Below are 60,948 nucleotides of genomic sequence, written 5' to 3' on the forward strand. Positions count from 1 at the left end.
TGGATATGTATTCATATATTTCCTTGGAAAAATTATATATGCAGTGGATAAAATGTAAATTTTACAAATAAGGGAAAACCTCTCTCTCTAAAGGCAACCACTGTCATAAGCTTCTTTACCTATGAGCAAGTTGGACATTTAAAAGAGCCAACGGTCCATATCTATCAAAAATATAAAATGCACATGTCCTTTGAACTGACAATTCCCCTTTTAATGTATCTTAGATACATACTTCCATGTTCACAAAGATGGATATATAAAAGTATTCACTGCAGCATTATCAGTAGCAAAAGACTGAAAGGGAACTAACTAGTCCAGTAATAAGGAACTAGTTAAATAAATGCTCATTCACAGTAGAATACTAGGCTGCAGTTAGAAAATCACTTAAGGGCCGGGCATGGTGGCTCACACCTGTAATCCTAGCACTTTGGGAGGCCATGGCAGGCAAATCACTTGAGGTCTGGAGTTCGAGACCAGCCTGGCCAACATGACGAAACCCTGTCGCTACAAAAAATACAAAAATAAGCCAGGTGTGGTGGCGCACACCCATAGTCCCAGCTATTCGGGATGCTGAGACATGAGAATTGCTCGAACCCAAGAGGTGGAGGTTGCGGTGAGCCGAGATCGTGCCACTGCACTCCAGCCTGGGCAACTGAGGGAGACCCCATCTCAAAATAAAAAAGACAACAACAAAGAAAAGAAAAGAAAAAAGAAATCACTTAGGGTCAGGCACAGTGCCTCACGCCTATAATCCCAGCACTTCAGGAGGCCAAGGTGGGCCAATGGCTTGAGCCCAGGAGTTTGAGACCAGCCTGAGCAACATGGTGAAACCTTGTCTCTACAAAAAATACCAAAAATTTGCTGGGCATAGTGGCGCATGCATGTAGTTCCAGCTACTGAGGAAGCTAAGGTGGGAGGATCACCTGAGCCTGGGAGGCTGCAGTGACCACACCACTGCACACCAGCCTGGGCAACAAAGTGTGACCCTGTCTCAAAAAAAAAAAAAAAGAAAGAAAGAAAAAGAAAATCACTTAGGAAGCACAGCATCCTTCCAGAGATAGTCTTAGCATATACATGCAAATAACCGCTTTTAATTATATGAACAATAACATATGTATAATAGTAACATACACTGTTCTGCAGCTTAATTTTTTTGTTTTGTTTTTTGTTTTGAGATGGAGTCTCACTCTCACCCAGGCTGGAGTGCAGTGGCACGATCTTGGCTCGCTGCAACCCCCGCCTCCTGGGTTCAAGCGATTCTCATGCCTCAGCCTCTGGAGCAGCTGGGATTACAGAGGCATGCCACTACGCCTGGCTAATTTTTGTATTTTTAGTAGAGACAGGGTTTCACCATGTTGGCCAGGCTGGTCTTGAACTCCTGGCCTCAAGTGATCCACCTGCTTCAGCCTCCTAAAGTGCTGGATTATAGGTGTGAGCCACCACGCCCGGCCTGCAACTTAATTTTTTCACTTAATATATGTTAGAGATTATTCCACAGTAGCTTATATTACAAGTAATAATCACTTAACCTTATATTTATTACATGCCAGGCACTGTTCTACTTGTGTATTAACTCATTAAAAAAAATTTTTTTTCTAGGCCAGGCGCAGTGGCTCACTCCTGTAATCCCAGCACTTTGAGAGGCTGAGGTAGGTGGATCACTTGAGGTCAGGAGTTTGAGACCTGCCAGGCCAACACAGCGAAACCCCATCTCTACTAAAAATTTAAAAATGGCTGGGCGCGGTGGCTCACAACTGTAATCCCAGCACTTTGGGAGGCCGAGGCGGGCGGATCACAAGGTCGGGAGATCGAGACCATCCTGGCTAACACAGTGAAACCCCGTCTCTACTAAAAATACAAAAAATTAGCCGGGCGCAGTGGCAGGCACCTGTAGTCCCAGCTACTCAGGAGGCTGAGGCAGGAGAATGGCGTGAACCTGGGAGGCGGAGCTTGCAGTGAGCTGAGATCGCGCCACTGCACTCCAGCCTGGGAGACAGAGCGAGACTCTTTCTCAAAAAAAAAAAAAAAAAAATTAGCCGGGTGTGCTGGCACGTGCCTGTAATCCCAGCTACTCGGGAGGCTGAGGCTGGAGGGAGAATTGCTTGAACCTGGGAGGCGGAGGCTGCGGTGAGCTGAGATGGCACCACTACACTCCAGTATGGGCGACAGGGCAAGACTCCGTCTCAAAAAAAATGTAAGGTCACTGAAGTGAAGTAGTGGGAGTGGAGAAGGAACAAAGAAATCTGTAACTGGCTGTGATCAATTAGCTGTGTATTAACTCATTTAAAATTCACAAAACCTTATGAGGCAGATACTACCTGTATCATCATTTCCTATTACATCTGAGCACAGTAGCACAGAGAGGTTGGGTAACTTGCTCAAGGTCATAGATCTACTAAGTGGCAGGGCTGGAATTTGAACCCAGGCAGTAGAGCCCCAGGCCTTGCACGTTTAAGCACAAAACATCCTGTGTATCTAACTCAGACTTCCTAAAAGCAGCCTAATATTCTACTGTGTAGGTGAGCATTTATTCAACTAGTCCCCTGTTGCTGGGCTATTCAGTTCCCTTTCAGTCTTTTGCTACCGATATTGCTGCAATGAGTACGTTTACACATCCAGCTTTGTGAACACAGAAGTACGTATCTAAAATATATTAGAAGGGGAATTGCTGGGTCAAAGGACATGTTCATTTGATATTTTTGATAGATATCGGCCACTGGTCCTTTTAAATTCCCATAGGTGGCCGGGCGCGGTGGCTCAAGCCTGTAATCCCAGCACTTTGGGAGGCCGAGACGGGCGGATCACGAGGTCAGGAGATCGAGACCATCCTGGCTAACACAGTGAAACCCCGTCTCTACTAAAAAATACAAAAAAGTAGCCAGGCGAGGTGGTGGGCGCCTGTAGTCCCAGCTACTGGGGAGGCTGAGGCAGGAGAATGGCGCAAACCCGGGAGGCGGAGCTTGCAGTGAGCTGAGATCTGGCCACTGCACTCCAGCCTGGGCGACAGCGGGAGACTCTGTCTCAAAAAAAAAAAAAAAAAAAAAAAAAAAAAAAAAAAATTCCCATAGGTATTATTCATAGGTAAAGTACAGCATTTTCTTTAAGTATGAAGCCCTGAGTGACATTCTTGCCTACTCTCTGTAACACTGCACTGGGAACCAAAAGCATTCACTATTTTCTCCTTTGGCCCCAAGAGACATTAGCTTTAAGAGAACATGATCTCATAGTACTATAGAAATAAACAAATGTTAGGGTATATGTCAAGACACTAGGGGCTGCATGCTTTGACTGCAGGTCTGTCATGTCTCACCCAGCACTCCCCAGGGGTTGACACTGAGAGGAGAGGAGGCAACTCTGGGTTTGCATTCCCATATGGAAGCTGTAGCCTGGAGAAGCTGCCTCCATTTAGTGGGGAATGTGCTCTCTGGTTCTACAGTACCGCCCCACTCCTCACTGAGGCTCAGTAGTAGGTGCCTTTTATTATCATGCCTGTGCAGACACTAGACAAAGATCACCATTTTCTAATTTGTAGGAATTTGGTGAAGATTAAATGAGTCAGTACTCATGAAGTGCTTAGAACAGTCCCTGGCCCATAAGGTTCAGTAAGCGTTGGCCATTGTCATTGCTGTTAAGAAATATTTCTTTAATCCCGAGGCTTTATAAAAGTTAGGGAAATCGACCTGATTCACTTACTTCAGTTACCTACCTAGCCCCTGTAAGCATAAGTGCCAGACCACTCTTTGTACCACTTGAAGCCAGAAATCTAGAATTTTGTGTGAAATCTCTTGGTTTTTAAATGTTGCTCCATGTCTTTGAACAACTCTTGGCCGGGTGCAGCAGCTCATGCCTGTAATCCCAGCACTTTGGGAAGGTGAGGATGGAGGATGACTTGAGCCCAGGAACTCAAGATTAGCCTGGGCAACACAGCAAGACCCCGTCTGTACAAAATTTTTAAAATTAGCTGGACATGGCGGCATGTGCCTCTAGTCCCAGCTACTCGAGAGCCTAAGGCGGGAGAATCACTAGAGCCCAGGAGGTTGAGACTACAATGAGCCATGATTGCACCACTGCACTCCAGCCTTGGCTGTTCAGTGCCACCAATACACAGAAGTATGAAAAATGAACACAGATTATAGCAGTGACTTTTAAATATTTTGACCATGGCCCACAGCAGGGGCCACAGGAATACCTTTTACATCACTACCATATTATATATATATATACAGTTGAAGAAGTAAAAATATTGAAAAACAACACATGCCCATATGTTTTATGCAGTGAACAGACATTCTCTATTCCATTGTCTTTTTCTTTTTCAAAAACATGGTCTGTAACCTATTACATCAATTTCAAAATCCTCTAAGGAGTTGCTAACCGGGTGTGAAAAACACCTAAGTATGGGATAGAATCCCTAAAACCAATATTTCCCAAAGTGTTTCTTATATTTCAGATGTATGAGTAATATCTACACCTATCAATGCCTATCACCACCACTGGTAAACGAGATAACTCCAGAAGAAACTTGGATATATTTATATTTTTTAAGCTAGTTATATATTTTTACTAATATTAGTTTTTACAGTTATCTTCCATTTTAGGAAATTCATACTAATTTTCCACTTATGGGAATGATTTAAAGTTTTCTCCTAAAATATATGTACTTAAATTCAAAAAGCAATTTAAGGAAAAATATTAATAAATAGTATAGGAAATATTCAGATATGTTGAAAATCACAAATACGTGTCTCATGTATCTGAAGTGTGGGAAACTATCTCGCACCATTCCATCATGATAGAACAAGAAATGGACGTTCCTTCACATTAGGTCTGCTTTTGCACAACTCTACTAATTACTCCCAGAATGTTAGGTTACATGACACGATATTATTTTACATTTGGTTTTTCCCCAGCAGCTGCTTAAACCTGGGAGGTCCTTTTTCCAAGCACTTGGGCAGTTTTGAGTTTGGCATCCTTTTGAAAAGTGATTTGTGTGGATCTTGAGATGCTGTGAGCTCGCCATCCCTTCTTGAGATCATCACGTGGTCTGTCTTTCTCGGTCAGGCTTTCAAGTTAATTATTTCCTGTTTTCCTGAGTCTGTTCCTTATCCCCCTTCCCAGGCCACCCTCTCACCTTCACCTCCCCACAGCAGTTCTACAGCAAATCAGTCTTTGTTTCTTGGCCTGCCCTAGAACACCTTCCAACAAGAGCCTTGGAGTTAATTAAATGTGTGGCAATTTCAGAGCAAAAATTTATTACTGGGTACAATCAGAAATTACTTTTAGAGTTCTTTGCTTTTTGGTAACATTCTCTGTCACTTACTGACCTTTTGTTCTCAGTCCCTGTCTGCTAAGGTACTGTGTGAACCAATCTGCCCAAGCTGTTTTCTCTCTGTGTGACTGCTTAAGATCTCTGGCATGAGTTATACTGTCACTCCTCTCAGGAACTCCCACGTTGGGCTTGACTTTCCCAGCAAATTTGATCTGTTGTTCATGTAACATTGTTTCTGCTGCTGTCCCATTCCTTTTCATCAAGGCCAGAGCCCCCTCCTCCTGTTGTCTTTAACAAGGCAGGATGCTAACCTGAGCTGAGCTGTACCCCGACAGAAGCTTTGTGCATAGAAGCCACTCCATTTCTGCAATCTTTGCGTCCTCATCCCATCCCCGAGCCCAGAAATCTTCCCAAATTAGCCTTGTATGGTCATCCAGCCTTAATTTCTCTCTCTCTCTCTCTTTTTTTTTTCCCCCCAAATCCCAGCTGAAGTTTTGTCTTAAGTCTCCAATTGGGTTTGGTTACATTGTTCAACGTCCTTTCCCCCCACTAGCCCCCCAACCACCCTAGTTTTCTCTCCCCTATTAGCTCCTCCTAAGCACGCATCTGAACTCTTTAAAAATCTTTTACCTAGTGTACAGTTTCCTGGTCATCTCTTTTTAGCCCACTACAAATTAAAGTGTAAAAAACCCTTACAATAAGTATGTGTGCACACGCACATTTAAACTAGGAGAAAGGCTATAAACACAAAATAAACTGTCCAATACTATTTGAGGTGGGTAATGGAGAAGAGCCCTATGCCCTAGAAGTTCCCTGGGGTTCTTATTAGTACATTGAACATATTTCACCCTGCAACCCAAATCTGTACCACTTTCATACACAGCTTAAACAAAGAAGAGTCTTGATGCTTACTGAGGATTTAGATAACTACTTCCTGTTAAGATATTTTTTAAATTGTGTTTTCATTATGACTCCATTTCCATTTATTGATCGAGGGATTTCTTGCCTCACTTAACTCCATAATCTGTTACTCAGATTAAGAAAATGAGAAAACTATTGTTTGGTAGTTTGAGTACACGCTTTAAAGTGATACTTTGGAGGCTGGATGATTCAAGTACTATAATCCAAGAAAAGCAACTAAATGATCATGCAGAATGTGTTTTTATGCATTACTCTTTATCGATTAGGCATGCAATGAAATGAATCGGATTAAATGTTTTGTAGATGTGCTCTGTTATAGTACAGAAATTTCCTAGTGTAAAAACATCCAACAAAAAGTACTAAATCAAGAGATAGGAAATAATACATGTAAAAGGAAATGTATAAGTCATTCAACACATTTTGAGCATCTATTATGTTTTTTATGTAAAAAACCTCTTCTCAGCTATTAGGAGCAGAAAAGTACCCTCTATTTTGGCACTTCCCTTCTTCCACCACCACTGCCTAGTATACAGCTGTACATACGTGCTTTTGGGGTGAACGTGAGACCTGTATGTTCACTGTTTACCTTTGACCCTCTACTTTGCCAGCTTTTTGACCACTTTATTCCTTATTAATTCTTCCTCCTGGGGACTAAAGGGGAAGGGAAAAGGAGGTGAACCTGGAGTCAGTCAGGCATGCTTAGTGACCAAAACAGTTCAATTTCATTTTTTCTAAATTTTAATTAATTTATGTATTTTTGAGACAGAGTCTTGATATGTTGCCCAGGCTAGTCTCCAACTCCTGGGCGCAAGCTATCCACCTGCCTTGGCCTCCCAAACTGCTGGGATTACAGACGTGAGTGACTGTACCAGGCCAACAGTTCAATTTCTATACAATAAACTTGAAAGACCTGTCCAAATTCTTTTATATCATTTAAGATTTTTTCCATCCAACTGATTAAATAACTCTGTCAATTAAAGCTTGGACATCTTGAAACTGATATTTTGGTTAACAGTTATTGCAACAGTATTTGACCTGTCTCTGGAATATTTTGTAAGAAGTAAAATTCACTGTAAGAATCTATCTGGAGAAGAGGGAACTATAATTTGCTTAGTACCTGTTATATGAGAATCTGAACTGTGCAGTGTACACTGCTTTATTCTATTATGGTTTACAATTACCCAGAAAAGGGAGTAAAATGCCCATTTTACAGATGTGGAGGCTGAGGTTCAGAGATACTCTGACCAGTCTCTCGGTTTATAAGGAAAACCATGGCTAACAGCCTCCAGAGCACAAGCCCTTTACAAAGGAGGGTTGGAGATTAAGGGCAGCTTTTACTCATCTATGCTGCCCACGCTTAACATGGAAAATTGAAAGCTGACCTTGTGTTCCTTTAAAAAATCGCTAAGAAAGCCAGCTGCAGAGACTTCATGGTAACTCGTGAGAAACAAAATGCTTTTGTGGATTAAAAACTGTCTTTATTCCAACGGAGTTTTTTGAGGTTTTTTTTTTCTTCTTCTTAAAGAGAAAAAAAAAATCTACCGCTGACACTCAACAAGAACCCTCATAGAATGGACAAGTCTTCGGATCGCGCTGTGCAGATCCCCCAGGAAATTGTGACAGTATTATGGCACTTTGGCCTAAAATGTTAAAGAGACAATGTAATGAAGAGCTGGGGATTTCTGAGACACAATTGTGTGACACAGGAAGCCCAAATGTTGGCCATCCTCACCGAAGGCAGCTGCCAGGCTAGGGTTTGCTTCAGCAAACCCTCACCCCTCGCCTTCAACCAGGCGGGTGTCGTCAGCTGCCGCAGCGCCAGCGGCTGCCCGCGCCTTTCCGCCCCCGCGCGCCCGCCAAGGCCGAGGCGGCCCGGACCAGAGGCGCGCGCCCTCGGTGCATGTGACGGGGTGGGAGGGGGAGTTTTCTTCCTCCCCCGTCCCCAAGCCCCGCCTTCTCCAGAGAGGCTGCGGCTTCCTATTGCGCCACCACCGAAATGACCACCGTGCCAACCAATCAAGACGTGACTCATGAAGTAAGATCCGCCCCTTACTGGTCCTCAGGTTCCTTCCCGCTCACACCGGAGTCACTTCCGAAGAGAGAACCGCCATGAAGAGAGAAGGGGGTGCCGCCCACCTCTGCTCCGACAGCCTCCCCGAGTCCGAGCAGCAAGACGGCAACCACGCACCCAACTTCTCCAGCCACGGCTCATGCCGCCGTCGCCAGCGGCGCCGACATGACAAGGCGCTGCATGCCCGCTAGGCCAGGTTTCCCCTCATCCCCAGCCCCGGGGTCGTCGCCCCCGCGCTGCCATCTGAGACCCGGTAGTACCGCCCATGCTGCAGCGGGAAAGAGAACAGAAAGTCCTGGGGACAGGTACCGTGCAGAGGGCTTGAGAAGGGGCCGGGTCGCGGGGGAAAGGGTATGAGGGGAGGATTGCAGACCGCCGCTCTTCCAGTTCCCGCCATCCTCCGCGAGCTCAGGCGTTGGCGTTTCGGGGCCTGGCAAACCCCCGCCCCGCCTCCGCGCAGGGGCTTCTGGGAGTTGGAGTTTGCTTCTCTGTAGCTGGGCAGCTGTTCTTGGTCTAGTGACCACCAGCCTGGACAGCTACGGAGAACCCGCCTTAGGTAGAAAGAACGTGATTTTTTTCCTTTGCAAGAGCTTGACCCAGGACCCTAACTGCTTAATGCATATTTAGGTCGTTTTCTGTACCTTCCCAGTTCTACTGATGCTAGTGGTTTAGTAATATAAACCTTTTCTATGTTGTGGGTGAAATTATGTAACCTGTGATGAGGGAATCCCTTCCACGAATTACTTTGTAGTCCAGCGTGCACGCTAATTCATACTTAAAAGAACTTACAGATTTGGAATGTGACGTGTTTTCTCTTTCAGTAACTTCACGCCTCTCCAAGAGGCCAATTTTTTTGTAAAGATTTTGTGGGAGCTATGTAATGAGATGGGGAGTTTCATCTAATGACATCCTCTGACAATAAAACATGTTTAAATTCCCTACGAACTTGGTACTGTCTTTTATTTTAAGTTAAATTGTAATAAGTTTTAATAATATTCATGTTCTAATACTGTGGTACAGGCCCGCAATCCCTTATCTTAACTCTGAAAGCCAGAAAGCTATGAAAACCAAACGTTTTCAGTAAATTTGGTACCACATCTTACTTGGCAGCCAGACGTGACCAGAGCTAATGTAAGGCTGTTTGTGGTCTTTATCCCATTAAGTGGGAATATTCATGTTTTGCTGGAGAAATATCAGTGGGTTTGATTACAGGTTGCAGCACCAGACCCCACTGGGGACTTTCCATAATACATCCAAGTTATCCGCTTCCTAAAATCTGATAAATTCAGAATTCTAAAACACATTTGGCCTCAGAAGGTTCAGATAAGGGTTTGTGAAACCGTTATAATTGTGGTGGTTTTTTTTTTAGCCAGTTATTAAATAAGCAGTGGACATTTGTGTGCATATGAACTTAGAGAACTTACCTCTTGAAAGTTACATTCATGGTTATTTTACAGGTTTCTTGTATGTTTTACCCAAAACCATTTTTTCTCTTTCTGATGTATTAATCAAAGAGGAGTCTGAGGTCCAATATTTCAAGGAAGAGATACAGTGTTACATTTAGTAAAATACATTTAGAATGATGTTGTTTGCAACAAATTCGCTGCTTCTGGGTCCCTTCCCATCTCTCCTCAATCAATAACAAGGCGTCATCCTTCTCCTCTTTGCAGAACCTCCAGCATTTACTCTGGTGGAGTTAATTTGCCTAGTGTAATTTATGTAAGCAAATGCATATATTCTTCCATAGCCTGTCACTCATATTCATCTCATAAGCACTCAGCTTTTATACCAACATCTCAAACAAGCATGATGGACTTGGTAAACCAGTAAAGATGTGCATTGCTCTTCTAATGTGACCAGTAAAGTGTACAATAAGCGTAACCTTCAAGAAGCTTGAATTGTTGGAGTTTTCACTGAGCATTCCAACCTCATAGTGGATGAATGTTTAGGAAAATCAATAGTCTATAGCTTATTCTCTTTCAGTAAAATGATACATTTTAGCAAAATTTACCAGAAAGTTAATTTTTTGCTCAGCATATCATAACATCCCACTTTTTGCAGCTGACACCTCTAAATACAGTGAACAAATCAGAATGTGAATTCTGATAATGGATTCCTATTTCACTTTAGCATTATTGCCAATGTCAGAACTTGATTAGTTAAACCAGATAGTGAAAAATCCAGTCGTTAGGGTACAGAAATTTAAAAATTAATTTGGTTTTTGTTATTCTTGTTAACTTTCTTCCTTTTCTCCTTGTGTTTTTCCCAAGCAATGTGTTATTTTTGTAACTATTTTAAGGATTCTTTGATAAAAAATTAAGAATTTGAAACTATTTAGTCGTGACAATTCATTCTAATTTCTGCTGTTACTTGGATTAGCATCTTAAAGTAATGTATAAAGAGGGTAGCATAAGTTTGGTACTTTTCTTTGTCCAGCGAAATCCTCTTCAACTGATTCCTTAGATCAGCCAAATCACCCATATTGCCGTTCTACCATCTACTGTTCTACTCTTGTTATGAGAGTCTGTTCAGGTTTTACTCCATTTTTATAATCCCCATTATTCATTTGGCATACATCTATTGAGGGTTTTTTTTTTTAGCTTTTTATTCTGAATTTTAAAACACCCCTGTGCTTAGATACTAATTAGTTATTTTGTATCAATGTCTGCAGAGAACAAGTAGGTTCATGTGCTTATACCCAAGATGTTGCATTTTACCATGTAGCTGTGAGCATTTCGGTCTTAAGAAGCATTCTGTACTGATTCCTTGGGTCTACACACCAGTCTTACCTGTTTAAGTACTGTAAATAACATAAACCTCAGTTGTATTTTTATAAATGAACTCCTATAGGAAGTGATACGTTATATTTTCTGTTTTTTAAATCAACAGTTTAGCAAAGCATTGTTACCGTTGTCAGAACTTTATTAGTTAAACCAAACAGTGAAATCCAGCCTTTATTTTATAACTCTAACTTTCTCCATTTAATCTGAATTATGGAGGTTTTAATATTTGCTTATATGATGCCATATTATGCTTTTATTTTCAGGAAGCAGTCAATTATAGATTTCTTCAAACCAGCTTCAGAACAAGGTATGTACACTGTTGAAGCATTTTTTGTGGGCTAATTTGGGGGTGAGGAGAGAGACAGATTCAACTTTAAAACCTACTCTAAACTGTTTTAGTAAACGTAGTGTTCAAAATTGGAAATAAAATGAAGATGCAGTATTTTTTTTTAACAAGGATAAACTGAAGTTCTAAATATCATGAGGAGAGTCTTTTTGCTATTGTGTTTTCTTACGTTTAAAATTTATTCTAGTCAAAAATTTAATGTTCATAATACATATTATTTTAATTATCTAATACAGCAATATATAGAGCCATAGGGAGGTTATATGATGTACCAAAAGAGAGCTTTATGAAACTAAGGCTTTTAACAAATAAATCATGTCTTAATTTCTCCTATACCCCCCAATAAAGTGTGTATCATTATCCAAGTTGTTGGTTTGAAAATTTTTGTGGTAACATTAGTATAGTTTATATTTTAAACATTAATAATTTAGAGAAATGTTAAATATTTTACTTTTAGTAACATGCAATTTGTATGTGTTTTAATTGGCTATTTAGAGAGACACATGTTGGATTCACCACAAAAATCAAACATCAAATATGGAGGAAGTAGATTGTCTATCACTGGGACAGAGCAGTTTGAAAGGAAACTATCCTCACCAAAAAAATCTAAACCCAAAAGGGTGCCACCAGAAAAGAGCCCTATTATAGAAGCTTTCATGAAAGGTGTTAAAGAGCATCATGAAGATCATGGTATACATGAGTCACGTCAGCCTTGTGTGTCACTAGCCTCCAAATATTTAGCCAAAGGAACAAATATCTATGTTCCTTCTTCATATCGCTTGCCAAAGGAGATGAAGTCACTAAAGAAAAAACATCGATCCCCAGAAAGAAGGAAGTCACTATTCATTCATGAAAATAGTGAGAAGAATGATAGAGATCGAGGCAAAACCAATGCGGACTCCAAAAAGCAGACCACAGTAGCAGAAGCTGACATCTTCAAGAACAGCTCCAGAAGTCTTAGCAGCAGGAGCAGCCTGTCCAGGCACCACCCGGGAGAAAGCCCACTGGGAGCTAAATTCCAGTTGTCACTAGCTTCTTACTGCAGAGAACGAGAACTAAAGAGGTTGAGAAAGGAGCAAATGGAGCAGAGAATCAACTCCGAAAATTCTTTCTCAGAAGCAAGCAATCTTTCCTTAAAATCTTCTAGTATAGAAAGAAAATATAAACCAAGGCAGGAACCAAGTAAACAGAATGATGTCATACCTGGAAAGAACAATCTGTCAAATGTGGTATGTGTAAGAATTATTGAATTAGCATTGCTACTGCTATATCACATTTAGAATACTAAATTTAAAAGTATTTAAGAGTTGTTACATCACATTGATGTCTTTCCTGAAGGAAATATTTATGCACAGTTTGTGTAGAAGCTGGTTTCATTAGGTTTCCTCCAGTTGCCCTTCATCGAACTCAGTAAAGCAGTGTTTCTTATCCATAGTTTTTTCAGACCAGGAACAAAGATCTTTTTTAGTCAGAAAAATAAGCATTCTTTTTTTTTAAGGCAAGTATAGTCTTATTTGTTTATTTGTAAACATTCTTGCTGTGTCACTCATGCTGGAGTGCTGTGGCATGATCATGTCTCATTGCAGTCTCAAACTCCTGGGCTCAAATGATGCTCTCACCTCAGCTTCCCAAGTAGCTGAGACTACGGGTACATGCCACCATATTTGACTAATTTTTGTATTTTTTTGTAGAGACAGGGTCTCCCTATACTGCCCAGGCTGGCCTTGAACTGCTAGCCTCAAGTGATCCTTCTGCTTCCTGCACTTTGGGAGGCCTAGGTGGAAGGATTGCTTGAGCTCAGGAGTTTGAGACCAGCCGGAGCAACGTAGCGAGACCTTGGCTCTACTAAAAATAAATAAATAAATAACCAGTCATGGTGGCATGTGCCTGTTGTCCTAGCTACTTAGGAGGCTAAGGTGGGAGGCTCGCTTGAGTGCAGGAGATTAAGGTTGCAGTGAGCTTGCACTGCAGCCTGGGTGACTCCAGCCTGGGTGACAGAGCAAGACCTTATCTCAAAAATACACTGTTCTAATATAATATTATTCTTGAATTATTGACATAAATGTAAATCAGCATTATGAAAACTGACTTCATTTTTATGATATTTTTCCATTTTTATGATACAAATGCCCTTAATTTTTATGATAAAAACCTTAAGATCTTTATTTTATTATAGACATTAGGCTTTGCCTCCAAATGTGGGTGCTTGCCTTATTCAATCTAGAAATTTGTGTTTAAATGTTAGGAAGAATGCCTTCACATTCTTTGCTGTTCCCAACACTTAATTAATTTTATCTCATTGTGCTCATAGGAAAATGAACATCTCTCAAGAAAAAGATCCTCTTCTGATTCATGGGAACCTACTTCAGGTAGAATCAAAATTAAATTTATGAATTTCTAAATAAATTTCCATTTTAATGGCACTGCTTTTTAAAACAAATTTGTTTAAATATGCAGTTCCCTTCTTGGGGATGAATTCAGTGTCTCATATTACTTAAGAGTTTGGTAAAATCATAATAAAAAAGAATAGTCCCTGAATCTAGTACTTAAGATTTGGGTTTGTTTTTGAGACAGGGTCTTATTCTTTGTCACCCAGAATGGGATGCAGTGGCATCATCACGACTCACTGCAAGCCTTGACCTCCTGGGTTCAAATGATTCTCCTACCTCAGCTTGCTGAGTAGCTGGGACTACAGATGTGGGCCACTATGCCTGGTTAATTTCTTGTATTTTTGTAGAGACGAGGTTTCGCCATGTTGCCCAGGATAATCTCAAACTCCTGGGCTCAAGTGATTCTCCTGCCTTGGCCTCCCAAAGTGCTAGGATTACAGGTATGAGCCACCATGCCTGACCTAGTATGTATAATTTGTAATCTGTCTTGAATCTTCTCTGCCTTCTTCAGGAGTTCCTAACAGTATGTTTCTCATACTGGTATTCAGTGTTGTCTCCTGAATCCTTGGCTACATCAAGGAAACATAATCTTATAATCTTGGAATTGTAGACTGAGGTCTTGGTATTATGTTGAAGATGCTTTGTATAAGGTTGAAACTGTTACCGTAATAAAAAGCAGTGTTCTCTAATATTTCAAATACAAGGATCCCTTTTTAATGTTAAATTTCAAGGATATCTACATGACATTAGTTTGTACTTTTAGCATCTAATGATTGAAAAAAAAATAAAATAATAAGCCTACTGTTAATTCAGTACATTTTATCGTTTTTTAAAACTAGAAAATAGAAGATTCAAGCACAAACACTGCAGAAGTTTGCAACAAGAAATGAAAGGTCTCCATAACTAACAACAGTTAATAGTCTAGTGTATCAGATTTTTTTCCTGATATGATTATACACTTTGAAAAACAGGGAGATTCCCACATTCAGTAAGATACATTGGACATAATAATAGCTGACTTTCATTGAGTACCTACTGTGTGCTATGCCATTTTATGTGCTTTTAATTCATTTGAACCTTATAACTTTATTATGGTGGTTTACTTTTAGAGATGGAAAAGCAGAAGTACAGAGAGACAGTTCTAACTCCTCCTTCAGGTTTCATCTACTCCTTCATTTTATTTGTATTTTAGAGGTACATTGCATTTTGACCAAGCACCCTCAACTAGTAAAATCAATCTTCAATAGAAGGAACTTCTAGGATACAGGAATAAATCTAAAGTTTTATGTGTTTTTTGTTTATTTTTATAATGTTGCTGATTTTATGACCAAATTTTAATGAATTTTGACATTATTGTACAAGAACAGGAATTTCTCAGCCAGGAGATTGCTTCTTCACTCACTGTATTGCACATTTTTAATACTAAATACATGATCACTTTGCACCAAAGTTAATGGAAGAACAAAATATTATTTTATATAAGGGGCTGCTACTGGTGGTGTGGCTACCACATTATTCCTTTTCTTTTTTCTCTGACTTAAGATTTTAAAAACTTTTGATTTCCTGGATTTGCAAATTTCATTCATGGTGGCTAAAGTTTAAGTTTCATTTATATAATCCCACCTAGCAAAGTTTTTGAGTACTGCTTGGAAAAGATGCTTTCTACATATTTTCAGAGGCTGACTTATGATGGTTGCCTTCACTTACATTTTTATTACTAATATTTCTGCATGTATTTCATAATCACTAATAATTATAGCATTATACTCTTAATAAATATACATTTATACTTCAGTTGACTAACATCAACAGAATTTCAGCATATAAAGGACAAGGGGTTATTTCACTCTAGATAGCATGAAGAATGCTTATTGTGTCTGATGGCAAAGTTATTAAAAAAATCCAGGCCAGGCACGGTGGTTCATGCCTGTAATCCCAGCACTTTGGGAGGCCGATGCAGGTGGATCACCTGAGGTCAGGAGTTCGAGACCAGCCTGGCCAACATGGTGAAACCTCGTCTCTACTAAAAATACAAAAATTAGCTGGGCATGGTGCCCATGCCTGTAATCCCAGCTACTCAGGAGGCCAAGGCAGGAAAATTGCTTGAACCTGGAAGGCGGAGGTTGCAGTGAGCGGAGATGGTGCCACTGCACTCCAGCCTGGGTGACAGAGCAAGTACTCAATCTCAAAAAAAATAAATAAAAATAAAAATCCAAATGGTATGTCTTGCTCATCTTGTTAATACACTTATCAATTGTCATGGTGATGTATGTAATCACGCAATCATTAATCACATACAAGTTCAGGGATTTCAGAAGTAATGTTAGCATAGGCATTTGGCCCTTTGGTCTTCTAGAGCCCTGTCTTTTGGCTGAATTCTGAGGTGAAATTTAATCCGTTGCTCGTACATTTCATAACTGATTAATAACCAATCACCTATTAATGGCCATTGGATTTCTCCTTTTGCTTAAGATGGAGTCTCACTGTTTCCTAGGCTGGAGTGCAGTGGTGCGAGTATAATTCACTCGCAGCATTGAACTCCTGGGCTCAAGCAATCCTCCTGCCTCAGCCTCCCAAAGTGCTGGGATTACGGGGGTGAGCCACCCTCCTTTCTTTTTACCAACTCAATCTCTCTCTTATATGAATATTTTATGTATTAGTATATTTGAAATATTTGAAAAGTTGTAAAACAAATATTCTCTACAGGCTGAACAAAGGATACAAAAATAATTATGAACATTTTGCAATTAATCACCTGACCTGAAGAGCTTGCTAAAGGGGATCCTACCTGCAGTACCAATTCACTTTTCTCTAATTCTAGATGATGAAACCTCGTAATAAGCTGACTTATCCTAAACATCTTCTACAAACAGTGTTTGTCTCCTCCTGGATCAACCCTGGATAATTCCTGAGCAAAGCAGGAATTTCTCCTCATTTCTTGCTGTATTTAAATTATCTGACTTCTCTAGAAAAATGGAACAGAACTCAAACTGGCAGCTCTGTAGCTCATTTTTTGTAATCTCATACTTAAAAGTGTGGTAATCAGTACCCCAAATCTTCTCTTTTGTTTAGTCATTTAATTTCTCATCCTGTGACCCCTGTCCTTTTTTATAAGACATTTAACCCCGGAAAACTGAATGGATTGGAATGATTTCCTCGAGTAATGGGAGATATCTGTAAAAGAACAGAGATAAGGGCATTTGTTAATTAGTTAATTCATTTTTATAAATTGAATTTTTCAGATTATATGTTGATCAAGCTATCCAAATCATAACTGCTTAACTCTCAAGTTTGGTTTTGGGGGGCTTTATTTTATTTTACTTATTTTGACACAAGGTCTCACTCTGGTGCCCAGGCTGGAGTGCAGTGGCACAATTATAGCACATTGTAACCTTATGGGGCCCAAGCAGTCCTCCCACCTCAGCCTGCCAAGTAGGTGGGACTACAGGCACATGCCACCGCACCCGGCTAATTTTTGTAGTTTTTGTTGAGACAGTGTTTCACCATGTTGCCTAAGCTGGTCTCAAACTGCTGAGCTCAAGTGATCCTCCTGCCTCAGCCTCCCAAAGTGCTGGGATTATAGGCATGAGCCACTGGACATGGCCAAAAGATAAGAAATTTTCTGAGTAGAGAAGGGATTGATGGGGTTGTACTTTTTGTAGAGGCAGGGTTTCGCCTGAGCTCACGAACTCCCGCCTTGGCCTCCCAAAGTTCTTGTATTACAGGCATGAGCCGCTGTGCCTAGCCATTTTGGGTTTTTCAAGCAAACTCTTGGGGAGTGGAGACATCTGTCCATGTGCAGAAAATTTGATTTAGGGAAATCTGGTTTGGGGATAACCAATTGTATAAATAGTGAATTTTGTTGTTGTTGTTGTTGTTGTTATTTTGTTTTTTTGAGGTGAAGTCTTGCTTTGGTACTTAGGCTGGTCTTGAACTCCTGGGCTCAAGTTATCTTACCACCTCAGCCTCCTGAGTAGCTGGGACTGTATAGGCACACACCACTGCACCAGGTTAAAGTGAATTTTTTTTTTTTTTAAATGGAGTCTCGCTCTGGTGCCCAGGCTGGCGTGCAGTGGCGCCATCTCAGCTCAGTGCAACCTCCACCTCCCAGGTTCAAGCGATTCTCCTGCGTTGGCCTCCCAAGTAGCTGGGAGTACAGGCACGCACCACCATGCCGGGCTGATTTTTGTATTTTCAGTAGAGACAGGGTTTCGCCATGTTGGCCAGGCTGGTCTCAAACTCCTGACCTCAAGTGGTCTGCCTACCTCGGCCTCCCAAAATGCTGGGATTACAGGTTTGGCCCACTGCACTCAGCCCACAATATGAATTTTTAAAAACTGGTTCATTCAAATGTATGTGGTTATTAAAGTACTTCAGGATGGGGCTATAATAAACATAGCTTACATTAGTTTCCTAGGGCTGCCATAACAAAGTGCCAAAACCAGGGTGTCTTAAAACAACAAAGTATTGTTTCACAGTTCTGGAAGCTAGAAGTTTAAAATCAGGATATCAATAGGGCCATGATGTCTCTGGCAACTCTAGGGGAGAATACTTCCTTACCTCTTCTAGCTTCTGGCTTTTGCCTGCAATCTTTGGCATTTCTTGACTTAGAGCTGCATCACTCCAGTCACACAGCATCTTTTCCTTGTGTATTTTCACTTTGTATTCCCTCTGTGCATGTCTGTCTTTGTCTCCAAATTTTCCCTTTTGTAAGTACACCAGTCATACTGCATTGGGACACACTGTGATTTTTTTTTTTTAATGAGAGATTAATATTTATCTGCCTTCAACTGCTTATCCTATATGTGTTTTAAAGTACTATACATTTAAATGTAGAAGTGTTACATTTCTGCAACCAGGTTGTCCTAGGTCTAAAAGAATTTCCAAAAGTGCCTATGGAATCCTTAACTTGGTACCAATATACAGTCGTTTGTTTTAGGGAGTGGCATCTTTAATTCTGTTAAGGTGGTAAACTTTTCATAGCTTTGGAATTAAAAATGAGCATTTGTCATTAGCTTTAAATTTCTTGGACACCAGCATTTATCCAGTTGATAAATAACATTAACTCTTTTTCTGCATTCCATACATGGTGACTAATCTCAGCCTTAATACTTAGAATTTTAAACATTCTAGACACTCACTGAATAAACTTTATTAAAGTTGGAAAGTATATTTTTCACTAACCAAAAAAAATTAAATTTTAGCAGGCGCTAAGCAGAATAAATTCCCTGAAAAAAGAAAAAGGAACTCTGTGGACTCAGATCTGAAAAGCACAAGAGAATCTATGATACCAAAAGCAAAAGAGTCCTTCCTTGAAAAGCGTCCTGATGGACCACATCAGAAAGAAAAATTTATAAAACATATTGCACTGAAGACACCTGGTGATGTGTTACGCTTAGAAGATATATCCAAGGAACCGAATGATGAAACTGATCGCTCTTCTGCAGGCTTAGCACCTTCAAATTCTAGCCACCATTCTACCAGGAATAGTGACCAAATCCGAGTGGCAGGTGCCAAGGAGACTAAGATGCAGAAACCCCACTTACCTTTACCTCAGGAAAAGTCTGCAATTAAAAAAGCTAGCAACCCTCAGAAAAATAAAACCACTAGCTCCATGACAAAGGAGAAGGAGACAAAACTACCTTTACTTTCCCATGTTCCAAGTGCTGGTTCCTCTCTAGTACCATTAAATGCTAAAAATTGTACTCTTCCAGTTTCTAAAAGAGATAAAGAGCGTTCCTCATCTAAAGAATGTTCTGGGCATTCTACAGAATCCACCAAACACAAGGAACACAAAGCAAAGACTAATAAGGCTGATTCTAATGTATCTTCAGGGAAAATTTCTGGGGGACCTTTGCGCTCAGAATATGGCACTCCTACAAAGTCTCCCCCTGCTGCTTTGGAAGTTGTGCCATGTGTCCCAAGCCCTGCAGCACCTTCAGATAAAGCCCCTTCAGAAAGAGAGAGTTCAGGAAATTCCAATGCAGGTAGCAGTGCACTGAAACGAAAACTAAGGGGTGATTTTGATAGTGATGAAGAAAGTTTAGGTTACAACCTAGACAGTGATGAGGAAGAGGAAACATTAAAGTCACTGGAAGAAATCATGGCTTTGAACTTCAATCAGACTCCTGCAACTACAGGAAAGCCTCCTGCTCTTTCCAAGGGGCTTAGATCTCAGTCATCAGACTACACAGTAAGTAGTTCTGTGACATTTATCTTTACTTGAGGGAAAGATGATTAGTGAAAGGGGTGGATTTTTGGAACTTACTTTAAAATTTAGTGTTATAACTCATAATTGGACTGAAAATGGAATAATTCTTGTTTGGTAAATGAGTTTCCATATTTTCAGTTTTATTACTGTTAAGTCAGTGGTCTCCAAACTCTTTTGATCACACACACTTTTATTAGTAAAAACAATTTTTGAGCATGTACCCCGACATATATGTATACCTTTAGATTACATGTACCACTATGATACTGTGTACTTTCTAAAGCATATGCAAAAACAGAATTTAAAAGGAAGAAGAGAAAAATACGTGTTTTCCTATAGAAGTTACGTAGAAGTTACTATAGACTAAGTTCTACTGGAGTCTCTATAGAAGTTCCATATAAATAGAAGTTCTATTATTTTCTTCCTGCACCCCAATGGATCACCTTGCACACCCCCTGCTTTGGAGACCACATCTGTAAATGAAGGTAGTGTGTAGAAATGTTGTTGATTGTGGTGTGCAATTTTATTTATAAAGTGCTTCATTCTATCTTGGGAATAAGCTGAATTAAATTCTAAGATGTCTGTAAAATTTGGTGGGGAAGGTGTTAATATTCCATGGTAACACCTAAAAATTAGTAAAAATTCTACTAAAATAGAATTTAAAAGTAAAGACAGGGTAGCCACAGAGTCCTTGAGTGTTTGCAGTCACATCTCAAAGTTAGCAGGGTTTTATAAGTACTGCCTTTCCTAATAGGTAGTAAAATCAATTTGTCTGCAGTGCAAAATACTGAATTTAAAGCATGATGGTGAAAATTATCCTTTAAGAAAGGTTTTATCCTGGCCCAGATTATTGAAATAGAAAATAGTCTTCCATACCCTTAATTACTTAAAACATCCCAGTTCTTCTACTAAGACATGTTGTAAAGTATTTCTAAATTTTCTTGTTTTAGGAACATGTTCATCCTGGAACTTACACAAATACCTTAGAGCGTCTAGTGAAGGAAATGGAAGACACACAAAGGTTCGTTAGCATAAAGATTAATTTGCTAAATTTAACATTCTGCTTGTTTGTGTGGCTTACTTTTAATTTACCTTTTTTAAAAAATCGTGAGAAATTAGCATGCATTTTGGACTCTGTTGTCAACTGTGTTAGAATAAGATATGTTGGCTGGACACAGTGGCTCATGCCTATAATCACAGCACTTTGGGAGACAGGCAAGATTACTTGAGCCCAGGAATTCAAGGCTGTGGTGAGCAGTGATGGCGCCACTTCACTCCAGGCCGGGTGGCAGAGTGAGACCCAGTCTCAAATGAAAAAAAGAGGCCTGGTATGGTGGCTCATGCCTGTAATCCAATAATTTAGGAGGCCAAAGCAAGCGGATCTCTTGAGCCCAGGAGTTTGAGACCAGCCTGGGCAACATGGTGAAACCCCATCTCTACAAAAAATACAAAAATTAGCCAGTCATGGTGCCACATGCCTCTGGTCCCAGCTACTCAACAGGCCGAGGTGGGAGGATCACCTGAGCCCAAGGAGGTCAAGGCTGCAGTGAGCTGTGATTGAGTCACTGCACTCCAGTCTGGGTGGCAGAATAAGACCCTGTCTCAAAAAAAAGAAAAAAAAAAGGAGTAAGACGGGCTCTCTTCTTCATAGACTAGATCAAAAGATCCAGGTTTTTATAGTATACTGGAGTAACTAATAATATAAATTCCTCTCTGTTTATTACAACTAGTATCTGATAGCTGAAATTCTAGATCGAAAGTGTGGGTAGAATTTTTTGTGTTTTTTTTAATGGAAAATACATATAAAATTTACCATTTTAACCATTTTTACATGTACAGTTCAGTGTACATGTAAAAATTAAGTACATTTATATGTTGTGCAACCATTACCACCATCTAGCTTCAGAACTTTTTCATTGTTCCAAACTGAAACTCCATATCCATTAAACAATAACTCCCCATTCTCCCCTTCCTCCCACCCTCAGCAACTACCCTTCTACTTTGTCTCTATGAAATTGACTGTTTTAGGTACCTCATGTAAGTGATATTATATTTGTCCTTTTATGACTGTCTTATTTCATTTAGGGCAGTGTCTTCAGAATTCATTCATATTGTAGCATGTGTCAGAATTTCCATTCTTTTTAAAGCTGATAATTCCATTGTATTATGTCTATAACACATTTTCTTTAGTCATCTGTCAGTGGACCTTTGGATTGCTTTTACTTTTTGGCTACTGTGAATAATGCTGCTATGAACATGGGTATACAAATCTCTCTTCAGGTCTCTCCTTTAAATTCTGTTGGGCATATATACACATAAGTGGACTTACTGGATTATATGGTAATTCCATTTAATTTTTTGAGGTACCGCCACACTGTTTTCCACAATGGCTGCACCATTGCACATCTGCACCAACAGTGAACAAGGGTTCCAGTTTCTCCACATCTTTGCCAACACATTATTTTTTTCTATGTTTTTTGTTTGTTTGTTTTGATAATAGCCATCCTAATAGTAAAGTGGTATCTCCTTATTGTTTGGTTTGCCTTCCCTAATGACTAATGATGTTAACATATTTTCATGTGCTTATTGGCCATTTGTTATACAAGTGGAGAAATGTCTTTTCAGGTTCTTTGCCTGTTTTTAATTGGGTTGTTTGGTGGGTGGGGGGGTTCACACAGGTAGAATTTTCTGAAATATTTCTATCAAGTTACTCTTTTGAGGAAAAAGTTTAGAATGATGATGGACACCGCTCTCCCCGCACTGCCCGCCCACCACACACACACATGAGAGAGAGATCAAAAAGTTGAGAATCATAATGATCTTAATGAAATTTATGTGACTAATTATGGACAGGTTTTGCTAGTAAGAGGGGAAAAATATATTCCTTGTTAATTCAAGGAATGTCCTTGAACATACCCTGGAGAACTTCACTAACATCTTAGCTGACTTGATTACATAGAAGTTGGTATGTGCTACATATCTCAAATTTGATAACCAAGTAACTAACTTTAGGAATTTTTCAGATGATTAGTAGTTCAAAAGCTTCCTCCTTTCTGAATTTAATTAGAGAACTTGTCTGTATTGTAAAATTCTTTAAATATTTCATGAATTCTTGTGATCTGTGATATGGAATCTGAAGTTCCTCCTTTAAAATCGAGCACTTCACAAATGAAAGATAGGGGTACTAGTTTAATCAAATGATTGACCCTTTTCTGTAACGATAGAACAGTACATTTACTAGTTATTTACTCTTCAGCTGTACTTATCCACTGTTTCTGGCTGGGGTAAGAACCTTGTTTAAAATAACTTAATCTGGGAGAGGCAGTATAAGCAAGGACTCTGGAGCTAGACTCTCTGGCTATGAATCCCACATTCTTGCATTACAAGCTCTTGCAAGTTACTTTGCTTTTCTAATGTCAGTTTTCTTATCTATAAAAGGTGTATAAACTACTACATGGGGTTGTTGTGAGGGTTAAAAGAATTAATATGTAAAGCCCTTAGTACAGTGCCTGTCACATATTAAGTGCTTGGTAAGTGTTAGGTGTTGTGATGATGATGACAGTGACAACTACTGCTAGAAAGCCTAGTTAACTTACCAGGGTTTTTTTCCCATTCTGTAAGTGGTTTGGACAGATCATTCTTGAAGTTCTAGCTTTATGGAAATCCTCAAGTCTTTTATGCAATGGAACACTATTCTAATGCCACACTGGTAACTGGGTAAAAACCTAGCACCTAAAATATATCTGTTTTCATGAAAATTGTACATCATGATGTATTTGGGAGACATAATTTGACCTATAGTATAACAAAATTTGTCATATACCAGGGTACTTAATAAGGGTTTTCTTTGTGCTGCTTTTAGATATAAACTGAAGACTGTTTTTTAATATTCTTAGAGTAAACTGTTATAACATTCTTTCCAATTCTCAGGCTAGATGAACTGCAGAAGCAACTACAAGAAGACATAAGGCAAGGCCGAGGCATTAAATCCCCAATCAGAATTGGAGAAGAAGACAGTACAGATGATGAGGATGGCCTCTTAGAAGAGCACAGGTATAGCATTTTTCATAATGTATTTTACCCTATTAAAGTTTTTACATTTTTTTTTGTTTTGTTTTTGTAAAATAAATGGGCCATCGATGGCTGTTAGTGAATAATTTATGATAGGTTTCTAATCTGTCTGTGATGGGTTTGAAAGGCAAATGTTAGGATCAAGTTTCATCTTTTATTTTTCTTCCTGGTTATTTCTTTTCACGTAGACACATTTAGTGGCTTTTGACTAACAGCTACAAAAAGTGGAAGAAGCAAAGCATACTTTTCTCATGCTAGTCTTCTAATTTGGGATTAACATTGGTTTAAAAAATAGTTTTCTTTGCACCCAACTTTTAAATACAAAAGTATATGTAGTGTAACAATTTGGTATTGATTGACTTGTTTTTATGTTTCAGGGAATTTCTAAAGAAATTTTCAGTTACAATTGATGCTATTCCTGATCATCATCCAGGTGAAGAAATATTTAATTTCCTCAATTCTGGAAAAATTTTCAATCAGTATACCTTGGATTTAAGAGACTCTGGTTTTATTGGACAAAGTGCTGTAGAAAAACTTATTCTTAAGTAAGTAGAAAAATAGACATTTTACTTTTATATGTATAAAAAATTACTCTAAAACACTTCTGACTTATATAATCTTCTAAAAGGTTAATTTCTATTATGACCTATTAAGTTTCCTAATCCTCTTATTACTAGTGATCTTTATGTTTTTTTCTTTAATTATAGGAAGCAGTGTAGGATAGTTGTTTGACACATCGCATGCCTTTATTAATTAGGATTGAGATCAGTATATAATAACAGTGACTGTCAAAATAATAGTGGTTTAAACAAGAAGTGTATTTGAAAGAAGTATAAAAGTAGCAAGTCCAGGGCTGGAGTGCCAGTTTTACCATATAATCTTTCTTCTCCAGCATTCTTAGCACCTAGCTTCGGGTGCTATTAGAGCTCCATCCTTTAGTTCAAATTCCCAGAAATTCCACACAGCATTTCCACACACTCTAAGTTAGTTAAATAGAACTTAGTCAATATGGCCACACTTGGCCACAAGGGAAGCCAGAGAGTGATGTTTATTTCAGGCAGCTAGTGTTCGCAGCTACAAATCAGGGTTCAGTTACCAAGAAGAGAGGGAAAAATAGATGCTGGGATGTGCAGCTAGTAATCTCCACCACAATGCCCAAACTGATCTAATTTCTCTCAGTGCATGATATCTCAGCTCTAGAGAGATCACATCAGTTTTGCTGCCAATTTTTTAAAGTACTTCCCCAGTCTGAGACTTGATAGGCTGTCTCTCAACACTACCAGCAAATATAGCTTTGTCTACCAGTTAAATATGGAGCCTAGCCAACAGATTGGATCAGCTTTAGGCCATCAATTCAATTTGTTTTATGAGTAACTCATCCATATTTGTGTAGAGTCCACCTCCATGGACTGAAGACGATTTGCTTGCTCATTTCTCTGATTATGTCAGATGTGATGGTGGTGGTGGTGATAGTAGAAGTATTTTGCCATGAAGTTAATAGTCATGTTGATTTTACTTTATTTTTTCAGATCGGGAAAAACAGATCAGATTTTTTTGACAACACAAGGTTTCCTTACATCTGCTTATCACTATGTCCAGTGTCCTGTCCCTGTGTTAAAGTGGCTATTTCGGGTAAGAGGAATGTTTGGAGGGTTATAGTTGCCTCCTACTATATTTCCAAGTCAAAAACTTTTAAATATAATTTTATTTGTACATTACTGCAGAAAAAAATTAATGTAGCACATCCATGATGTCAGTGACTTAGAATGTGGCAAAAAGAGTCAATGTAAAGAGATTATAAAGGAAATGATAGTGTAGATAGTTGTACAGGACAGTCAGTGTTAGTTGTACCTGAACCCTTCATTACAGTGATAAATCACTATTATAGTTAGTTTTAGAAGGGATTGTTTAATGCTTACATACCTAAATTTCTTTTTAACGTTTTTTTCATGTTTATGGTGGTACTTGTATACATTTTCAGAATTTTAATTGTATACTAATATTTCCCCATTCGTATATATGGTTTTTTTGGATGCAAATCCAACTGATTCTTTTCCCCATTCATATTTAACGCTTAAATCCACTTAAATAATTATCATAAATTTAAGATATGATAATTCCACAAAGTTAATTCAATTGGTAACTTTTTAAATATCAGTGGTATCATTGATGCTATGTATAGAGTTCTGGTATTACTCTAGATACTTTGGACCTTCATGCAGATTAATGTAGAAGTTTCTAACTCTTGACATTTGTATCACCCGGGCGCAGTGGCTAAGGCCTGTAATCCCAGCACTTTGGCAGGCCGAGGCGGGCGGATCACGAGGTCAGGAGTTGGAGATCAGCCTGGCCAACATGGTGAAACCCTGTCTCTACTAAAAATACAAAAATTAGCCAGGTGTGGTAGTGAGCACCTGTAATCCCAGCTACTCAGGAGGCTGAGGCAGGAGAATTGCTGAACCCAGGAGGTGAAGTTTACAGTGAGCCAAGATCGCACCATTGCACTCCAGCCTGGGGGACAGAGTGAGACTCTGTCTCCAAAAAACATTTGTATGGGAGAGCATGGAAGGGGCTTTTTCCTGTATAATAGCTTCTGTATCAACGAGTGCTATAGTAACTACCCAGTTAGATTGGAATTATCCTTCTTCCAAAGACAAGAATGATTATGAATGACAAGTTATTCTTGGCAGTGGCTCATGCCTGTAATTCTAGCACTTTGAGATACCAAGGCAGGAGGATTGCTAGTTCAAGACCAGCCTGGGTAACATAGCAAGACCACATCTGTTTAAAAAAAAAAAAAAAAAAAAAAAAAGTTATTCTCAGGTTACTGAGTATTCTACTTTAATAAAATCCTAAATGTGTGAAAAATATACATTCAGGAAAAAGGAATTGTAGTATAAAAGAGTCCTTTACAATAAGTGAGTGTTTGCCCTGGAAATCCTATAACAAAAAGGAAAAAAGTATCAATGTTATCAAAGAACTGCAGCTATATATAAAGTGAAAAGTGGGAAAACATGGAGTTCTACTCTGGGTTTTATGATAGCATCAAGAAATCTCGTATTTAGTGAGAACTGGAGAGATATTCCAGTACAGCCTTTCATTCGTTGTTTTATATAGTTGGCATTTTGAGTGCCAGCTGTGCCAGGCACTGGAGAGAACAGCAATGAAAAAATCAGTGTCTCTGATCTCATGAAGCCCACATGCTAATATAGAGGAGACAGACAATAAACAAGTGTGTGTGTACACATTTATAAGTGTATTATGTCGGATAAGTGCTATGAAGAAAACGTAGGGTAAGGTGGATACAGAGAGTACCAGGGTGAGAGAAAAAGTTTGCTTTTTTAAAGTGTAAAGTAGTTGAAGGTCTTGCTGTTAAGGCAAGATCCAAGTAAAGGAGTAGCTTGTCAATGTCACTCCTAAAGTGTTCCCTCACTGCCTCCACCGAAAATATGTGGACACATGCTCCAGATAAGGTCTGTCTTACCAGCAGTTTTCAGTGAGACTCTTGCCTATCTGAAGAAACCTACAAATTTCTACTTCTTACAGTTCAAAACTAATCATGCACCGTACTCCAGCCTGGGCAACAGAGCAAGACCCCATTTCAAAAAAAAAAAAAGAAAAACTTCATTTACTGTTGTGCCGGGGCTTCATTATTCTCTAATTGTATATATCGTTTCTTAAACCTCTGAGTAAGACTTTGCATTTATCTGTGTTAATTTGCCTCTTGTTGATGTGGGTCCATCATTATAGCCATTCAAACCCTAATTATGACATACAAGCATACCTTCATTTAAGCAGTTTTTTAATAAATTTCATATTTATTTTCTGAAAACCAGACTAATCATTCAGTAAACACTTTCTCTGTGTAAGACACTTTGTCTCATTTCTCCTTTTTTGATTCCAAGTCAATTTTCATCATGGGAGGATTTACCAACCTGTAAGTATTTTTAGAAATTATGTCAATTCATTTTAATGCTATACTCCTAACTAGTATTTTGTAAGTTTAATTGTTAAAATGTAATTAAAATCTTTGCATTTTTGTGATTTTATCATGAATATCTAAATGTAGTAGACCAGAAAAAGGTTAGAACTTTTTTTTTTTAGCGATTTTCAAAAGGAATTCAGGTTTGATTGTGAAAATTTCGAGTAAAATGGAAAGGAGATTAAAATTTATTTATTTATTTGTTATTTATTTGTTTGTTTATTTTTGAGAGACAGTCTCACTCGGTTGCCCAGGCTGGAGTGCAGTGGTGTGATCTCTGCTCACTGCAACTTCCACCTCCTGGGTTCAAGCGATTCTCCTGCCTCAGCCTCTCAAGTAGCTGGGATTACAGGCCTGTGCCACCACACCTGGCTAAGTTTTGTATTTTTAGTAGAGACGGGGTTTCACCATGTTGGCCAGGCTGGCCTCGAATTCCTGGCCTTAAGTGATCCCCCCACCTCGGCCTCCCAAAGTTATGGGACTACAGGTGTGAGCCGCCGCACCCAGCCTGAAATATTTTTAAAAAGAAGTTTCTGTCAGAATCTGTTTTGAGTGAACAATTTAAATTTTTTAAAATTAGAATAAGAAGGCTGAACTCCTCCCAAGTCCTAATTTCTGGAGCTGTCACATTTTAGTCAGTGTTTTCTAGAGTATTCTCTGCATTCAAAAATTGCCATGTAACTTAACATAAACAGAACATGTGAATATTTCTTATAACTTGTTTATTTCAGATAGCAGTAAATTATTGAGCATTTCATCTCAGAGTATTGATATGTTGTCCTTTTCATTGGCTTCATAGTATTCCTTTGTTAGGCTATACCATGATTTATTTAACTCAATCTCAACTGATAGACATTAGATTGCTGTATATACTCCTTTACACATTTACTTATCTGAAATCAATGTATTTCCCACCCTGGAATTTTTCACCCACCACAAAAAGACTGTTAGAAACCTTGTCCTATGTGTAACATGTTTGTGAATGGTGTTGCCTCCTAGTGGCAGAGCTTAGCAGCACAAACATCTGCATAGCAGAAGTTTTTTTTCCACATAGATTGTTTTCAGAATGACAGGCCATATGACTGATTGAAAGTAGAGTTCAGGTTACTCTTTACATTTTTATTTTATTTTATTTTATTTTATTTTATTTTATTTATTTTTAAGACAGAGTCTCGCTTGATCTCCCAGGCTGAAGTGCCGCAGTGGCGCAATCTCGGCTCACTGCAACCTCCACATCCCAGATTCAAGCGATTCTCCTGCCTCTGCCTCTCAAGTAGCTGGGATTACAGGCGCCCACCACCATGCCGGGCTAATTTTTTTTTTTTTTTGTATTTTTAGTAGAGATGGGGTTTCACCATGATGGCCAGGCTGCTCTCAAACTCATGACCTCAAGTGATCTGCCTGCCTCGGCCTCCCAAAGTGCTGGGATTACAGGTGTGAGCCACTGCATCTGGCAACCCCTTACGTTGTAAATCTTTTTTTTTTTTTTTGAGATGGAGTCTCGCTCTGTTGTCCAGGCTGGGCAGGAGTGCAGTGGTGCAATCTCACCTCACTGCAACCTCCGCCTCCCGAGTTCATGCCATTCTCCTGCCTCAGCCTCCCAAGTAGCTGGGACTACAAGCGCCTGCCACCACGCCCGGTTAATTTTTTTAAAAAATATTTTTAGTAGAGACGGGGTTTCGCCATGTTAGTTAGGATGGTCTCCATCTCCTGACCTCATGATCTGCCCGCCTCAGCCTCCCAGAGTGCTGGGATTACAGACGTGAGCCACTGCACCCGGCTACACTTTAAATTTAAATGTATTATAATCTATGGCTTCTAAGCAAATGAAAAAGATAACAATAGAAATACAATATGTGTTCGTCTACAAATCCACTATAAAATTACCTTGTTAAATGATTTAAAAATTTTTTAAACTTGAGATTTTTGTTCCCAAAAAATTGTCTTGTAAAAAGTGTCAGGCTGGGTGTGGTGACTCACATCTGTAATCCCAGCAGTTTGGAAGGCCAAGGCAGGCGGATGACGAGGTCAGGAGTTTGAGACCACCCTGGCCAACATAGTGAAACCCAGTCTCTACTGAAAATACAAAAAATTATCCAGGCACGGTGGTGGGTGCCTGTAATCCCAGCTACTTGGGAGACTGAGGCAGGAGAATCACTTGAACCTAGGAGGTGGAGATTGCAGTGAGCCAAGATCGCGCCACTGCACTCCAGCCTGGGTGACAGTGCGAGACTCCGTCTCAAAAAAAAAAAAAAAAAGTTATATCAGAGGTTAGGTGCGGTGGCTCAAGCCTGTAATCCCAGCACTTTGAGAGGCTGAGATGGGTGGATCACTTCAGACCAGAAGTTCAAGACCAGCCTGATTAACATGGAGAAACCCTGTCTCTACTAAAAAATACAAAAATTAGCCAGCCTAATGGTGGCACAGGCCTGTAGACCCAACTACTTGGGAGGAGGAGGCACGAGAATCGTCTGAACCTGGGAGGCAGAGGTTGCAGTCAGCCGAGGTTGCACCACTGCACTCCAGCCTGGGCGACAGAGTGAGACTCCGTCTCAAAAAAAACAAAGATATATTATTTGTCTCTAAATTCCTGTATGTAAAAAGGCGTTACAGGCATGCTATTTGCATCTAAATTCGTGTATGTAAAAAGACTAACTGGGTGAAAGTATAAAATAAAATAATAACTTCGTATAAATATTACCAATTAGTTGTTTTGGATTTTTTGGGCTTTTTTTTTTTTTTTTTTTTGAGACAGGGTCTCCCTCTGCCACGCAGGCTGGAGTGCGGTGGTATGAATCACTGCTTGCTGCAGCCTCAGCCTCCCGAGTTCAAGTGATACTTCCGCCTCAGCCCCTCAAGTAGCTGGGACTATAGGTATGCACCACCACACCCAGCTAATTTTAAAAAATTTCTTGTAGAGGTGGGGCCCTGCCATGTTGCTCAGGCCAGTCTTGAACTCCTGGGCTCAAATGATCCTCCCACTGCAGCCTTCCAAAGTGCTGAGATTGCAGGTGTGAGACACTGCAGCTGGCCCTAGTTTAAAAGTTTTAACCAAATTGCACTCACATGAGGCATAAGACTACTTTCCTCCTTTCTAGTACTCCTATGAATGCAGGGTAGTATCAGTATTCTTGATCATTGCCAATTTAGAAGTCAATCAGTGACATCTTTTTTTTTTTTTTTTTTTTTGAGACGGAGTCTTGCTCAGTCGCCCAGGCTGGAGTGCAGTGGCGCAATCTCACTGCAAGCTCCGCCTCCCGGGTTCACTCCATTCTCCTGCTTCAGCCTCCCGAGTAGCTGGGACTACAGGCGCCTGCCACCACCCGGCTAATTTTTTTTGTACTTTTAGTAGAGACGGGGTTTCACCATGTTAGCTAGGATGGTCTCGATCTCCTGACCTCGTGACCCACCCACCTTGGCCTCCCAAAGTGCTGGGATTACAGACGTGAGCCACCGGGCCTGGCCAATCAGTGATATCTTACTGTTTTTATTACATCTCTTTGATCTAGTGATATTGAGCATCTTTGAAAAACTATGTTGGTATATTATTTTGTATATTCGTATCTTATTAATTTGTGGTTTGATTTTTGCCTGCAGCCTTTTCCTTTATGGTTTTTTGGTTTCATGTCATGCTGTTTACTAAAAAGACATTTTTTGGAAGTTTCAAATGTTTTATTTGTCTAATTATAAATGACAGTTGTAAAAAACAAAAACAGCATGTTAGAATGTAAAGAGCTCTGACTTTAGAATTAAACTCCACATTCTCCACATATCATTTATATCAGTTGAGCAGAATATTTAATCTCTCTGAACCTATTTGCTCATATGTGTAATGAGTACCACTTCACAAGGCTATCATTAGTATTAAATGCACATAAAATGCCTTTATTTTATTTTTTATTTTTGTGACACGATCATGGCTCACTGCAACCTCCACCTCCTGGTCTCAACCAATCCTCCACTACAGGTGTACACCACCACACCTGGCTAATTTTTGTATTTTTTGTAGAGATGGGGTTTCGCCATCTTGCACAGGCTGGTCTCAAACTCCTAAGCTCAAGGTATCCGCCCGCCTTAGCCTCACAAAGTGCTGGGATTACAGGCATGAACTGCTGCACCTGGCCCACATAAAACAACTTTATATGTGCCTAGCAAATAATGAATGTTTGTGTTTTCTTCCTTCTTAATACCCTGTCATTTCTCTGCTTTTGACAGATGATGTCAGTTCATACAGACTGTATTGTGTCAGTGCAGATTTTAAGTACACTGATGGAAATAACTATTAGAAATGGTAAGTATATCAACTTACTGCGATTTACAGTGTGTATTATTGGTTGCTATTTACATGGTATCTTTCATATTGCTAAATGTTAGTATATTTGGAAATATAGAATATAAAATTATTTTTCTAATCAAAAGTCATTTTTTTGTTTTTTTGAGACAGAATCTTGCTGTCGCCCAGGCTAACGTGCAGTGACACAATCTCAGCACTGCAACTCCCACCTTCCTGGTTCAAGCAATTCTCATGCCTCAGCTTCCTGAGTAGCTGGGACTACAGGCACATACCACTACACCCGGCTAATTGTTTTGTATTTTAGTAGAGACGGGGTTTCACCATGCTGCCCAGGCTGGTCTCGAACTCCTGAGCTCAGGCAATCTACCCGCCTCGGCCTCCCAAAGTGCTAGGATTACAGGCATGAGCCACCTCACCTGACCTCAAAAGTCTTTGATAATGAAATGGAACTTCAGTTAAACAATGAGTATCTGAATTTTCCTACTTGCATTGAGAAAAGAGTATAAGATCTTGCAAGTGGAAGCCCTCACCTACTATTTACCAAATCATGGCTTACTTTGCTTGATAAGTGGAAATGGTTCCAAACTTACTTAGCCAACTAAGTTTAATTGGCTTATTGGTAAGCAGCAGTATTATACTGATAATATAGTAAGGCATATTGAAAGCATCCACTGCAAAGGTATAACATTTGCTTTCTCATCTTTGGGAGCCCTTAAAAATAAAAGAAGCATGGTGGTTTACCTGTTTCATCTGTCTTGGGGATTGGGACTATAAAGGCAATGAAGATGATAAAAAATCTTTCTGTGTTATTGATAGTTGGGATTTTACCAGTGGTATTTCTAGCCATTTTAAAACGTGTTACTTCCTTCTGAGTTACACCCTTTTATCCATCACTCTCAGATATTTTCTTTATGTCATTTTCTTCATTTTATTTGGAAATCTATAATTCCTATGATCAACCTATAACTATATTGTTAGCATAAAATTAGCAGCTGTCATTTGTATAAAACCATTGTAATTATTCATGTTTCACATGCAGACTGTCACCTTGCAAATGTGGGTTTGTAGACCACAGATTTAGAATGAAATGTTTTCTTCTGTTAATTAGATACCTTCAGTGACTCACCAGTTTGGCCCTGGATCCCATCATTGTCTGATATAGCAGCTGTGTTTTTCAATATGGGGATTGATTTTAGATCTTTGTTTCCCCTGGAGAATCTTCAGCCAGACTTTAATGAAGACTATCTAGTGTAAGTTTTCTCATCATAATTAACTCCAAAAATACCATTTCGTACAACTTACCTATAATTATAGCTAAAGTTTAATATTTATTTCTGATTTTTAAAAAGATCTCTCAAAGTTGAGATCAATCTTGAATTAGATACATTCTTAACATCTGTCTTAATCTAAAAGCCGTCATCATGTTTAGCAGGCAAACAATAGAAATATTCTCATAAAAGTTTTGTTTTCTTTTTACAAGACTTTCCATTGTTATTTAACATTGTTTTGGTGGAAGTATTGGCCAGAGTAATTAGACAAGAGACAAAAAACAAGAGATACAAAAATTGGAAAGGAGTTGCTGAAAGATTATTTGTAGATGTGAGTTAATCTAGACATAGAAGCCTAAGACTTGGGTGAAAAACTATGACAGATAACTAAGAAAATTTGGTGTGGGTGTCTGGGTATAAAAATAATAAACAGAAATCAATAACCTTCAGATATGTGAAGTGTAACTAGTTAAAAGATACACTGGGCTGGGTGTGGTGGCTTATACCTGTAATGCCAACATTTGGGGAGGCCAAGGCAGGAGAATCACTTGAGGCTGGGAATTGGAAGTTGCAGCGAGCTGTGATCACACCACAGTACTACAGCATGGGTGGCAGACTGAGACCTTGTCTTTAAAAAAAAAAAAAAAAAAAGGTGGGGGCCAGGCACAGTGGCTCATGCCTGTAATCCCAACACTTTGGGAGGCCAAGGCAGGCGGATCACTTGAGGTCAGGAGTTCGAGAACAGCCTTACCAACATGATGAAACCGGATCTCTACCAAAAATACAAAAAAGTTAGCGGGGTGTAGTGGCACGCACCTTTAGTCCCAGCTACTTGGGAGGCTGAGGCAGGAGAATCGCTTAAACCTGGGTGGCGGAGGTTGCAGTGAGCCGAGATCACACCACTGCACTCCACCCTGGACGACAGAGTGAGACTCCATCTTAAAAAAAAAAAAGGAAACTGGTTACAGACAAAGTATTAATTTCAAGTCAATAAGAAAAAGATCAATACCTATTAGAAAAATGGGCAGAGGAAATGAATAGACTGATCACAGAAAAGGGAATAAAAATGGAAAGGTAAAGGAAGTAAAAGAGGAAAAAGTTGAATATATTCACTTAAACATTATGAAAATTCTGTTTCCACTCCGTATAGGATCCCTGGTTACTCAGATGTAATCTGCATCTGAAAATATATTGGATAGCAACATTTCAGCTAGAGACTATGTTTCATCACTTTAAATAGGAAAAATAATGTTTATCCAGCCCATCCAAAAATCCCAACTATTTCCCCTAAATATTACAAGAATGTTCTTAAACACTTATATTTTAAAAGTTACCACATATTTCTGCATAATATAAACATTTAACATACTGCTACTTTATTATTTAACATTTAATGAACTCAGTAGTGTGTGGTAATTTTGTATGTGGTGTACAACAATTTGAATTTTTCTTACTGTAGTGAACATGTACAGTAGTGGAAATAAACGGTGGTGGCTATAGTCACTGTTGTATAGTGGTGAGTAAAGATGGGCACAAACTTAACACAAGTGATCTGGTGAAGGAATGAGTGCTGTGTAACAAAATGCCTGTTTAAACAACATGAGCATGAGTCTGGAAATTGTGTGTGTGTGTGTGTGTGTGTGTGTGTGTGTGTGTGTGTGTGTGTGTTTGAGACAGGGTCTTGCTTTGTTGTGCAGGCTGGAGTGCAGTGACACAATGTCAGCTCACAGCAACCTCTGCCTCCCAGGCTCAAGTGATCTTCCCACCTCAGCCTCCCGAGTAGTTGAGACCACAGGTACTCACCACCACGCCCAGCTAATATTTTTTTATTTTTTGTGGAGACGGGGTTTTGCCATGTTGCCCAGGCTGGTCTGGAACTCCTGAGCTAAGACGATCCCCTGGCCTCAGCTTCCCAAACTGCTGGGATTACAGGCATGAGCCACTGCCTGGCTTGAACTTGTTAAGATCCTACCCCACTCGCTGTTCTCTTTCTTTTCTTTCTTTTCTTTTCTTCCCTTCCTTCCCCTCTGTCCCTCCCTGCCCTCCCTTCCTTCCTTTCCTTCCTTCCCTTTCCTCCCTTCTCTCCTTTCCCTTCCCTCCCTTCCCCTTCCCTAACTTCCCTCGCTTCCCCCCCTTCTCCTTCCCCTTCCCCTTCCCTCCTTCCTCCCTTCCACAAGATGAGGTCTTGGTCTGTCACTGAGGCTGGAGTGCAGTGACACAGTTATGGGTCATTGCACCCTCGAACTCCTGAGCTCAAGTGGCCCTCCTACCTCAGCTTCCTGAGTACCCTGGCACTACAGACACACATCACCATGCCTGGCCAATGTTTTTAAATTTTTTCATAGAGAATGGATCTGGCTATGTTGCCCAGGCTGGTCTCAAAATCCTGGGCTCAAGCAATCCTAACACCTTGACCTTCCAAAGTGCTGGGATTATGGGCATGAGCCACTGCACCTGGCCATCACTGTTCTTTTTTTAACCAGGACTCACAGCTTACCCATTTTTGCCAGTGTGTATATGCATATTTATCATGGCAAGTTATCTATACAAATAGTAGATGTAGAGTGAAAATGTTTGCAGATCGTCAGAATAAATATTTAGGTAGAGAAAATTCAGATATTAAAGGATACTAGTACATTTCTTGACCATTATTCTGCTAGGTACATAGACTTAAAATTTAAGTCTAAATACATTCTAACCTTCAGTTCTGTATCCTTTCAATTATCACATCCCTACGTTCCTTTTCCTCCACCTATGTCATATCTATTCGTTCCTTTTCATTTCCTGTGTCAGTCTAATTCAGATTCTCTTTTCCTGCCTAGCCTGGCAAAAAATCTTTCCTCCAGGGCCTTTCCACCTGCAAGATATTCTTTTCACTGTTGCAGGAACTCACTCTCTACTATTCTCAAACCTTTATACCCTATATTTAAGACGTTACGATTTTACCCTGACCTGTTTTCTGTTTTGTTGTCAGCTTTCTAATCAAATTGGTCTGCCTGCTGTCCCTCCACATCATAATAGCTAGCCCTTATATAGTGTTTGCTGTGTGCCAGACTCTGTTCTAAGGGCTTCATTCACATAGTACCTCACTTAGTAGTTACTACAAATACTAGTAAGGTTTTCATTTCCATTTTACAAGTAAGGTAGGCACGGAGAGGTTTTTTCTTTCTTTCTTAATAGAGAAGACAGAGTTTCGCTTTTTTTTTTTTTTTTTTTTTAAGACAAAGTCTTGCTCTGTTGCCCAGGCTGGAGTGCAGTGGTGCGATCTCAGCTCACTGCAACCTCCACCTCCCAGGTTCAAGCGATTCTCCTGCCTCAGCCTCCCGAGTAGCGGGGATTACAGGCGCCCGCCACCATGCCTGCCTAATTTTTCTATTTTTAGCAGAGATGGGGTTTCACCATGTTGGCCCAGGCTGGTCTCGAACTCCTGACCTCAGGTGATCTGCCTGCCTCAGCCTCCCAAAGTGCTGGGATTACATGTGAGCCACCACCCCCAGTCGAATTTTGCTGTATTGCCCAGGTGAGTCTTGAACTCCTGGGCTCAGGCTATCTGCCTGCCTCAGCCTCTCAAAGTGCTGGGATTCAGGTGTGAGCCACTCCACCCTACCCACCCTCTCATCATCTTGATGCATTAGCCAATCCAGAAGCTCTCTGAACTTTAGGGTATTTTTGGAGGGCCAATTACACAGGGATAGTTGATTAAAGCATTAGCCATTGGTGATTAACTTAATCTTTAACCCCTCTGGGTGAGACTGAAAGTTTCAGCCTTCTAGTCACATGGTTGATAACTCTGTCAACCAGCCCCCATCCTCCAGGAGTCACTTTATTAGCATAAATTTAGGTATGGTTAAAAAGGGATTATTATAAATAACAAAAGAGGCTCCTCCTACCTCATCAGACATTCCAGAGGTTTTAGGAGCTCTGTGCCAGGGATTGGGGACAAAGATCAAATGTATTTCTTCTTATACCACAGTGGGACATATATTCATATTTGTTTGTTTATACATAAAATGCCAATGGAAGGAAGGACTAAAACTTGTAGTAATTATCTTAGGGAAGAAACGAGTAGTTATAAAGAACGGAGCTAGGAGGGCAGTTTATCCCAGCATACTGTACCTTAATATATTTTGATTTTTTTGCCGGGCGCGGTGGCTCAAGCCTGTAATCCCAGCACTTTGGGAGGCTGAGACGGGCGGATCACGAGGTCAGGAGATCGAGACCATCCTGGCTAACACGGTGAAACCCCGTCTCTACTAAAAAATACAAAAAACTAGCCGGGCGAGGTGGCGGGCGCCTGTAGCCCCAGCTACTCGGGAGGCCGAGGCAGGAGAATGGCGTAAACCCGGGAGGCGGAGCTTGCAGTGAGCTGAGATCTGGCCACTGCACTCCAGCCTGGGGACAGAGCGAGACCCCGTCTCAAAAAAAATATATATATATATATATTTTTTTTTAAAACATGTAAAAGTATTGTTTTTTCAAAAAATTTAAAATGTTGTCTATCTTTTGAAAGCGAAGTTCATGCATCTCCTCTTTCATGAATCTTCACTGATAACCTCTGACAATTAGAAGTAGAATGCGTTGAATTGTTTCTGTATATTGCTATAGCAGTTTCTTTAGGCCATTTATGAGTCTTTTACCTATTATGAATTCTTTTTAGTCAGAACCATCTTCTACATAGCTCTCTAACACCAAGAGCAAGGAGGATAGTACCATATAAAACGTAGTTTGTTCAAGAGAAAACTGATGCATAACGATAGAAATGATATTAGTGTTTGCCTTGAGTCAGGGATAGCAGATTGACTTGGATTTGGCATAAAGAGATTTTTGAGGGGAATGGAAATGTTCTACTTCTTGATTAGGATGGTGGTTACATTAGTATATATGATTATCAAAACTTAAAATGGGTACATTCCTTTTATTGTATGTAAATTATACCTCGATAAAACATAGTTTTTAAAAAGTAGCCCAGTATTTCTTAAAGTGAGTAATATATTTTGTGCCTAACTTCACATTGCTTTACTCACTTCTCAATAGTTCTGAAACACAGACAACATCAAGGGGAAAAGAAAGTGAAGATTCATCTTATAAGCCAATTTTTTCAACACTTCCTGAAACCAACATTTTAAATGTGGTTAAGGTAGGAAAAAACTTTTGTGTGTCTTTGGCTCAGAGCTAGAACCATTTGGTCTGTGGTTAATGGTTTTTTGAAAAAAAAAAAATCTCGGCTGGGCACGGTGGCTCACGCCTGTAATCCCAGCACTTTGGGAGGCCAAGGCGGGCAGATCACGAAGTCAGGAAATCGAGACTATCCTGGCTAACACAGTGAAAACCCGTCTCTACTAAAAATACAGGCCGGGCGCGGTGGCTTACGCCTGTAATCCCAGCACTTTGGGAGGCCAAGGCAGGCAGATCACAAGGTCAAGAGATCAAGACCATCCTGGCTAACATGGTGAAACTCCGTCTCTACTAAAAATACAAAAAAAAAAAAATTAGCTGGGTGTGGTGGCGGGCACCTGTGGTCCCAGCTGCTCGAGAGGCTGAGGCAGGAGAATGGTGTGAATCTGGGAGGTGGAGCTTGCAGTGAGCTGAGATCACGCCACTGCACTCCAGCCTGGGCAACAGAGTGAGACTGTGTCTCAAAAAAAAAACTCTAGTTTCTTACCAGGTGATTTCCAGTCTCTGAAATTTCTTAGCAATAATCTTTGTATTAAAGATTGTTTTTGCTGTTTTTGTGTTGTTTTAATATTAGTGATGAACAGGAACTTTAGGTCAGTTACATCATTAAATAGTTTTGAAACCAATAGTTTTTTATAAGTAGGATGTATGAAGAAAGAAGTCTTACAATATAATTTAGTGATCAAGCATTAATGGCAGAGGCCGGGCACGGTGGCTCATGCCTGTAATCCCAGCACTGTGGGAGGCCAAGGCGGGTGGATCAGCTGAGGTCAGGAGTTCGAGACCAGCTTGGCCAACATGGTGAAACCCTGTCTCTACTAAAAATCGCAAAAAAAAAATTAGCCAGGCATGGTGGCAGGTCCTGTTATCCCAGCTACTGGGGAGGCTGAGGCGGGAGAATCACTTGAACCTGGGAGGTGGAAGTTGCAGTGAGGCGAGATCACACCACTGCACTGCAGCCTGGGCGACAGAGTGAGACTCCGTCTCAAAAAAAAGAAGGTCAAAAAAAGTTAATGACAGTGTGAAACATTTTTAGTTGCTGAATTGAATCGGTGTTACTGAACCATTAAGAAAATCTCAAAAATGGAAAATGGAGAAGAAAATGCCACTTAATTCAACTATTAACGTGGAGTAGTTCTTGCCTTCTTTTGTCTAGACATCTGATGTTTGTTTTCTTTATAGTTCTTTTTTGCGTCTTTTGTCAAAAAGTTTATAATTAAAACCCTAAAAATAAAATACACCTTCTAAAATATTTTTGTCTGTGCATTTATGTTAAACAGTTTCTAGGCTTGTGTACATCTATACATCCAGAAGGTTACCAGGATCGTGAAATAATGTTGCTGATTTTAATGTTATTTAAAATGAGTTTGGAAAAACAGCTGAAACAGATTCCTCTAGTAGACTTTCAAAGCCTCCTGATAAACCTGATGAAAAACATCAGAGATTGGAACACAAAGGTAATGTTACTTAAAACTTCATTATTCATTTTTTATATAGCATTACAATTTGACTCATAGTGCATATGGAATTAATACTGTTTCTAAACTCAAGATCTTTGGCAGATTAAAAATGAACTGAGGAAGAGACTGTTTGCTGGAGCTGTATTATTTAAATTCATGATAATTGAATTTTTTCTAAAACTTCAGCTCTTTATCCAACAAAAATGTGTTTATTGGGGATTTCCTGTGGACTCAGCATTAATGTAGGTGCTAGAGATTGAGCTGTGAAAGAGACAAAGCCTTTGCCTTCATGGGGCTTTTGTCCTAGTCAAAGGGTTAGATAAACAAGTAAATGTTGATTATATTATCATGTCAGGTAGTAGTTAAGTACTACAAATTAAAATAAAGCAGGACATGAGTACAGCAAGACTGGATGCTATGCTATTTCATATAAGGCAGTCAGGGAAAGGCCTTTCCAAAATAACCTTGGAGCAGAGACCTAAATGAAATGACGGAGTGAGTCATACCTACAACCAGAATTTGAGTTGAACTTCTGCAACCATATGGAGGATGAACATGTATAATTTTTGTTAGGACTTTTTAAAAATTATATTTTTCAGTCTTTTTTGGTGGAAAAATTAAAATAGGCAGAAGTAAGGCAAAGAGTATAATAAATTCCTAAGTATCACTTTGCTTCAATAATTGAGACATAATCTTGTCTAATGTAAAACTGACCCTATATTTCCTTTCCCTGCTCATCAGATTATTTTGAAGCAACTGTTAGGCTTTTTAAAAAATTGATACACAATGGTAATACATATTTGGGGGGTGTTAGGCTTTTTTTTTTTTTTTTAGACAGCATCTCCTGTCACCCAGGCAGGAGTACAGTGATGCAATCTTGTCCCAGTGCAACCTCTGCCTCCTAGTTTCAGGTGATTCTTGTGCCTCAGCCTCCTAAGTAGCTGAGACCATAGACACACGCCACCCTGCCCAGCTAATTTCTGTGTATTTAGTAGACACAGGGTTTTATCATGTTGGCCAGGCTGGTCTCAAACTCCTGGCCTCAAGGGATTCACCTTCCTTAGCCTCCCAAAGTGCTGGGATTACAGGCATGAGCCACCACACCCAGCCAGGTGTTAGGCTTTTAAAAATACTGAAATAGGATCCCTGTGCAAGAAATCCCAAATCAGGAATATATATAGTCTTGTACAACTCTGATACACATTTATGTTTAGATCAGTTTATCCTTCCAAGAAGGACTGTTTAAAGATATGATGTAGTACAAAACATGAAAGCCAAGTGAAATTCTGCTAAATGTATCTGTTCAGTCCATTTAAGATAGTATAAGTAAAACAATCTGTGTATTGTGTACATTTTAGCAGATTCTAGACTCCATGCTATTTCTAAAAATGTGTGCCCTTATTTTGTACTAGTGCTTCCATTATGGCAAGAAGGGATGTAGATGATCTGTTGGGTGTTTGATTTTACTGTTCTGTTTGAAAAGAAATCTTACATGTTCTTTTTTTTCAGGTGCGTGAACTCTGTCTGGGCATAAATGAACTCTCGAGTCATCCCCACAACCTTCTGTGGTTAGTACAGCTGGTCCCTAATTGGACATCACGTGGAAGGTATTGAAAAGTGAGAATTAAACATTAAGAAATTTTATAATTTTAGATTAATGAAATGCCTTGGTTCTTTATTTCCATTCATCATTCTTTGAATGTTAGATCAGAGATGTTTATTTCATATTCAGTTGTGAGAAAAGGCATTGATAGCCTGATTCTTTCTTACTCTAATTCTTAACTCAGGTCGTTATGTAATTTTTTTTTTTTTTTTTGAGACAGAGTCTCACTCTGTCACCCAAGTTGAATATTTTTTTATTTTTAATTTTAGTTTATCTGTTACCTTAATACAGATGACATATTCCACAAAAATAAATGAATCAGCTTTTTTTTGCTTTAGTAAAAATAAATTTCATCAGTAAAAAAAAATAGGTTTTCTGTCAGTAAATCATCAGGGTCAAAGATAAGGCTGTTAAATGATTTACTGAGCTTCAGATAATTCAAGTTTTATGTACAAATATTTTACATGAAAATTTTACTGTTCTATAACAGCTTATATGTTCCTGTACAGACTTCTCTTGAAACATTGCCTATATTTCCAATTAGAACTAGAGCTCCTCTTGACTCATTCATTTGCTTTTCAAGCAGTATTAATTAAAATACATTCTAAATACTTTTAACTTCTAATTCTAGGCAACTGAGACAGTGCCTCAGTCTAGTGATTATTTCAAAGCTTTTGGATGAGAAACATGAAGATGTTCCTAATGCCAGTAATCTGCAGGTATAAATAAATACATTTTTATTTTTAATAAATGGGAGAGGTAATGAGAGGTATAAGGAAAATTGATGAACCCTAAGTCAAAGGTCCTGGGGTCAGAGCTCAGCTCTCAAGCATGATACTGTTCATGTAATCTCTAGCACACTTAACTAACAAGGTCCAGTTTTTTCATCTGTGAAATGGAGATAGTATTGCACCCTCCACCACATAGAATGGTTGTGGACAATCATCTCTGAATTAATGTATAAAGAAACTACTGGGAAAATCATAATGTGGAATTACATGAATATGATTTCATTTATTGAATTAGTTCAACTTGTCTAAGTTAGCAGTTTTATCGCAAACTTAGAAATTGCAAAACCATTGTACATTGATTGCATCTTTAACCTGTTTTAAAATGAGTCTTTTTAGATCATAGAGCTTAAATGTAGTTGCCCTCTAGTACTTGTTCAGTAAGAATATATCATGTATATATGAGAATGTGGACAAACATGTCCAACTGTTGCTCGGTAGTGGTGGCACACACCTATAGTCCCAGCTACTTGGGAGGCTGAGGCCAGAGGATCCTTCGAATCCAGGAGTTCGAGTCCAACCTAAGCAACATGGGGAGACCCTGTCTTTAATATATATATGTGAATTTTTTTAATTTAAAAAAATGTCCTACGGAAGTCCCTCTCTCAGAAGTTCTGAAGGCTTTTTACAAACATTGATAGCACTAATGGGGCTGCCCTTGGTTGGATTTGAAAACTCACCATAGGCCAGGCACGGTGGCTCACACCTGTAATCCCAGCACTTTGGGAGGCCTAGGTGGGCGGATCACGAGGTCAGGAGATCGAGACCATCCTGGCCAACACCGTGAAACCCCATCTCTACTAAATACAAAAAAATTAGTCAGGCCTGGTGGCAGGCACCTGTAGTCCCAGCTACTCGGGAGGCTGAGGCAGGAGAATGGCGTGAACCCGGGAGGCGGAGCTTGCAGTAAGCCGAGATCACGCTACTGCACTCCAGCCTGGGCGACAGAGCGAGACTGTGTCTCAAAAAAAAAAAAAAAAACTCACCGTAGAACCTGATCTGGATGTCCCTTTGTTCTTGTTTGAATTGCAATTTGGTACAAGGTATGCCACCAGGTCTTAGGAATTAAAACAAAACAAAGATTTAGATTTGAGGCTGCCCTTGAAAACATAATATAATGGTTGAAACAAAATTAACCAACTCTTGTGGGTTAGTGTGGTAAGAACAGTAACCGAAGCATGCAGAAGATGCTGGGGATGGAGAGATTGATGGGCACAGCTGGTTTCTGCTTTAGTAGAGTTGAGGTAGATTTGATTCCAGATATATGGGGATCGTGCTGGAGCTACCAGGGTAATTAGCAGATAGTTCTCATTCCTTTCAATGATATTTACTGCCTTCGAAAAAGATCCGGGGATAGGATTTCTACCATTTCTTTTTTTTTTTTTTTTTTTTTTTTTTTTGAGACGGAGTCTCGCTCTGTCGCCCAGGCTGGAGTGCAGTGGCCGGATCTCAGCTCACTGCAAGCTCCGCCTCCCGGGTTCACGCCATTCTCCTGCCTCAGCCTCCCGAGTAGCTGGGACTACAGGCGCCCGCCACCTCGCCCGGCTAGTTTTTTGTATTTTTTTAGTAGAGACGGGGTTTCACCGTGTTAGCCAGGATGGTCTCGATCTCCCGACCTCGTGATCCGCCCGTCTCGGCCTCCCAAAGTGCTGGGATTACAGGCTTGAGCCACCGCGCCCGGCCGGGATTTCTACCATTTCTCCTAACTTTTGTTGTTCTGTTACTTTTTCCTTTTTTGCCCATGTAAAATAGAATAATTAACCAAATAATTATATGAATAATTAACCCTCAAACTCACTAACTGATATTCAAGTTACAATCTAGTTGCGATTTTTACCCCAACTTCTTGTAGTTCTTCTCAGAATTCAATGACTTCTAACCACAGAGTCAACTTTGTTGACTTTTGAATAATTTAACAGAGAAAGCATTCCCTGTGGCCTCTGTTATAATATCATTTGGTCTCCTAAGCATTTATCCCAAGTTACAAGTACTAAATCTCTAATTTAAAATCCCTTACTTTTTTTTTTTTTTTGAGAGACGGAGTGTTGCTCTGTCACCCAGGCTGGAGTAAGGTGGCACGATCTTGGCTCACTGCAACCTCTGCCCTGCGTATTCAAGTGATTATTGTGCCTCAGCCTTCCAAGTAGCTAGGACTACAGGCATGTGCCACCACGCCCAGATAATTTTTGTATTTTTAGTAGAGACGGGGTTTCTCCACGTTGGCCAGGCTGGTCTCGAACTCCTGACCTCAGGTGATTCACCTCCCTCGGCCTCTTAAAATGCTGGCATTACAGGTGTGAGCCACTGTGCCTGGCCACTTAAAATCCTTTTTTAAGCAATTCAGGGGTTTTACATAAAGGGAAAATGAATATTGTTCAAGTGTAAAGCTATAATAAAAGGACAAAATGAAAGAGGACACACTGGAAAAAATAGCCTAAGAAAGAGCAACTGTATTATTTAGGTTTGTTCAATGTCTCCTCTTTCTTTTGATAGGTATCAGTCCTACATCGCTATCTTGTGCAGATGAAGCCTTCTGATTTGTTAAAGAAAATGGTCTTAAAGAAAAAGGCTGAACAACCAGATGGCACTATTGATGACAGTCTACATTTAGAACTTGAAAAGCAGGTATCCAATGCTAGGAGGTCTCAAAGAGTACATAGAAGCATAACTGATATCAGCTTCCTAACCATAGACTGATAATATAGGCATTTCTGGATTGGGACACTAGATACATTCTAGCAAACATAATTTTAAAGCAAATGATATTTTTAATTTATCGCTGTCATGAAATTCTTCCATAAATTTGAGAGTTGAAAATGTGAGTAAAAGGATGATTGTTGGTAATTTGCTCCCAAGAGTATTTTTTGTAGCCCTTTATTAGGGCAGTCATGAGGTCATGCATCATGGTAAAAAGAATGCACTTAAGTTAGAAATTAGAAAGCCTAGTTTAGATGCTTGGCTTTTACTTACTGACCAGCTGGGTTAACTTTAACGTATCCTTTATCCTTCCTGGGCAACTTTCCTAATGTGTAAATTGGAATGACATCTATGCTAGCTAATTCATAGGTGTTAATTTTATTCATTTCTCTAACAGGCATATTACCTGACCTACATTCTTCTTCATTTAGTCGGTGAAGTTAGTTGTTCTCATTCTTTTTCTTCTGGACAACGGGTAGGTAGTGTTTAGTGTTGTTGCTGCTGTTTTTAAATAGGTGTTACTGATGATGGAATGAGTGAGCATGCTTTTTATAGGAGAAAACTTAATAAAAGCTAATTGATTTTACTATAAGAATTCCCATGTATACCAGAAAGAGGGGCGTGATAGTGGTCTTGTAACCGTATCATATTGAAAAGAATTGTTGGCCGGGCGCTGTGGCTTACACCTGTAATCCCAGCACTTTGGGAGGCCAAGGCGGGTGGATCACTTGAGGTCAGGAGTTCAAGAGCAGCCTGGCCAACATGGTGAAACCCCATCTCTACTAAAACTACAAAAAAATTAACCAGGCGTTTTGGTGGGTGCCTGTAATCCCAGCTATTCGGGAGGCCAAGGCAGGAGAATTGCTTGAACCCAGGAGGTGGAGGTTGCAGTGAACTGAGATTGCGCTACTGCACTCCAGCCCGGGCAATAAGAGTGAAACTCCATCTCAAAAACAAAGAAAAGAATTGTCAGTAAATGTTAGTTCTCTTTGTTGGAGTGGAATTTAACCATTATACCTTGGCAGTAGTATAATATATTCATAAGATACCAACATCACCAAATATCAAATGGGCTGGTGTTGTGCTGGACCCATATTGACTCCAGTAGAAATGGCAGTTCAGGTGGCAACAGGCTACACAGGAGAACTGCTACCATCTGTAGAGACCATGCAGTTTACATAGCATTTTCACTTAGCACCCTTTACCTAGCAACCTCCATTTAACCCAGAACAAAGGGCCTCCATCCCGTATGGCCTTCCAAGGGATGAGCCGAGAGTTCAGATGTCCTTCATAGATAAGGAGTGAAACTTCACATTGGACTCTCCCAGATTATTTAGCTTGGGACTCCAGTTACACATTCTTCTTAGACCATAGGTTCATTTTCAGAGTATGCTTAAGTTATTGCTATCAGTTGCATCTGCCATGCGCCAGCTTTTAGCTCATTTCTTCCCATCTTTTTGCCATTCCTCTTTTGTTCCTTTAGAAATAACATTTGCCTTCAAAATTAAACTGATGGTGAGGCAGGCTACTTTAGAAATGCATTTCTAATATTCAGATTTTCATTTTGAATTATTCTGTTCTTCCCATACTCCTGGGGCAATTCTTGCTTAATTCCTTATATTTCATATCTTAACTACTCCAATTCCTGTTTTAAAACTTAGGCTGGATGTGCCGGGCATGGTCGCTCACCCCTGTAATCCCAGCACTTTGGGAGGGTGCAGCAGGTGGATCACTTGAGGTCAGAAGTTCAAGACCAGCCTGGCCAACAGGGTGAAACCCCATCTCTACAAAAATACAAAAAGTTAACCAGGCGTGGTGGTGCATGCATGTAATCCCAGCTACTCAGGAGGCTGAGACAGGAGAATCGCTTGAACCCAGGAGGCGGAGGTTGCAGTGAGACAAGATCATGCCATTGCATTCCAGCCTGGGTGACAGAGCAAGACTTCATCTCAAAACAAAACAAAACAAAAAAAACTTATGCTAGACATGGTGGCTCATGCCTGTAATCCCAGCACTTTGGGAGGCCAAGGCCGGGCAGATCACTTGAGTTCAGAAGTTCGAGACCAGCCTGGCCAACATGGTGAAACCCTGTCTCTACTAAAAATACCAAAAAAAAATTAGCTGGGCATGGTGGCAGACGCTTGTAATCCCAGCTACTCTGGAAGCTGAGGCAGGAGAACTGCCTGAACCCAGGAGGCAGAGGTTGCAGTGAGCTGAGATCACGCCACTATACTCCAGCCTGGGCAACAGAGGGAGACTCCACCTCAAAAAAATAAAATAAAATAAAATACATAGTATTTTCTAGACATGATAGAAAAAAGACTAGTTCTTATGTTTTTATAAATGCTATTGTGTATAAAACTGTGTTTGTGGTCGGGCGCAGTGACTCACGCATGTAATCCCAGCACTTTGTGAGGCTGAGGTGGGTGGATCACCTGAGGTCAGGAGTTTTTTTTTGTTTTTTTTTTTTTTTTTTTGAGACAGAGTCTTGCTCTGTCGCCCAGGCTGGAGCGCAGTGGCCAGATCTCGGCTCACTGCAAGCTCCGCCTCCTGGGTTTACGCCATTCTCCTGCCTCAGCCTCCCGAGTAGGTGGGACTACAGGCACCCGCCACCTCGCCCGGCTAGTTTTTTTTTTTTGTATTTTTTAGTAGAGACGGGGTTTCACTGTGTTAGCCAGGATGGTCTCGATCTCCTGACCTCGTGATCCGCCCGTCTCGGCCTCCCAAAGTGCTGGGATTACAGGCTTGAGCCACTGCGCCCGGCCGAGGTCAGGAGTTTGAGACAGCCTGACCAACATGGTGAAACCCTGTCTCTACTAAAAATACAAAAAATTAGCCGGACGTGGTGGTGGGCACCTGTAATTCCAGCTACTCAGGAGCCCGAGGCAGGAGAATTGATTGAACCCAGGAGGCGAAGATTGCAGTGAGCTGAGATCGCGCCATTGCACCCCAGCCTGGGTAACAGGAGTAAAACTCTGTCTCAAAAAAAGTGTTTTCTCTCCTGATTAGAAGCTAATATAGTCATCTGTCTGTAATGTTCTTACATGGTTCCTGTATTTTATTAAAAAAATTTTTTTTTTCCGAGACAGTCTTGCTCTGTCACCCAGGCTAGAGTGCACTAGCACAATCTCAGCTCACTGCAACCTCTGCCTCCCAGGTTCAAGCGATTGTCCTGCCTCAACCTCCCAAGTAGCTGGGATCACAGGTGCCTGCCACCATACCTGGCTAATTTTTGTATTTTTAGTAGAGACGGGGTTCCACCATGTTGATCATGTTGCTCTCAAACTCCTGACCTCATGATCCGCCCACCTTGGCCTCCCAAAGTACTGGCATTACAGGCGTGATCCACCGCGCTGGCTATAAATTTTTATGATTAAAAAAGTCAGTAACTGGGCATGGTGGCTCATGCCTGTAATCCCAGCACTTTGGGAGACTGAGTCAGGAGAATCACTTGAGCCCCGGAGTTCAAGAGTGATTATTATAAAACTTATATAAAGTAAAAACTGAAAGACTCCTACAATCCAGTGCCCTGTTGTAAATTTCTTCACAATTTACTAATATATTACATAAAATATACTAAATTATTTTAACAAAAATGGAATCATAGTATTAGTACCATTTGCAACTTCCTTTTTTTCCTCTTTAAAAAAAAATTTTTTTTTTTGAGACAGAGTCTTGCTCTGTTACCCAGGCTGAAGTGCAGTGGCACGATCTCAGGTCACTGCAACCTCCGTCTCCTCTATTCAGGCGATTCTCCTGCCTCAGCCTGCTGAGTAGCTCTGACTACAGGTGTACGCCACGACACTGGCCAATTTTTGTATTTTTAGTAGAGATGGGGTTTCATCATGTTGGCCAGGCTGTTCTCAAACTCCTACCTCAAGTTATCCACCTGCCTCAGCCTCCCAAAGTGCTGGTATTACAGGCGTGAACCACTGCGCCCAGCCTTCTCTTTAACATATTAGCGCTTGGCTGGGCACAGTGGCTCACAACTGTAATACTAGCACTTTGGGAGGCCGAGGCACGCAGATCGCTTGAGCCCAGGAGTTCAAGACCAGCCTAGGCAACATAGCAGAATGTCATCTTTACAAAAAAAAAAATTAACCGGGCATGGTGACGCATAACTGTAGTCCCAGCTACTTGGGAGGCTGAGGCAGGAGGAACACCTGAGCCCGAGGAGGTCAAGGCTGCCATGCACTGTGGTCATGCCACTGCCTTCCAGCCTGGGTGACAGAGAGAGACCCTGTCTCAAAAAATATGTAAAAAATCAAATATTAGCACTTCTGTCTAATAACTGTAGTATTTTGAAACCTTTATTGATAAACAGTATGTTTTTTGTGATTACACATAGTGTTAATATGAACATGCTTATTCATATATCTTTGCCCGCTTCTTCAAGCCTAGCTATAAGGTAAATTCCTAGAAGTAGACTTGTTAGATCAAAGTTTATAAATATTTCAAATTTTAACTATTTTAAATAGCTATTACCACATTTTCATCCCAGAAAGTGTTCATTTACATTCTCAACCAAGTATATATGAGAGAAGTGCTTATGTCTATACATTTCTAAAATTTAAGATGCATAATTTTTCAAAGAATTAAGTATGAATCTCTATTAATGGTTCTCTCATTCCTATAGAAAAAAAATAGGGCCAGGTGTGGTGGCTCATGCCTGTAATCCCAACACTTGGGGAGGCAGAGACAGGAGGATTGCTTGAGCCTAGGAGTTTAAAACCAGCCTAGGCAACATAGCAAGATGCTGTGTCTACAAAAAAAAATCAAAAACAAAAACTAACTAGGTGTGGTGGCAATACCTGTAGTCCCAGCTACCCAGAAGAGTGAGATGGGAAGATTACTTGAGCCCAAGAGTTCAAAGCTGCAGTGAGCTATGATCCCACCATTGCACTCCAGCCTGGACAACAAGGCAAGAGCCTCTCTTTTTTTTTTTTTTTTTTTTTTTTTTGGAATGGAGTCTCGCTTTGTCACCCAGGCTGGATGAGCTCTCAGCAAGCTCTGCCTCCTGGGTTCACGCTATTCTCCTGCCCCAGCCTCCCAAGTAGCTGGGACTACAGGCACCCACCACCACGCCCGACTAACTTTTTTGTATTTTTAGTAGAGACGGGGTTTCACCATGTTAGTGAAGATGATCTGGATCTCCTGACCTCATGATCTGCCCGCCTCGGCCTCCCAAAGTGTTGGGATTACAGGCGTGAGCCACTGCACCTGGCCAACCCTATCTCTTAAAAAAAAAAAAAGTCACAAACTGATTTTGCTATAAGAATTCCCATATATACCAGAAAGAGGGGTGTGATATGGTCTTATAACCATGTCATATTGAAAAGATTGTCAGCAAATGTTAGCTCTGTTTGTTGGAGTGGAACTTAACCATTATACCTTGGCAACACTATAATATATTCATAAGATACCAACATTATCAAATATCAAATGGGCCAGTGTTGTGCTGGCGAGGTGCAGTGGCTTATGCTTGTAATCTCAACACATTGGGAGGCTGAAGTGGGAGGATCACTTGAAGCCAGGCATTTGACACTAGCCTTGGCAACAAAGTGAGACCCTGTCTCCACAAAAAAATTTAAAAATAAAAAAAAAAAATGGCTGGGTGCGGTGGCTAATGCCTGTAATCCTAGCACTTTGGGAGGTTGAGGCAGGTGGATCACCTGAGGTCAGGAATTTGAGACTAGCCTGGCCAATGTGGCAAAACCTGTCTCTACTAAAAATACAAAAATTAGCTGGGTGTGGTGGTACACGCTTGTAATCCCAGCTACTCGGGAGACTGAGTCTGAGAATCGCCTGAACCTGGGAGGCAGAGGTTGCAGTAAGCTGAGATCACACCACTGCACTTCAGCCTGGGTGACAGAGCGAGACTCCGTCTAAAAAAAAAAAAGAACTGGGCATGGTGTTGCGTGCCTGTAATCCTAGCTAATCAGGAGGCTGAGACTGGAGGAACACTTGAGCTGGGGAGTTCAAGGGTACAGTGAGCTATAATTGTGCCACTGCACTCCAGCCTGGCACCAGAGCCAGACCCCATTTCTTTAAAAAAAAAATTTTTAATTTTTTTTTTAAAGGCTAGCTGTTATTTGAATATTTTATTAGAGAGTATGTTAAAGGAAGGACTCTTTAAATTTCTGAGTACTATATTACCCAGTTAGAGCTCTGGGGTTAATTTTCATTAATGTGAGTTCATGCATAGCAAAACAACTTTTGTTAGAGTGTATATTTTTTAAGCTAATAATCTTACTGTCATGGAAGCAACTTTCACTGATACAACTACTGTTATGTGGGATAGTTAACATCAGGCATTGCTAACAGGAATAATAGATTTTTAAATGATTTAGTTGTTCTAGCTGCATAATTTCTTCTTTGTTAATTTGTAATGCTTCAGAGTTGTTTTCATCCCTTGCATTTGTTTTGCACAGAAACACTTTGTGCTACTCTGTGGGGCTTTGGAAAAGCATGTTAAATGTGATATTAGGGAAGATGCAAGACTTTTTTACAGAACTAAGGTAAGTGTGTTTTTTCTTTTTTTCTTAATCTTGGTTACGTTAATATTTAAGGATAGAAGCATACAGGCCTATATTCAGAAAAAGAACATATAAAGCTAGGCGTGGTGGCTCATGCCTGTAACCCCAATACTTTGGGAGGCTGAGGCAGGCGGATTGCTTGAAGCCAGGACTTCAAGACCAGCCTGGGCAACATAGCAAGACTCCATCTCTACAAACATTTTGAAAAATAGCCAGGCATGGTGGCATGCACCTGTACTTCCAGCTATTTGGGAGGCTGAGGCAGGAGGATCACTGGAGCCTAGGAGTTTGAGGTTGCAGTGAGCTATGAACACACATGGCACTCCAGCCTGGGAGACAGAATAGGATTCTGTCTCGAAAAAAAAAGAAACATGTAAGATTAGAAATAGGACTTTCTCTTTTAATAACAGAAATCAGCTCCTGCTAAATTAGTGTAGCTAAATTAAAAGTGAAAGGAAAAAAAAATCTCAAAGCAAATACACTTTTCACTTTGCTTTCTGTTCTGAAACTCCTGACACCCAAGGAGAAAAATACTTCTAGTACTAATGATACTTATTTTTCCCCATTACACATGTTAAAACCTTCATGCTTAAGTTACCATCAAGGATTGAAGCATTATTTAAATAAATATATAAGTTATGAAACAGTGGCTTTGAAATTTTATGATGGTTGAAAACTTGTTTTATTCATAGAGTAGAAATAGTTTAGCTGTTATTCTTTGAATGTTCCATTGAAGAATATATTAAAGGAAGGAGTCTTCAAATCTTTTTTTTTTTTTTTTGGAGATGGAGTTTCACTCTTGTTGACCAGGCTGTAGTGCAGTGGCATGAATTCGACTCACTGCAACGTCCGCCTCCCAGATTCAAGTGATTCTCCTGCGTCAGGCTCCCAAGTAACTGGGATTACAGGCACCCGCCACCATGCCCAGCAAAATTTTTTTGTATTTTTAGTAGAGATGGGGTTTCACCGTGTTGTCCAGGCTGGTCTCAAACTCCTGACCTCGTGATCCGCCTGCCTGGGTGTCCCAAAGAGCTGGGATTAGAGATGTGAGCCACCGCATCCAGCCAGGAGTCTTCAAATCTTTGAGTCATACATCACCTAGTCTGAGCTCTAGGGTGGAAATGATTCAGCACTAAGCTTGCTAAGCTTTTTTTCTTAAAGGTTTTATATACTCAAAGACAGTAGAAAAGCCAAATCTATGAGTATGGAGTAGGAAAGTAATGTTAGTATTAATAGAATGATCTGACAGTTTTTCCTGAAACATAAAATCAGACACTTTTAAAATACTTTTTTCTAAATACAAAAATGAGCCAGGTGTGGTGGCGCATGCCTATAGTCCCAGCTACTCAGGAGGCTGAAGGAGAATCCCTTGAACCCAGGAGGCAGAGCTTGCAGTGAGCTGAGATCGCGACACTGCACTCCAGCCTAGGCGACAGAGAAAGACTCTGTGTAAAAAAATAATAAATAAAACGAAATAAAATAAAAATACTTTTTTCTAAGGATTTTTTAATTCCAAGATTATCTTTTAGCTTTGGTAATGTAATATAATGCTGATTCTTTTTGCCTCTTATCTTTGGATAGTCATTGAATATGAAGCCTCAGCTTTGTATCTTAATATCTTACATTAATTAGCTGCAAAGGTTAGTCATTTGAACAATGCCCATTCGGATTTAGTATATGTATTTATTTTAGTAAATTTAAGTTAAATACAAAAATAAGCAACTAATGAAGTTGTTTTCAGATTTCTGATTTTCAAATACCTGTAGGGGATAGCTCTTTGCCCAAGAGTAGAACTCTAGTTTCAGAAGCACATTCTTTTGAGCATTCATTGACCAGAATTGCTGGCCTGTAGAACTTGGTAGTGGCTACTACTGACAGACATGCTAAAAGGGGACCACCCAAGTTTTATATTTCTTAAAGACAAGGACTTGGCACAGATTGTTGCCAGTGCTTCTCTTACTTAAAGTGGAAAGCGACATAGTGGTCTGTGGAAATTGCTTCAAGGGATGGTCCTGCTGACATAGGTGAGTTGTCTGCCTTTCCAAAAGCCTCTATTGTAGAAAAGTTGGTGATTGTTTTGGAGAAACTTTATTTGCTGAACTGTAGACGAAGGAAAAAGCAGAGATTGTAATTTACTTTATAAATTTAAAGCTGATATAAAATTCCTAAGTTGTTTAAAACATTTTTCTCAAGCAGTTATGTTCAATAGCTAATTGAGCATCTCTAGAGTGACAGAGTTTGGTTTTTGTGGTAAAGTTTCAGTTTTGCATAGAGACTTGCTAAACCTCCAAATATAGGAAAATACTAGGTATTTAAAGGGGATTCATAGTACTTGGGCACAAACATGGAGAGGAGTAACAGTGAATTTTGGATCTTCTAATAATGTGGAGAGGAACAAATAAACGTTTTTTTAATGGCCTTGATCCTTTCAAAGGGAAGCTGGGCAGGGAAGGCACGGAGCAGCCAAAGCCTTGGGTCTGTTGACACAGACCACCCTTCAGCTTCTCTGTCTGGTTGTTCAAAAGCCAGCAAGTTAAAGTTAAGTTCCTTTGAAGGCAGAGAACGTGTTTTTTGGGATGATCTTTAATAACAGGAAAATTAAATCATAAACATTCAATAGTTTAGATTATGATGATAAAGGAAAGTCTTATTAATTACTTATGATTTGAGATCTCCTCCAAAAGATGAATAGTTTATTTTCTCTTTGTTGACAGAAATCAAATTGAGTTGTCGAGTGTGGGCCTGTTGCAACTGTCAGATCTTTTGTGTAGTGTTAAGCTGATTGTAGGTGAGGATGTTTTAATCCAATCCCTTTTCCCGTTTTTGATATTTTTAAGGTGAAAGACTTGGTTGCCAGGATACATGGAAAATGGCAGGAAATAATCCAGAACTGTCGGCCTACTCAGGTGTCATTTTGTTATACAATTTCATTTATTCTTAATAGTTTTGCTGAATGGCACTCTTCATACTGTTTGAAATAAAATAGAGTATAACAGTGCATTTGCTTCTAGTTATCTTAAGATAAACTGAAAACGCCAGTATAATACATGGTTTGTAATTATTTTTAGTTTTTGTTTGCTTTATATTCATTAATTTATTTCCAGAAGTGGTTGAGCCAATTTAAAAATATTACATTGCATCAAATGGAGGTTATTCAATGAAGAGCATTTTTAAGACAGATCTATTGAGATAGAATTCATATACCATAGATTTTACCCACTTAACATGTACAGTGGTTTTTAATACATTGACAGAGTGAATACCATCGCCACAATCTAATTTTAGAACATTTTCATCACCCCAAAAAGAAATCCCATACCCATTAGCAGTCATTCCCCTTTCCCCTACTACCTTGATTCCCCTCCTGAATCCTCCCAAATCCTAGGCAAACACTAATCTACTTTCTGTCCCTATAGATTTCCCTATTCTGGACATCTGTAAATGAGATATACTGTGTAGTCTTTTGTAATTGTCTGCTTTCAGTTAACATAATGATAAGTGTTGTAGCATATATATCCCTTCTATTGCCAAATAATTTTCCACTGAATGGATATGTCACATTTATTTATCCACTTATTAGACATTTATATTGTTTTCACATTCTGGCTATTACAAATATTTCCATGAACATTTGTATGCAAGTTTTTATGTGAATATATGTTCTCAAATGAAGCATTTGAAAAGGAAGTCGAATTGCTGGGCCATATGGTAATTCTATGTTAAGTGATTTAAGAAACTACCAAACTGTTTTCCAAAGTCACTGCATCATTTTATATTCCCATCAGAATGTCTGAGGTTTCTAATTTCTCCATATTCTCACCAATACTTGTTTTTACTAAAGCCATAGTAGAGAGTAGGGAAGTAGAATCTCATTGTGGTTTTAGTTTGCATTTCCCTAATAATTAATGGTGTTAAACGTCTTCTTATATGCCTATTGGTCATTTGTATAGCTTTTTTGCAGAAATGTCTATTAGGATCCTTTGTCCATTTTTTTCATCTCATACTTCATTTCAAAAAGCCTATTTTTGAATATAGTTATTGGTCCTTTTGTTATTGAGTTGTATGAATTCCCCATATGTTCTGGTTACAAATCTCTTATTAGAGATATAATTTGTAAATATTTTCTTCCATTCTTTGTGTCGGTTTTCTTTTATTTATTATGTATATATTTTTGTCACTTTTTTTTGATGTTATGTCTAAGGAGTCTTTGCCTAAGAGGGACATTTTTTTTAACACCTGCTAGTAAGTGTGCTTGCCTGCTTGTTTACAGAGTTAACTGGCATAGGATTGTCTAAAATGACGCTTCTCAAATTTTAATGTACATAGGAATCAACTAGGAACTTGCTGAAATATGGATTCTGACTTACAGGTCTGGAGTGAGAACTGAGATATTCTATACTTCTAACAAGTTATCAGATTGATGCAAATGCTGCTGCTCCAGGGACTAAACTTTGAGTAGCCAGGGCCTAGAAGTTACTTATATTTTATATCAAAATAATAGGAACACTGAATATTAAGTAGATAAAGCAATCTCTCTAAGTCTTTGAGAAATCTTAAATTTATGTTTTGTTGTTTTTGTATTTGTTTCTAACCTTAGTGGATTTTCTTTTAATGCTGGTCATGTATTGATGTGGTATTAAAACAGAAAATAATTTAATAGCAAAACTATACTAATCAGCTTAACATTATTTATTTTGCTTAACTAAGTCCCTCCATGTGTGCAGTGGTGAGAAAAACATCCTGCACTTATTTTATACTATTTTTTATTGTTTGACCACTGTATGTGAAATTTGAATCAGATTACCATAAATTTTCAGATAAGTCAATATAAAGATTTTATTACTTGTCTTATCAAAGCCTATTGTCTGATGATTAGTAGTTTTATAAGGAGTAATTCATAATCTGATTAAATTTTGTTTTACCCTCTTTTTTTCCCCTTTTTTAGGGGCAGCTTCATGATTTCTGGGTACCAGATTCTTAATAGGAGTTGCAGCAGCAAAAATATGAAGCAAGAGAAATTCAATAAGAGCCTTTCCTAGAGGAGTAGAAAGGATTATTACAGAATCCAATGGAATGCCAAGAAAATGTACAGCAAATGTGCCACTTGAATATCTAGTATGAAGCTGGTAATGAAATTGCCATTTCTGAGGCAGATATGAAATATGATCTGCTTAATTGTTACGGCAACTGACCTTTCAAAAGCGCAGAGTCTTATTAAAAGAGGGGAGAGGTAGAAGCAGCTAATAGTCACATGTCTAACCTGCCCCAGTTAACTCCTTTTGTTAAATTATAAGCCAATTATCTTTTTTAGATAGTATTTTTGTCACTTGGATAATCACAGGAAATATATAAGAAAAGAGCTTGGACTAACTTAAGAAGTTGGACATGGAAAGCAAGACCAAGTTCCAGTTGGTTTTAATTTTCCCTCTTGGTTATTTTCGGACACAAAGGGAATGCTTAAAACTGAGTTTAGTAATAAAAAGCATAAATCTCTTCTGTAACTTTTATAAACCACAGGGAGGTTTCAATCCATGCATTTTCCTTCATTACTCAAGATTATAAATCTGTTTTTAAAATACATTTAAACTTGAGAAACAAAAGTTTGGTATGTGTCAGATTCCCTTAAGAGGAAGAGGTTAAGCTGTAAAGTAGTGGCCCTGTTTTGATGCCAGAACATTCATATGCAGTTTGTTCTGGATTTCTTTTAAATGCATATATTTTAAATACTGGTTAAATCTTAGAATCTTGGCTATATCTTAGAATTCTGGCTCTTGGTAACCGTATTACAGAAGTCTATATTGTAAAAGCCTAAAGATCTGGACAAGTTTCCAACAACCTTGTTTCCATGAGTATATAACTTTGGCAGAGACCTGAATTCTTTGGGACACTATGTCTGTCTGTGTGTGTGTATGTGTGTGTGTGTGTGTATGTTTGCTTGTATCTTGAAGTTGTACTTCAAAACCGCAGCTGCTTTAAATTCTTAAACACTGGAAAGCCATCCTTTGGTTTAAATGGTAGAGAGTTCGTGGAAGTGCACATGCTGGTTTTAGCCCAGGGGTAGTAACAAACTCTTACTAGCCAACTAGAAAATTATTTTGTTGACTAGATGTCCCTTTTAGGAGAGTTTGTTTCCTGAAAGAATGGCAACTTTTTTTGTTGTTCTTTCAGTATTGGCTTGAGTGACCTGTTCTCCTGACTGCTCTAGTGTCTCCAGTTGTAGGAGGAAAGATGATGGAGGGGAACGGAAACTGGACTTGATGTTTGTGGTTTGAGAGGCAAGAAAATAAAATAACTTTCTACCTCTAAATTGAGGCTTAGGAGTAAAAAGCATTTTGTCTTAAATTTATCATTTAAAATAGCATCAGTAACTTTTGAATATATGTCAATCAAGCATTGGCAGTCAGAGATTTTATAGGGAAAACTAAGTAAATCCAGTTTCCAAGAACCTAAACTGATTGAGGCTCCAAGAGTCAGACCAACAAAAGTTTTATTCTGTGTTGTTTACTGGTAAGAATATTATTATCTTGATACTACCTCTCAAGGGTATTGTTACAAAATGCCACTTATGGTTAAAGAGATAGATACAAAGAGTTCTATTTGACAGAAACTTGAAACTGGCATCTATCTGCCCAACGATGGGGGCTTTCATTCTGTAATTTAATCCTTTGTAGATACATTATTTGTGTGTAATTTTATACGTGTTCATATTTTTCTCATTTTGCATTGTGTAAAGTGTACAAAATCTCAAAGTATAAAATACTGCTTATATTGCTTGTAATTTACAGTGTGTAAATATTTTCTAATTGTGTACATTGATGGGGGGGACAAGTGGGTTATTCAGGTTTTTTTTTTAAGTGACCCTTTTGTATTGCAGTTTCAACAGATAACTGCCCATCAAATTTAAAACTACTTTGATACATTTTTATTTAACAGTTCCAATAAGAAAAAAATCTCTATTTTTAATTATATTTCTCCTTTAGAAAAAAATATTTCATCATCCCTTTAAAATAAATGGCCAGACCTCAGTTTAGGCCCTTGTATTTATGACTCTGGTAGAGGTCTTCAGACTCCAGGTCATAGTCCGGTCAGTATTTGCATTTGGGTTCTCAAGAAAATTTTGTGACTCTCTTTTAGCACAAGTAGCCCATGGTTTTTCTTCCAAATCAAGTATTTTCCTTCTCCCTCGAGTCCCCATGCTTTGTCTCCCTCCTGCTGCTATTGCTCAGTGAATGGGATGGTAGAGAGGGAGAAGTGTTCATTGCACAGAGAATGTCAGGCCACTTTGGGGACTTGGCAACAAAGCTTGCACTGAGTGGTGGTGTGTTTGGCAATATTACTGTGCCAAAAATCACCTTGTCTAATTTTATGGATATTTATGGCAAACTTATTACCCTTCTTGCAAGCTGCACATTAAGGTACTTGTGTTTATGCTTTTGTGTGTAACTGTTCGCCTTTTCTAACTGCCTTTCTTGTTACTGAAAATATAATTCTACTAGTTTTATCACATTAAGAGGCTCTCTGTGCACAAAATGCATCGATGTAGCCGTAAAGTAACAGCATTTGTACATTTTCTATCTCCTGATAGCAGTGGTGCCTTTGTCACCTTTTGGAAGGTTTGCATTTTGTTTCTGCTTTGAAACGCAAATAGTAGCTTGCTTTCAACTTCACAAAAATCTCAAATGTAAAAGATAAAAAATGGCGTGTTATCATCCAGGCTTAGTTGGAGTATTTGCATTTTTATTGTAATCAAAACAAATATAATTGGTGGGGACTGACCAGTAATAATGTGTGGCGTCTTTAAGCCAAGGGTAATTTTTAAATTAAAAATGAAAATTTTAAGGGGTAGCCCATTAAACAAGCTACTGAGTTGGAGAATTAGGGGATGACTGTGGTGGTTTGTCGCTAAGGAGGCAACAGTAGGGTCCAGGCGGCTGGGCACGTAGAGCAATTAGCATGATCCGTGGTTATTCCTTACTCATGAACAGTGTCAGCTCACCTCATTATCTGTGCATTTGTTTTCCCTGGACAGTCTTGTCAGCCAGTTAATCCAGCAGCTCTTAGGCAGTAAATACAGATTTTTTTTCTTTCCTTTTATTTTTTTAAAGATTTTATACTACATCTTGTTAAAGTCCTATGAATATGTGTGTGTGTGCTATTAAAACTGCTTTTTCTCAGTTTGAACATGTGTTTGGTAATATTTGTTTGGGAGTTGAGGAGGCTAAGTTATCTGGAATGCCCTGTTCCCTCACCCCACCCCAGTCCCCTGGTTTTTAAACATTTCTTCTTGCTTTGGATTGTCCAGTTTTTTAGCTTGATGTCTCCGGTTTCTGGAAAACATAAAGCCACCGTTGTACACAGTTCACTTTTATATAACCCAGTTAATTGCTGTATACTTTGCAATCAGGAATTCGGTAATCTCATTCTTACCTCATTCACTATGTTCATCCCACCATTCATTCTTGTCGCCCAGGCTGGAGTGCAGTGGCACGATCTCGGCTCACTGCAAGCTCCGCCTCCCGGGTTCACATCATTCTCCTGCCCCAGCCTGCCAAGTAGCTGGGACTACAGGCTCCTGCCACTACGCCCGGCTAAGTTTTTGTATTTTTAGTAGAGATGGGGTTTCACCATGTTAGCCAGGATGGTCTCTATCACCTGACCTCGTGATCCGCCCGCCTCGGCCTCCCAAAGTGCTGGGATTACAGGCGTGAGCCACCATGCCCGGCTATCATTCCACCATTCATTCTAACAGTTGAGTCTCAACTACATGCTAGGCACTCTTTAGGATTCAATAAGGATTTGGTGGTGAACAACACAGAGCCCTCATGAATCTTACCTCCTGGCATCCAGGTTAAAATACTTTCTGTTTTGGGGCAAAGAGAATTAGAAACGAATACCCTTAACCTGACTCCCTTGTTCTTGAGCCCAGGACCAAGAAAGAAGAAGCTGTACAATCCAGAAGCAGGGCTTGAGATCACCTCCAACCTGCCAAGCAGATAAGTTCTGGGTATGCCAACTTGGGAGGCAGAGGTTGAAACCTCATAGGAGAAACTTTGGAGCTCATAGAAGCTAGGCATTATCAGAGG

At 39.6% G+C, this 60,948-nt stretch overlaps 1 protein-coding gene across 6 annotated transcripts; it reads left to right on the forward strand.

Moving 5' to 3' along the window:
• The first annotated feature begins 8,275 nt into the window (after positions 1-8,275).
• On the forward strand, positions 8,276-60,046 carry SLF2 (SMC5-SMC6 complex localization factor 2). Of its 6 annotated transcripts, XR_012418084.1 has the most exons (21): positions 8,276-8,566; positions 11,308-11,351; positions 11,886-12,619; positions 13,702-13,759; positions 18,985-19,973; positions 20,942-21,012; positions 23,922-24,044; positions 24,440-24,607; positions 25,592-25,694; positions 27,968-27,999; positions 32,260-32,335; positions 33,447-33,588; positions 38,641-38,743; positions 40,062-40,238; positions 41,751-41,848; positions 42,476-42,563; positions 45,126-45,257; positions 45,727-45,804; positions 51,761-51,847; positions 54,703-54,771; positions 56,811-58,640. XR_012418084.1 is itself a non-coding variant. In XM_015456589.3 (20 exons), the coding sequence occupies exons 1-20, from the start codon at positions 8,427-8,429 to the stop codon at positions 56,844-56,846; spliced, it is 3,516 nt and encodes a 1,171-aa protein (XP_015312075.2). In that variant the 5' UTR covers positions 8,276-8,426; the 3' UTR covers positions 56,847-60,046. The 6 variants fall into 6 exon arrangements, 4 of the variants coding, with proteins under 4 accessions (XP_015312075.2, XP_005566273.2, XP_015312074.2 ...); XM_015456589.3 differs by lacking the exon at positions 27,968-27,999 and having other exon boundaries at positions 56,811-60,046; XM_005566216.4 differs by lacking the exon at positions 27,968-27,999 and having other exon boundaries at positions 18,988-19,973; positions 56,811-60,046.
• Positions 60,047-60,948: the final 902 nt, after the last annotated feature.

The sequence above is a fragment of the Macaca fascicularis genome, chromosome 9 (genome assembly GCF_037993035.2).
Source record: "Macaca fascicularis isolate 582-1 chromosome 9, T2T-MFA8v1.1".
Lineage (NCBI taxonomy): Eukaryota > Metazoa > Chordata > Mammalia > Primates > Cercopithecidae > Macaca > Macaca fascicularis.

What these genes read in the sequence shown, in the direction of transcription:
- SLF2 (XM_015456588.4), top strand. Translation starts at nt 8,427, where the DNA reads ATGACAAGGCGCTGCATGCCCGCTAGGCCAGGTTTCCCCTCATCCCCA. An exon ending in GAAATGGAAGACACACAAAG is followed by an intron (nt 21,013 to 23,921) that starts GTTCGTTAGCAT and finishes TCCAATTCTCAG; the next exon opens with GCTAGATGAACTGCAGAAGC. An exon ending in AATTGGACATCACGTGGAAG is followed by an intron (nt 41,849 to 42,475) that starts GTATTGAAAAGT and finishes TTCTAATTCTAG; the next exon opens with GCAACTGAGACAGTGCCTCA.